We start from the raw sequence: 71933 nt of genomic DNA, 5'->3' as shown, positions 1-71933 counted from the left end.
AGGGATGTCTTTACTCACCAGGGAGGATGGCATAAGATAAAGCTCAAGACACTTGCTGCCAATCCTCCCTCGCCGAGGTCGCATGTAGAATTGTAGTTCTCATGTAGTCCCTCCAATAGATGACCGGGTGGACTCCAACATGTAGACAAGGAACTTTATTCAATAAAAGCTCAACGCTTTTCGGGGTTCTATAATCCCCCTTCTTCAGGAGCAGTAAACTGACATAACCAATGTCAATACTGGAGAATGTGACGCACTGTGCAGAATTTTTTGGGCATAACTCCAACCCCCTTTGTAGGTCACAACCTTTAACAAAGCCCAAGCAAAGGTGCTAGAGGAGCAACGCGAGCAAAGGGCACAAACGGAGGGTCATAACTGAAGAAGAGACATTAGGGTCACCTGAGGCAGGGTAATAGTGGGGATCCTGCAGCAGGGGTAACTGGAGAAGAGGCAATATTAGGGGTGCATTTAGAGTGGGGGCATCTGGAGTTGGGGCACTTATGGGGGTGCGCCTAAAGAAGAGGCATTAGGGTCGCCTGAGGCAGGGTAAAAGTGGGGATCCTGGAGCAGCTGCAGGGTTATAGGGGCAACTGGAGAAGATTCAATATTAGGGGTGCTTTTAGAGTGGGGGCATCTGGAGCTGGGGCACTTATGGGGGTGCACCTAAAGCAGAGGCATTGGGGGGACCTAGGGCAGAGTGCCCCCAATGCCACTCTGAACTCTGCAGAGAGCAGCACACATTCATAGATCTGTGTCTGCTATAAACAAATCCCCTATTTCCCCCTTACAGTCTCCTACAGCTCAATACTGAGAAATCAGCCCCGCGCCGCAGAGGAGTCCTTCTCTCCAGCAGCAGGAGGAGGGCAGGAGGATGACCAGACATGTTCTCTCCTTCTTCACAGAAAAATCACTGAAATAAAGTGGCCTAAATGGGAGGAAATGCTCAAAAACCCCAAACACTGTAGCGTGTTTAAAACTATTGCTAACGGCAATCCCCAGCAAAAATGCATACAATGGAGGATGTCGGCAGCGGACCACATGCACCACAAAAGCATCCTACACAAGATGGAATAATGTGTGGATGAAAATATACAAATACATAAATCACTGCAAAAGGTGCACCGCAATGATATGCAACTGACAATACTGGCTAATCCCTCAGGCTGATGTTAAAAACTGAGACGCTTCCTTCACAGCTAGCAGCCCCAGAAGTCTAGAAGATACTGCGGGGCCTCCTGTACAATGTACACCAGTAGGAGGCTGCATCACTGTGCGATACTGCCACCTAGTGGTTACAATAATTATTTCTCCTGAGAAAGGAGAAATAATTGCAATGGCCAGGATACGGGTGGATAATATTCTGTATTTGTCCAAGGTGTTATAACGCATATCCCAGATTAGGAATGCCAGAGTGGGGTAATGGCCTATAATTTCTCTATAGCTTTGTGGTAGTTGTGTCACGGTGTCTCCTAACTGGGTACAACCGGACTCCTGGCTCCTGGCTCACTTGCAATTAGGGATGAGCGAACTCGAACTGTATAGTTCGGGTTCGTACCGAATTTTGGGGTGTCCGTGACACGAACCCGAACCCGGACATTTTCGTAAAAGTCCTGGTTCGGGTTCGGTGTTCGTCGCTTTCTTGGCGCTTTTGTGACGCTTTCTTGGCGCTTTTTGAAAGGCTGCAAAGCAGCCAATCAACAAGCGTCATACTACTTGCCCCAAGAGGCCATCACAGCCATGCCTACTATTGGCATGGCTGTGATTGGCCAGAGCACCATGTGACCCAGCCTCTATTTAAGCTGGAGTCACATAGCGCCGCCCGTCACTCTGCTCTGATTAGCGTAGGGAGAGGTTGCGGCTGCGACAGTAGGGCGAGATTAGGCAGATTAACTCCTCCAAAGGACTTGATTATTGATCGGTCTGCAGCTGTGGGTCATTGAGCTGCTGATACTCAATTGCTCACTGTTTTTAGGCTGCCCAGACCGTTTGTCAGTCACATTTTTCTGGGGTGATCGGCGGCCATTTTGTGTCTTGTGGTGCGCCAGCACAAGCTGCGACCAAGTGCATTTAACCCTCAATGGTGTGGTTGTTTTTTGGCTAAAGCCTACATCAGGGTGAAGCTGTCACACCAAGTGCATTTAACCAGCAATAGTCTGTTTATTTTTTGGCCATATACTACATCAGGGGCAAGCTGCGCCTGTCACCAAGTGCATTTAACCCTCAGTAGTGTGGTTGGTCAAGCTATCACACCAAGTGCATTTAACCAGCAATAGTCTGTTCATTTTTTGGCCATATACTAAATCAGGGGCAAGCTGCGCCCGTCACCAAGTGCATTTAACCAGCAATAGTCTGTTCATTTTTTGGCCATATACTACATCAGGGGCAAGCTGCGCCCGTCACCAAGTGCATTTAACCCTCAGTAGTGTGGTTCGTCAAGCTGTGACACCAAGTGCATTTAACCAGCAATAGTCTGTTAATTTTTTGGCCATATACTACATCAGGGGCAAGCTGCGCCTGTCACCAAGTGCATTTAACCAGCAATAGTGTGGTTATTTTTGGCCATATCCCAGTCTAATTCTGTCACTAAATCCATACCGGTCACCCAGCGCCTAAATACTAGGCCTCAAATTTATATCCCGCTAAATCTCTCGTTACTGCTGTCCTGTTGTGGCTGGGAAAGTTATTTAGTGTCCGTCAAAGCACATTTTTTGTTCTGGGTTGAAATACAATTCCCAATTTAGCAATTTCCTAATTTAGTGGTTTCTGCTGTATCAGAGCTATTTGAAATCTATCCCTAAAAGGGTATATAATATTCAAGGTGCACATAGGGTCATTCAGAATAACTTCACACACACGCTACTGTGCATTTCCAAGTCCAATTCTGTTAGTAAATCCATACCGGTCACCCAGCGCCTAAATACTAGGCCTCAAATTTATATCCCGCTAAATCTGTCGTTACCGCTGTACTGTTGTGGCTGGGAAAGTTATTTAGTGTCCGTCAAAGCACATTTTTTGTTCTGGGTTGAAATACAATTCCCAATTTAGCAATTTCATAATTTAGTGGTTTCTGCTGTATCAGAGCTATTTGAAATCTATCCCTAAAAGGGTATATAATATTCAAGGTGCACATAGGGTCATTCAGAATAACTTCACACACACGCTACTGTGCATTTCCAAGTCTAATTCTGTTAGTAAATCCATACCTGTCACCCAGCGCCTAAATACTAGGCCTCAAATTTATATTCAGCTGAATTTGAATACAATACATTGGGCCAAATAATATTTTTGTTGTTGTGGTGAACCATAACAATGAGGAAAACATCTAGTAAGGGACGCGGACGTGGACATGGTCGTGGTGGTGTTAGTGGACCCTCTGGTGCTGGGAGAGGACGTGGCCGTTCTGCCACATCCACACGTCCTAGTGTACCAACTACCTCAGGTCCCAGTAGCCGCCAGAATTTACAGCGATATATGGTGGGGCCCAATGCCGTTCTAAGGATGGTAAGGCCTGAGCAGGTACAGGCATTAGTCAATTGGGTGGCCGACAGTGGATCCAGCACGTTCACATTATCTCCCACCCAGTCTTCTGCAGAAAGCGCACAGATGGCGCCTGAAAACCAACCCCATCAGTCTGTCACATCACCCCCATGCATATCAGGGAAACTGTCTCAGCCTCAAGTTATGCAGCAGTCTCTTATGCTGTTTGAAGACTCCGCTGGCAGGGTTTCCCAAGGGCATCCACCTAGCCCTTCCCCAGCGGTGAAAGACATAGAATGCACTGACGCACAACCACTTATGTTTCCTGATGATGAGGACATGGGAATTCCACCTCAGCAAGTCTCTGATGATGACGAAACACAGGTGCCAACTGCTGCGTCTTTCTGCAGTGTGCAGACTGAACAGGAGGTCAGGGATCAAGACTGGGTGGAAGACGATGCAGGGGACGATGAGGTCCTAGACCCCACATGGAATGAAGGTCGTGCCACTGACTTTCACAGTTCGGAGGAAGAGGCAGTGGTGAGACCGAGCCAACAGCGTAGCAAAAGAGGGAGCAGTGGGCAAAAGCAGAACACCCCCCGCCAAGAGACTCCGCCTGCTACTGACCGCCGCCATCTGGGACCGAGCACCCCAAAGGCAGCTTCAAGGAGTTCCCTGGCATGGCACTTCTTCAAACAATGTGCTGACGACAAGACCCGAGTGGTTTGCACGCTGTGCCATCAGAGCCTGAAGCGAGGCATTAACGTTCTGAACCTGAGCACAACCTGCATGACCAGGCACCTGCATGCAAAGCATGAACTGCAGTGGAGTAAACACCTTAAAACCAAGGAAGTCACTCAGGCTCCCCCTGCTACCTCTTCTGCTGCTGCCGCCTCGGCCTCTTCTGCTGCTGCCGCCTCGGCCTCTTCCTCCGCCTCTGGAGGAACGTTGGCACCTACCGCCCAGCAAACAGGGGATGTACCACCAACACCACCACCACCTCCGTCACCAAGCATCTCAACCATGTCACACGGCAGCGTTCAGCTCTCCATCTCACAAACATTTGAGAGAAAGTGTAAATTCCCACCTAGCCACCCTCGATCCCTGGCCCTGAATGCCAGCATTTCTAAACTACTGGCCTATGAAATGCTGTCATTTAGGCTGGTGGACACAGACAGCTTCAAACAGCTCATGTCGCTTGCTGTCCCACAGTATGTTGTTCCCAGCCGCCACTACTTCTCCAAGAGAGCCGTGCCTTCCCTGCACAACCAAGTATCCGATAAAATCAAGTGTGCACTGCGCAACGCCATCTGTAGCAAGGTCCATCTAACCACAGATACGTGGACCAGTAAGCACGGCCAGGGACGCTATATCTCCCTAACTGCACACTGGGTAAATGTAGTGGCAGCTGGGCCCCAGGCGGAGAGCTGTTTGGCGCACGTCCTTCCGCCGCCAAGGATCGCAGGGCAACATTCTTTGCCTCCTGTTGCCACCTCCTCCTTCTCGGCTTCCTCCTCCTCTTCTTCCACCTGCTCATCCAGTCAGCCACACACCTTCACCACCAACTTCAGCACAGCCCGGGGTAAACGTCAGCAGGCCATTCTGAAACTCATATGTTTGGGGGACAGGCCCCACACCGCACAGGAGTTGTGGCGGGGTATAGAACAACAGACCGACGAGTGGTTGCTGCCGGTGAGCCTCAAGCCCGGCCTGGTGGTGTGTGATAATGGGCGAAATCTCGTTGCAGCTCTGGGACTAGCCAATTTGACGCACATCCCTTGCTTGGCGCATGTGCTGAATTTGGTGGTGCAGAAGTTCATACACAACTACCCCGACATGTCAGAGCTGCTGCATAAAGTGCGGGCCGTCTGTTCGCGCTTCCGGCGTTCACATCCTGCTGCTGCTCGCCTGTCTGCGCTACAGCGTAACTTCGGCCTTCCCGCTCACCGCCTCATATGCGACGTGCCCACCAGGTGGAACTCCACCTTGCACATGCTGGACAGACTGTGCGAGCAGCAGCAGGCCATAGTGGAGTTTCAGCTGCAGCACGCACGGGTCAGTCGCACTACAGAACAGCACCACTTCACCACCAATGACTGGGCCTCCATGCGAGACCTGTGTGCCCTGTTGCGCTGTTTCGAGTACTCCACCAACATGGCCAGTGGCGATGACGCCGTTATCAGCGTTACAATACCACTTTCTCCTTGAGAAAACACTTAGGGCGATGATGGAAGAGGAGGTGGCCCAGGAGGAGGAGGAGGAGGAAGAGGGGTCATTTTTAGCACTTTCAGGCCAGTCTCTTCGAAGTGACTCAGAGGGAGGTTTTTGGCAACAGCAGAGGCCAGGTACAAATGTGGCCAGCCAGGGCCCACTACTGGAGGACGAGGAGGACGAGGATGAGGAGGAGGTGGAGGAGGATGAGGATGAAGCATGGTCACAGCGGGGTGGCACTCAACGCAGCTCGGGTCCATCACTGGTGCGTGGCTGGGGGGAAAGGCAGGACGATGACGATACGCCTCCCACAGAGGACAGCTTGTCCTTACCCCTGGGCAGCCTGGCACACATGAGCGACTACATGCTGCAGTGCCTGCGCAACGACAGCAGAGTTGCCCACATTTTAACCTGTGCGGACTACTGGGTTGCCACCCTGCTGGATCCACGCTACAAAGACAATGTGCCCACCTTACTTCCTGCACTGGAGCGTGATAGGAAGATGCGCGAGTACAAGCGCACGTTGGTAGACGCGCTACTGAGAGCATTCCCAAATGTCACAGGGGAACAAGTGGAAGCCCAAGGGCAAGGCAGAGGAGGAGCAAGAGGTCGCCAAGGCAGCTGTGTCAATGCCAGCTCCTCTGAGGGCAGGGTTAGCATGGCAGAGATGTGGAAAACTTTTGTCAACACGCCACAGCTAACTGCACCACCACCTGATACGCAACGTGTTAGCAGGAGGCAACATTTCACTAACATGGTGGAACAGTACATGTGCACACCCCTCCACGTACTGACTGATGGTTCGGCCCCATTCAACTTCTGGGTCTCTAAATTGTCCACGTGGCCAGAGCTAGCCTTTTATGCCTTGGAGGTGCTGGCCTGCCCGGCGGCCAGCGTTTTGTCTGAACGTGTATTCAGCACGGCAGGGGGCGTCATTACAGACAAACGCAGCCGCCTGTCTACAGCCAATGTGGACAAGCTGACGTTCATAAAAATGAACCAGGCATGGATCCCACAGGACCTGTCCGTCCCTTGTCCAGATTAGACATTAACTACCTCCCCTTAACCATATATTATTGGACTCCAGGGCACTTCCTCATTCAATCCTATTTTTATTTTCATTTTACCATTATATTGCGAGGCTACCCAAAGTTGAATGAACCTCTCCTCTGTCTGGGTGCCGGGGCCTAAATATATGCCAATGGACTGTTCCAATGTTGGGTGACGTGAAGCCTGATTCTCTGCTATGACATGCAGACTGATTCTCTGCTGACATGAAGCCAGATCCTCTGTTACGGGACCTCTCTCCTCTGCCTGGGTGCTGGGCCTAAATTTATGAAAATGGACTCTTACAGTGGTGGGTGACGTGAAGCCTGATTCTCTGCTATGATATGAAGACTGATTCTCTGCTGACATGAAGCCAGATTGTCTGTTACGGGACCTCTCTCCTCTGCCTGTGTGCTGGGCCTAAATATATGACAATGGACTGTTGCAGTGGTGGCTGACGTGAAGCCTGATTCTCTGCTATGATATGCAGACTGATTCTCTGCTGACATGAAGCCAGATCCTCTGTTACGGGACCTCTCTCCTCTGCCTGGGTGCTGGGCCTAAATATATGCCAATGGACTGTTGCAGTGGTGGCTGACGTGAAGCCTCATTCTCTGCTATGACATGCAGACTAATTCTCTGCTGACATGAAGTCAGATCCTCTGTTACGGGACCTCTCTCCTCTGCCTGTGTGCTGGGCCTAAATATCTGACAATGGACTGTTGCATTGGTGGCTGACGTGAAGCCTCATTCTCTGCTATGACATGCAGACTAATTCTCTGCTGACATGAAGCCAGATTCTCTGTTACGGGACCTCTCTCCTCTGCCTGGGTTCCGGGGCCTAAATATCTGAGAATGGACTGTTCCAGTGGTGGGTGACGGGAAGCCAGATTCTCTGCTATGGGACCTCTCTCCAATTGATTTTGGTTAATTTTTATTTATTTAATTTTTATTTTAATTCATTTCCCTATCCACATTTGTTTGCAGGGGATTTACCTACATGTTGCTGCCTTTTGCAGCCCTCTAGCCCTTTCCTGGGCTGTTTTACTGCCTTTTTAGTGCCGAAAAGTTCGGGTCCCCATTGACTTCAATGGGGTTCGGGTTCGGGACGAAGTTCGGATCGGGTTCGGATCCCGAACCCGAACATTTTCGGGAAGTTCGGCCGAACTTCTCGAACCCGAACATCCAGGTGTTCGCTCAACTCTACTTGCAATAAATTTGAGTGTAGTGATAGTAGGAGTAATAGAGGAATTTTGCTGAAGAAATGATGTCCAGACCTTTAGATGAAGTTCAAACGTTGCTTTACTTGAAATAACTTGCATCCAAGCAGTATACAGCTTTAGTCTCTTGGTCCCAGCAGGTTTTGGCAATGATTGACAGGAATGAGTACTTCTGCTTTAAACGTGGAGCTTGCAGAATAAAACGTCTGCTCGGTAGCTCTGTAACTATGGCAGGGTTAGCTTCTGCACTTATCTGGTAACTTCTGCTTTGTGAGGACAGACTAGCTGAGGAGGAAATAGCTTCTCCTAGGTCTCTGGACTTATCTCACAGATGGATTCTCAGGGGATGCTTTCTTCCTGGAACTCTAGAGTTTGTCTGTAGTTTCTGCTTTCCTCGTCCAGCAAAGCTAAAGGTGCTCAGACTGGGTATATGGCCAAGTCTCAGCCAAGACTAGGTCCTTGCTGTCTTCCCTATGCAGGGGGTCTCCTGGACACTATCACACAGCCTTCCCTTAGCAGGGGTGGCTGGTACACTGCCTCTAACTTCCTTCTCGACCCATGCTGCAGGATGTGGGAACTGCCCACTTCTCTCACAGAGGGGGAGCTAAGCTGGAATAATCCATTCCAGCTCAGATATACTAAACTGTACTTGCCAATGAGTTGCTGCCACCTACTGGTAACCAGGCAAATTACATGAACAATTGCTTTTAACATAGATTTGTATGCACATTTGTAGAGGACATAATATAAATTACATCTGATGACAGTATAAAGCTCTTAGGAGATAGTAGCGGGGTAGAGGCGTGTAGTAACACAACTCTGGGGTGTTACATAATTACTCCTCCGTCTTATCTCCTAGCCTAGGAGACTGGTGGCCCACCAAGGAATCCCCTGCCTCCCTGGTGGGCCAGTCCGAGCCTGACAATGATAGAATATTGGGCCTACGATCTACTATAGTGAATCCAGAATTGTCAGGTTTTAAAGGGTTTGTTCTATTTCAGAAACTTATCTGAATTGGTGAAGCAGGCTTCCGCTGTTCAGGATCTTCATCTCTAGAGTGAAGCGATTACAAAGAGTGTCTCTCACTCTGGAGGACTTGTCCTGTCCTGCAAGACCCAGACGAACCATTGATTTGAATTGGCACTGTGCAATGCTTCACTTTTCCTGTGGGGGTGCTGAAGGGAAATTGAGCAAATGCTGCCAAGTTGTGTATTGTCAGAGGACCTTTCTAAAACAAAGAACCACTTTAAGTGGAATTAAACATTATGTCTAAAGGGGAGGCTGTGGGGAAAAGAGGTTCAGTCCTGGATGGACCCATCCCCTTTTTTTACGGGGTGGTAGAACAAACAAGGGGTGGGGAAGTCGCTAAAGGGTCATGGAAAGGGTATGGTGGAGTAAGCAAAAGAAAAGCCTTTAGGTACAACCAAACGAATGCGGCCACATCCCAAGGGCAGCACGGCCGCCCCGTGTGGTCATACCCTTTCTGTACTTTATGTTTGAGCTTTAACACCGAGCCCTACCTCTTCTATGCAGATTATTAATTGTATAGAATGCAGATTTCCATAAAATATAGATGGTAAAGATGAAGATCGGATATCTGATATTTGATATGTCTCTTTAATTTTGCAGGAGATTCTATGGGAGGCCTGAACAACTATAAATTTAGTACTAAAGATAAAGACAACAACATTTCTGACGGCAGTTGCTCCCTACCAGTGATGGCACATGCGGGCTGCCGTCTTTGTTCACAAGTCCGGGGCGCAGTGGCGTCTCTAGCTTTTAAATTTTGGGGGGGCACACTGGGGGCCAGGACAAAAGTAGGGGGGGCAGCTATAACAATGATACATTTACACAAGTATGGTTAGAAATGCTGCGATACTTTAACCAATACCTAAAACCGCTACAGGGAAGAAAAGTCCTGTCTGTGGTTTAAGAAAAAAAAAACAATCACTCAGATTTCAACATGTCCTAGCTGCCTGGGCATGCTGGAATTACTCCTGAGTCAGAGGTAAGTCCCCCTCTTTGTCACATGGCATGACCCTATAGTATCGCTATCGGCGAGCACCTGAAGTACTTGTACAAAGACAATATCTGTAACAAAAATAGAGGCACAAAGGAAATGGTGGAAAATTGTGTGCAAATATTACTCCTAAATAACTACATGTGTAAGGAATATCTTCAGTTTTATACATACCTTTGCAGTCTTCCATTCTTTTCTGCAGGGGGGCATCAAGCTCTTATGGGCTCACCACACTGAAGCTGAGCCTCACCCACTGCCCTTTCACGATACAAGAGTTCGTGTCCCAGGTTTTTATCTTGTGTGCTTTGGACCTTCAGCAATGATTAAAAAATAAAAAAGTAAATAAAATAATATATATACAGTATACATTTGAATAGCATATCCCTGTTTACAGTATAAGAGTAGGGGTTCCTGTCAAAATGATAGGAGTTTCTGTACTTTAATGTTATTCTAAGTGCAAAAGGTGTGCCAACTCTAGCTGGGCCTGTGGCCATCTGTACTGCAGTATAGTATAACTGTCAGTATATTATAACAGTTCGCCTGTGAGATCCACTGGCTTCCTGTTGCCATGGCAACCAGACAGGTTCTGCCACCGATCTTGAGGTGCAGTGAGAATGCAGGACGTATGCATACGTCCAGTTGTGTGAACATTGCAGCTGCAAGGACATAGGCATACATCCTGAAGTAAGAAGGGGTTAAAGGGTTTTTCCCCATCTCATTAAGTTATATATATCCACAGTATCGGGGATAACAAGCAGATAGGTGGGAGTCTGACTGCTGGAACCCCTGCCGATCCTGAGAATGTAGACATGCATAGGGAATTAGATGGAGTGGTGGACACGCAGGTGCAGTCCGCACCATTCACTCCAGGCACAATTATATCCCATTCTCAGGATTGGTGGGGGCCCCAGTGGTCAGACCCCCATCTACTGCTTTAGCTTATAGAGCAGTGGTCTCCAAACTGTGGAGCTCCAGATATTGCAAAACTACAATTCCCAGCATGCCTGGACAGCCAACGGGAATTGTAGTTCACTGAGGGCAGAGATACAGCTGAATACAGGAAAGCGCCCGCAGCTGCTGGCCAAGTGCATAAGTACCTAAAGCTCCTAGCATTAAGTAATGCTGAGAGCATCAGATCATTATGATCCTCTGATGGCTCTGTTATGGAGGGGAGAGATCTGTAGGTGACACTTATGGGGGGGGGGAATGGGGATCTGTGGATGGCACTGTTATAGGGGGGATCTCTGGATGACACTTATGGGGGGGATCTGTAGATGACACTGTTATGGGGGATCTATGGATGGCACGGTTATTGGGGATCTGTGGATGACACTGGTTTGGAGGGGGATCTGTGGATGACACTGTTATGGAGGGGATCTGTGGATGGCACTGTTATAGGGGGATCTGTGGATGACACTGTAATGGAGGGGGATCTGTGGATGACACTTTAATGGAGGGGGATCTGTGGATGACAATGCTATGGGGGGGTCTGTGGATGACAATTATGGGAGGGTCTGTGGATAACACTGTTATGGGGGAGAGATCTGTTGATGACACTGTTATGAAGGGGGCGATCTATGGATGACACTGTTATGGGGGAGAGATCTGTTGATGACACTGTTATGGGGGGGCGATCTGTGGATGACACTGTTATGGGGGAGCAATCTGTGGATGACTGTTATGGGGGAGCAATCTGTGGATGACACTGTTATGGGGGAGCAAACTGTGGATGAAACTTATGGGGGGATCTGTGGATGACACTTATGGGGGGGATCTTTGGATGACACTGTTATGGGGGGGATCTGTGGATGACACTGTTATGGTGGGGGGAAGGATCTGTGCCACTCTGTAGATGACACTGTTATAGGGGGGGTCCCAGGATGACACTGCTATGGGGGATCTGTGGATGACCCATACCGTATATAGCATCTTATGCTATATGTGTCACCCACAGATCCACCCCATGACAGTGTCATCCTGGGATCCCCCTATAACAGTGTCATCTACAGAGTGGCACAGATCCGTCCCCCCACCATACCAGTGGCATCCACAGAACCCCCCCCCACCACCACCACCATAACAGTGTCATCCACAGATCCCCCCCCACCATAGCAGTGTCATCCACAGATCCCCCCCCACCATAGCAGTGTCATCCACAGATCCCCCCCCCACCATAACAGTGTCATCCACAGATCCCCCCACCACCACCATAACACTGTCATCCACAGATTCCCCCACCACCATAACAGTGTCATCCACAGATCCCCCCCCCCCCCACCATAACAGTGTCATCCACAGACCACAGATCCTCCTCTCCATCGCTCACATTTGACATTTGAACATTTCTAAACAGTAAACACTGTAATCCATATCCTGCAGACGGTAACTTTAACTTTTAAATCAGGAAGGAAGATTCCCGGCCGGCCGCTCTCAGATCTCTCTAGTTAGTATCTTACTCTCTCAGCTAGCTTCGGTAGGGCCAGGCATAGGCTACATACAGCCTACAGGCAGTGCGCGGGCTGCGCTTACAGTGACGTCACATGCCTGCGCCGCCTAGTAGGAGGAGCAGGCGTGCCGCCCGCACTGCCTGTAGTTGATTTATTACCATACCGGGAGAGAGAGGATACGGAATAGAAGAAATGTACAGTACACACCTGTGACGAGCGGTTCAGTCCGGCCCTGCCTGCAGCACACCAAAATGAATGGGGGCACATTTTAGTTGGGGGGGCACATGGGGGGGCACAGTGTGATGTAGGGGGGGCCGTGGCCCCCTCTGGCCCCCCCCTGGCGACGCCACTGCCGGGGCGTGGCACAGGTAAGCCCTTACCTGTGCCTGTGCGCGAGCTGGTCTGAAAACAAGTGCGGTCAGCGAGAGCAGGAAGTTCCGAGCTACCGGGGGCCTTCATCGGGCTGTTCTCGGAACTGCCTGCTCCTGGTGACCGCATTTGTTTTCAGACCGGCTCGCGGCACAGGTAAGGGCTTACCTGTGCATCACCGGACGGGTGAGTCTTCCTTACTAAAGATGGCAGCCCGCATATGTTCGCGGGTGAACAATGCGAACTGGCTATCACTGCTCCCTACTTTATAAAGGCGGCTGGTGGTATAGCAAGTGTCACAGGGCAAACCTTAATGGACTCTACCACCTAGGAGAGCACACATCTAATGCGGATGGCATCAACTGGTTTACTGCCAGAGGGAGTAAATACTCGTACAAGCATGCAGAAATGAAGATTAGGCCTGTTTAGATGGAGGAACAGTCCCAGCAATTTGTGGATTTCCAGATATTTGTTCAAAATTTCTTGTATTGATTTCAAAAGCTCACAGAGGGTTAGATTTATCAAAACTAGTGCCAAGGAAAACTGGCTTAGTTGCCCATAGCAACCAATCAGATTCCACCTTTCATTTTTCACAGCCCCTTTGGAAAATGAAAGGTGAAATCTGATAGGTTGCTATGGGCAACCATTTCTCATGCTGATGTCTTATATAAAATGTATGTAAATCAATACATCTATGATATTCCTGTATTTTCTTTGACTGTTTCATGATATGAGTTTTGAGAACTTTCGGATGTATCATCTTTACATTTTTCTGCCAGTTAAAACCTCTTTCTCTATTTTTTTTTTTCTGATTGTACATTTTATAACTCTTTTGTTTTTGAACATGATTATGGGTGCGGCCATCTTTCCTGCGCTGTAGTTACCAGCATTTAGAGATACACTTTACAGCAGCAGCCACCATGGGCCACAGACACAATGGTCTGGAGGGGACTCTGACTTCTAAAGGAAAGTCTTCCAGTCATGCTCTGTGACCTGTGCAGACGTCACTGTACAGGGAGGGGGAGTAGATTAGCTGTGACCATGTCCTATTGTGAATGGTGGATCTTGCATTTTCTATATATATACAGGGAGTGCAGAATTATTAGGCAAGTTGTATTTTTGAGGATTAATTTTATTATTGAACAACAACCATGTTCTCAATGAACCCAAAAAACTCATTAATATCAAAGCTGAATATTTTTGGAAGTAGTTTTTAGTTTGTTTTTAGTTTTAGCTATTTTAGGGGGATATCTGTGTGTGCAGGTGACTATTACTGTGCATAATTATTAGGCAACTTAACAAAAAACAAATATATACCCATTTCAATTATTTATTTTTACCAGTGAAACCAATATAACATCTCAACATTCACAAATATACATTTCTGACATTCAAAAACAAAACAAAAACAAATCAGTGACCAATATAGCCACCTTTCTTTGCAAGGACACTCAAAAGCCTGCCATCCATGGATTCTGTCAGTGTTTTGATCTGTTCACCATCAACATTGCGTGCAGCAGCAACCACAGCCTCCCAGACACTGTTCAGAGAGGTGTACTGTTTTCCCTCCTTGTAAATCTCACATTTGATGATGGACCACAGGTTCTCAATGGGGTTCAGATCAGGTGAACAAGGAGGCCATGTCATTAGATTTTCTTCTTTTATACCCTTTCTTGCCAGCCACGTTGTGGAGTACTTGGACGCGTGTGATGGAGCATTGTCCTGCATGAAAATCATGTTTTTCTTACCTTGCAGACTTCTTCCTTTACCACTGCTTGAAGAAGGTGTCTTCCAGAAACTGGCAGTAGGACTGGGAGTTGAGCTTGACTCCATCCTCAACCCAAAAAGGCCCCACAAGCTCATCTTTGATGATACCAGCCCAAACCAGTACTCCACCTCCACCTTGCTGGCGTCTGAGTCGGACTGGAGCTCTCTGCCCTTTACCAATCCAGCCATCTAGCCCATCAAGACTCACTCTCATTTCATCAGTCCATAAAACCTTTGAAAAATCAGTCTTGAGATATTTCTTGGCCCAGTCTTGACGTTCAGCTTGTGTGTCTTGTTCAGTGGTGGTCGTCTTTCAGCCTTTCTTACTTTGGCCATGTCTCTGAGTATTGCACACCTTGTGCTTTTGGGCACTCCAGTGATGTTGCAGCTCTGAAATATGGCCAAACTGGTGGCAAGTGGCATCTTGGCAGCTGCACGCTTGACTTTTCTCAGTTCATGGGCAGTTATTTTGCGCCTTGGTTTTTCCACACGCTTCTTGCGACCCTGTTGACTATTTTGAATGAAACGCTTGATTGTTCGATGATCACGCTTCAGAAGCTTTGCAATTTTAAGAGTGCTGCATCCCTCTGCAAGATATCTCACTATTTTTGACTTTTCTGAGCCTGTCAAGTCCTTCTTTTGACCCATTTTGCCAAAGGAAAGGAAGTTGCCTAATAATTATGCACACCTGATATAGGGTGTTGATGTCATTAGACCACACCCCTTCTCATTACAGAGATGCACATCACCTAATATGCTTAATTGGTAGTAGGCTTTCGAGCCTATACAGCTTGGAGTAAGACAACATGCATAAAGAGGATGATGTGTTCAAAATACTCATTTGCCTAATAATTCTGCACGTAGTGTATAGTGGATATAAAAAGTCTACACACCCCTGTTAAAATGTCAGGTTTCTGTGATGTAAAACAATGAGACAAAGATAAATCATTTCAGAACTTTTTCCACCTTTAATGTGACCTATAAACTGTACAACTCAACTGAAAAACAAACTGAAATCTTTTAGGTAGAGGGAAGAAAAAATATAAAAATAAAATAATATGGTTTCATAAGTGTGCACACCCTTAAACTAATAAGTTTTGTGCCAATATTGGCTGGTATTTGGAACTGTTCATAATTCCCTCTAGCTTAACTAAGGCCCCAGTTCCAGCTGAAGAAAAACAGCCTCTTGGCATGATGCTGCCACCACCATGCTTCACTGTGGGGATGGTGTTCGTTTGGTGATGTGCATATCTTTTGGAATTATGGCCAAAACCTTGGTCTCATCAGACCATAACACTTTTTCCCACATGCTTTTGGGAGACTTCAGATGTGTTTTTGCAAAATGCAGCCTGGCTTGGATGTTTTTCTTCTTAAGAAAAGGCTTTCGTCTTGCCACTCTACCCCACAGCCCAGACATATGAAGAATACGGGAGATTGTTGTCACATGTACCACACAGCCAGGACTTGCCAGATATTCTTTAATGTTGCTGTAGGCCTCTTGGTCGCCTCCCAGACCAGTTTTCTTGTCGTCTTTTCATCAATTTTGTAGGGACGTCCAGTTCTTGGTGATGTCACTGTTGTGCCCTATTTTCTCCACTTGATGATGACTGTCTTCACTGTGTTCCATGGTATATCTAATGCCTTGGAAATTCTTTTGTCCCCTTCTCCTGACTGATACCTTTTAACAATGAGATCCCTCTGATGCTTTGGAAGCTCTCTGTGGACCATGGCTTCTGCTGTGGGATGCGACTAAGAACATTTCAGGAAAGACCAACTAGAGCAGCTGAACTTTATTTGGGGTTAATCAGAGGCACTTTACATGATGGCCGGTGTATGCTGACTCCTATTTAACAGGATTGTAAATGTGATTGCATAATTCTGAACACAGCTACATCCCCAGTTATAAGAGGGTGTGCACACTTATGCAACCAGATAATTTTAGTGGTTTTTTTTTTCTTCCCCTCTACCTACCGTATTTTTCGCAGTATAAGACGCACCGGCGTATAAGACGCACCTAGGTTTTTGGGGAGGAAAATAAGGAAATAAATATTTTTAACCAAAAGGTGTGCTGTGGGTTTGGAACTAGGTGGTCTGTGGATGGCACTATTACTGGGGATCTGTGGATGACGGACACTGTTATGGGGGGATCTGTGGATGACGGACACTGTTATGGGGGGATCTGTGGATGACGGACACTGTTATGGGGGGATCTGTGGATGACGGACACTGTTATGGGGGCAACTGTGGATGACGGACACTGTTATGGGGGAACTGAGGATGACAGACACTGTTATGGGGGGATCTGTGGCTGGCACTGTTACAGGGGGGGGATCTGTGGATGGCACTGTTATACATGTGTCATCCACAGACCCTCCCAGCCCATAACTGTGCCATCCACAGATCCCCCGCCGCTCCAGTATACTAATATAATATGTCTGATTTAATTAATGGTTATTAAATATGCATCTTTATTCCTAATAGTACCTTAAATCCTAAGCGCTTCAGTACAATGCCGGCAGGCCGGGCAGCCGGCGCGGCGCGTCACTCACTGACGTCACTTGCCTGCGCCGCCTGCTTCATTCATAAAGTAGGCGGCGCAGGCACGTGACATCAGGGAGTTACGCTGCCGCCCGCCCGGCCTGCATTGTACGGATGCGCTTAGGATTTAAGGTACTATTAGACATAAAGGGGCATATTTAATAACCATTAATTGAATATGACATATTTTATTAGTGCGGCGGGGCGGGCCTTTTGTACAGTGACTGCACCGCCCCGCCGCTATTGCCGGCCCCAGCTCCTCCTCCCAGTCCCTCCCAGATTCCCCGCTCGCTTTACATCGCTGCCAGCGATGTAAAACTGACTGCATTCGCCGTATAAGACGCAGGGGCATTTTCCCCCCATTTTGGGGGAAGAAAAAGTGCGTCTTATACGGCGAAAAATACGGTAAAAGATTTCAGTTTGATTTTCAATTGAGTTGTACAGTTTATAGGACACATTAAAGGTGGAAAAAGTTCTAAAATGATTTATCTTTGTCTCATTTTTTTACAGCACAGAAACCTGACATTTTAAAAGGGGTGTGTAGACTTTTTATATCCACTGTAGGTGTTACCTTTCATTGTAATCCTGCCTGTGATGAGAGTGAGATGACTGCTGTACAGAACAGGCTATATCGACATACTATTAGGCTTAGTGGATGATGTAAAAACTGCAGGTGTTTAGGATCTTTTTAAAAATATAGATGGCATGGAAAATGTAAAAAAAATGTACCAGAAATTCAAAAAAATATGTTTTTAACATAAAAACTTGATTTAGGCCTGTTTTACATTTGCAGTAAACAGATCCGACAGGCTGTTTGTGGCCGGATCATCCTGCCGGATCTGTGAATGCCGGCCCCATTCACTATAATGGGAACCAGCAGAGATCCTATGTGGTTGGGCTACTAAACCTTGCAAAATATGCTGATGACCATTGGCACCACAAGTGGAAAAAGACCACCCCTTCTTCATATCTACTACATAGCGGACTACTCTGAACAGAATCCCCAGGTTGTTATCCCCTATTTTTCCAATTGTCACACCTCAAATCTGGACCGTTCTGCCCTTTCATTAAGGGTCTCACCATGCAGTGATGAACCTTATACAGTGCAGCCATTATACTAGCAGAGACTTCCTCCCTACAGGTACCTAATACCCCTTCCCTTTTTTCCTAACCCCCGATGATGCTTTTTTTGTTTGTCATGACTGGTTGAAATACCAAACATTTGCGCAATAAATAATTGAGGCCTGTGTCTCATTAAACCTGTTGTGAAATATTTTATTAGGACATGGTTGGGAAAGTACAGCTCCCTGGGGACAAGCCATGGGGGGGACATGACATATATATATATAACAATTAAGGTCTTGGTCACATATGTCTTTAGAAATCAGTTGTGAAGTCTAGAAGACAGTTCTAAACTTCTTGAGGTTGTCATGTGCGACTTGTGCGTGTCAGTACTACTCTTACTTGGAGTGGTGTCTGGGCTTTGTAGTACTGATCAGTCATGTCCAGGTGAGTCCTCATCATCAGCTTCATAGTGGGCTGGTTCCTGACTTTTTACTCACTTTGTATTGTATCGAGTGGTCTTCAATTTTTATTTAGTTGTCTAAAATGCTTTTGTATATTATACTTTTATGTAATTTTTTTTTTCACTGACAGAAGTGAAAGTTTTAGGAATTGGAGACTCTGAGAAACTGTCAATTCTTCGAGGCTGTCCTGGTCATCCTGGTCTTCCCGGTCAAAAAGGAGATGTTGGGCAACCAGGAGAAAAAGGTTGGTACAAGGTGAACAACTATTAAAATTAATCAGTTGTGTAAATGTGGACCAACATGTCAGGCACTGCACTATGTAGGGGCAAATTTATATGACTGCATTGTACTCATTTTCGGCTAAAAGTAATTTTTTTCAATTGGTCTTTAACCCCAGATTTCAAAGTTTCAGTTTCTCTACTTCTGTAATACATAGCAATACCCCCAAAAATGTTGATGACTTTACATTCCCCATATGTCTACTTCATGTTTGCAGCATTTTGGGAATGATATTTTATTTTTTGGGGATGTTACAAGGCTTAGAAGTTTAGAAGCAAATCTTGAAATTTTTCAGAAATTTACAAAAACCCAATTTTTAGGGACCACTACAGGTCTGAAGTCACTTTGCGAGGCTTACATAATAGAAACTGCCCAAAAATGACCCCATTCTATAAACTACACCCCTCAAGGTATTCAAAACTAATTTTACAAACTTCGTTAACCCTTTAGGTGTTGCACAAGAGTTATTGGCAAATGGGGATGAAATTTGAGAATTTCATTTTTTTGCCTAATTTTCCATTTTAACCCATTTTTTCTACTAACAAAGCAAGGGTTAACAGCCAAACAAGACTGTATCTTTATTGCCCTGACTCTGCCGTTTACAGAAACACCCCATATGTGGCCGTAAACTACTGTACGGGCACACAGTAGGGAGTAGAAGGAAAGGTGCGCCGTATGGTTTTTGGAAGCCAGATTTTGCTGGACTGGTTTTTTGACACCATGTCCCATTTGAAGCCCCCCTGATGCACCCCTAGAGTAGAAACTCCATAAAAGTGACCCCATCTAAGAAACTACACCCCTCAAGGTATTCAAAACTGATTTTACAAACTTTGTTAACCCTTTAGGTGTTGCACAAGATTTAATGGAAAATAGAGATACAATTTCAAAATTTCACTTTTTTGGCAGATTTTCCATTTTAATATTTTTTTTCCAGTTACAAAGCAAGGGTTCACAGCCAAAAAAAACTCATTATTTATGGCCCTGATTCTGTAGTTTACAGAAACACCCCATATGTGGTCGTAAACCGCTGTACGGGCACACGGCAGGGCGCAGAAGGAAAGGAATGCCATACGGTTTTTGGAAGGCAGATTTTGCTGGACTGGTTTTTTGACACCATGTCCCATTTGAAGCCCCCCTGATGCACCCCTAGAGTAGAAACTCCATAAAAGTGACCCCATCTAAGAAACTACACCCCTCAAGGTATTCAAAACTGATTTTACAAACTTTGTTAACCCTTTAGGTGTTGCACAAGATTTAATGGAAAATAGAGATACAATTTCAAAATTTCACTTTTTTGGCAGATTTTCCATTTTAATATTTTTTTTCCAGTTACAAAGCAAGGGTTAACAGCCAAAAAAACCTCATTATTTATGGCCCTGATTCTGTAGTTTACAGAAACACCCCATATGTGGTCGTAAACCGCTGTACGGGCACACGGCAGGGCGCAGAAGGAAAGGAATGCCATACGGTTTTTGGAAGGCAGATTTTGCTGGACTGGTTTTTTGACACCATGTCCCATTTGAAGCCCCCCTGATGCACCCCTAGAGTAGAAACTCCATAAAAGTGACCCCATCTAAGAAACTACACCCCTCAAGGTATTCAAAACTGATTTTACAAACTTTGTTAACCCTTTAGGTGTTGCACAAGATTTAATGGAAAATAGAGATACAATTTCAAAATTTCACTTTTTTGGCAGATTTTCCATTTTAATATTTTTTTTCCAGTTACAAAGCAAGGGTTAACAGCCAAAAAAAACTCATTATTTATGGCCCTGATTCTGTAGTTTACAGAAACACCCCATATGTGGTCGTAAACCGCTGTACGGGCACACGGCAGGGCGCAGAAGGAAAGGAATGCCATACGGTTTTTGGAAGGCAGATTTTGCTGGACTGGTTTTTTGACACCATGTCCCATTTGAAGCCCCCCTGATGCACCCCTAGAGTAGAAACTCCATAAAAGTGACCCCATTTTAGAAACTACGGGATAGGGTGGCAGTTTTGTTGGTACTAGTTTAGGGTACATATGATTTTTGGTTGCTCTATATTACACTTTTTTGTGCGGCAAGGTAACAAGAAATAGATTTTTTGGCACGTTTTTATTTTTTGTTATTTACAAAATTCATCTGACAGGTTAGATCATGTGGTAATTTTATAGAGCAGGTTGTCACGGACGTGGCGATACCTAATATGTATACAATTTTTTTTATTTATGTAAGTTTTACACAATGATTTCATTTTTAAAACAAAAAAAATGTTTTAGTGTCTCCATAGTCTAAGAGCCATAGTTTTTTCAGTTTTTGGGCAATTATCTTAAGTAGGGTCTCATTTTTTGCGGGATGAGATGACGGTTTGATTGGCACTATTTTGGGGTGCATATGACTTTTTGATCGCTTGCTATTACACTTTTTGTGATGTAAGATGGCAAAAAATGGCTTTTTTTACACCGTTTTTATTTTTATTTTTTTACGGTGGTCATCTGAGGGGTTAGGTCATGTGATATTTTTATAGAGCTGGTCGATACGGACGCGGCAAATACCTAATATGTATACTTTTTTTTATTTATTTAAGTTTTACACAATGATTTCATTTTTGAAACAAAAAAAATCATGTTTTAGTGTTTCCATAGTCTAAGAGCCATAGTTTTTTCAGTTTTTGGGCGATTATCTTGGGTAGGGTATGATTTTTGCGGGATGAGATGACGGTTTGATTGGTACTATTTTGGCGTACATGCGACTTTTTTGATCACTTTTATTACCTTTTTTGGGAAGTAAGGTGGGCAAAATTTCAATTTTCTCATAGTTTTTATTATTATTTTTTTTATGGCGTTCACCGTGCGGGGAAAGTAAAATGACCGTTTTATAGATCAGGTCGTTATGGACGCGGCGATACCTAATATGTGTAGTATATTATTTTTTTATTTTTATTTTTTATTCAGTGATAAATGTGTTTTTTTTTTTATCTTAACTTTTTTCCTTCTTTTTTACATTTTTTTTGACCCAGACCCACTTGGTTCTTGAAGATCCAGTGGGTCTGATGTCTGTATAATACAGTACTGTACAATATATATTGTACTGCGCTGTATTTTACTTACCACTTTGAACAGATCTCTGCCTTCAGCACAGATCTGTTCAGCACCATGGACAGCAGGACGCCTGAGACTGCGTCCTGTTGCCATGGGAACCTTCCCTGTCTGCTCAGTAGTGTTCAGAACTTCGCAGACGGGGAAGGGTAAGGACGGGGTTCTGGGGGGGCTGTCTGGGAGCTCTCTCCCATCGGGGGGCTGCAAAGGCACAGCAGCCCCCGATGGGAGAGGGAGGGAGCTCCCTGAGCTGTTAACCTTTTCCATACAGCGGTCCGTACGGACCGCTGTATGGAAAGGGTTAAACGGCTGACATCGCATCACCGATGTCAGCCGTTTATACCAGGGTGCCAACAATGTGCTGGCACCCTGGTATACCCACTAGAAGCCAACGATTATTCAAGGGGAGGCGGGCGGGGGATCGTGATCCCGCCTCCCGCACCGCCCGCCTCCCGCACCTCCCGCACCGCCTGCGACACCCACCTGCACCACCCGCCCACATAATATCATTCAGGGGTGCAGGGGGGGTTAATAAAACTTAATTTCTGGCATTTTAACGTTTGATCCCCGTGGTCAGAGACCGCGGGGATCAGAATCGGCTAAAAGCGCAGCAAACCGCAGGTCTGAATTGACCTGCGGTTTGCTGCGATCGCCGATACGGGGGGGGGGACAGGATGCCGGCTGAATGATTTCAGCCGAAATCCCGTTCGGATTAACCCCCGGGGCGGCCGCAATCTTATTTTAAACTCATGACGTACCGGTACGTCATGGGTCCTTAAGGACTCGGGAACCATGCCGTACCGATACGTCCTAAGTCCTTAAGGGGTTAAAAGAAAAAGAAAAAATTCAACAGTTTTTGCCCCACAGGATTACCGGTAAGTTTCATCTGTAGAGTATCTAACTTTCATTTTCACACTGAGCTGTCATGTTCCTGCTCTGACAGCTTGATGTGTAGCCCTTATCTCTGAATTCCAGACAGATCATAAACACTCATTAAAGCTATAGTCTCATCATTTTGAAAATAATTTAGCTATAATGAGTGTTTATGAGCTGTTAGGAAAGGCTGAAAATTAAACCTGTAGGACAAAAACTGTTGAAAAGTTTTAATAATGACCAATCGACAAAAAAAAAAAAAAAAGTGTAGTCCAATCAATCAGTAAAAAATTGTTTCTGAGGTGTTCATAGCCCTTAAAAAATTCCTAGCTTTATCAACATGGTCATGTTAAAAATAAATTATTGGACCCACAACTGGTTAATGAGTTTTGAGTCGTAATGGTTCATATTTGCAGTGAATACAAGCCAACGGCAGATGGGTGAGCTGGATCTATCTGCTATCCCCGCTTTACCTTTTAAACTTGGTTGTGTAACGTAGACCCTATAGTGCAACCACTAATGAATTTCTGTAGAATATAGGCACATATTTAATGATAACATTTTTTAAAGTGAAAAGGTTAGAATTTACAATAAATGGGGATCTATACCACGTAGCTTCTATGCAGGGTTGCCAACCAGAATTTTTCTTTTTTCTGGACAACTTATCCCAAAATCACGGACATTCAACATTTTCATGGACAAAGTGGAAAACCATAAAGAATGATAATGATCATAAGTAAAGGTGCATTTAGATGCACCAATAATCGTTCCCGGACATCTGGCCGTCTTAATGTGCCGCCGATCACCCGATGAACGAGCTCAATTCTTATTCATTGGGTGGTCCTGTCGCTCATGCAGGCACCACCAATCATGATTTTGTATGAGGACGAGTGATCGCTATTGCCATCTCCCGTCCTCCTTCACTGAATGAGCAGCCAACTGTCAGGAAGGAATGCTTCCCTCCCGACAATCGGCCACTCAATCGGCCCGTCTAAATCCACCTTAAGGGTACATTTACCCCAACAATAGATCTGACCAATTTCTGTACAATCAGACCAAAAGTTGGTGTGAACAACCAGATAATGCACCCTAATACATGTCTATAGTTCAATATAATGATAAGAACCAGTGGTGGACTGGGAACTTAAAGTGGGCCTGGAAAAAAGTAGCCCAGTTTTGTAGATGGGTCCAAATTCATGGAAGGCGGTGTCAGCAATACCATATTGTGGCGCATTATACCACCCCAACAGAACCAAATACCACAGTCCGTCACAAAATACATCCCCAAAAAGTTCCACTGGCCGGCAGTGAGGAGGACTCAGGTGACCCCCTGGGCATCGGCCCACCCGGAAATTTCCCTGTAAGGTCTATGGCCAATCCGCCCCGATAAAAACTCATTACCAGCATTTACTGTGAGCTGTAAAATGATGATAATTACCACCAGCCTCAAAAAAATCATGGAAACATCTATTTTTTTTCATGGAGGCAAGAAAAAAGTCCCCTATTTTTACGGACTGTCCAGAAATTTCTGGAAGGTTGGCAACCCTGCTGCTATGGGTTCCCAGGTTGGCTGGTCCCCATTTCAAAGGATGATGAGAACTTGGCCCTGAAAGGGACCTAATTCTTATGTCTATGTGTACGTATAACACTATTGATTCCAGGGGACATTAAAAATGAAAGCGGTATGCATAATATAAAATAAAAATAAGTACAGTAAGGGTGGACTAACCTCATGACAGAGTAATACAGAGGAAGAGAGGACCCTGCCCCCGAGGGCTCACAATCTACAAGGGAAGGGTGAGGAGACAGTAGGTAAGGGTAGAAGCTGCTCATTTATCTGAGTATTGGCAGTAGGGTTATTGTAGGCTTTTCTCAGAAGGTGTGTTTTTTAAAATTTGGATTGTGGCAGAAAGTGTGATTTGCTGGGTGATAGCTGGATAAAGAGGAGGGGACAAGGGAAGACATCTTGAGAATGGATGTGATGGTGACATCTTTAAAGGGAGGCAGGACACCAGGGCTTATTGATAGGTTGAAGAAGTGGGTTCAGGCTGGGATAAGCATAGTGATAAGGTTAGGGATGAGGTGAGATGGGATTGCGTCAAGGGCACCAGTTGTGAGGTGTGATTTGGAGAGTTGGGTGGAAAGCTTTCCCTCAGTGATCATGGAGATATATATCTACTGCCATTTGTATTGCAGGACAACTGGGGTCTGTGGGGGGCACAGGAAAGACTGGACCTCCAGGTGAAAAAGGTCAGTAAAGAACTTATAATGCAAATATTAATATTAGTAGAAATATATGTGATAACAATGTGAAATTTAGGTAATTTATCCTGTCTGGGCAAGGATGGATTTTTCTACCGCTCCCCCCTTTTAAGGCAATATCTTAGCACGGCCCCTGAAACTTTGCAGTGGGGATTTATAGTACCTTAGCGTCAGTCATTGTGTTCCACATTACATGTCGCACTTTTAAACCCCTTCCCGCCAACTCAATGTAAAATTAAGTTGGCGGTGGCGGTTTACAGATGGCACCCGCTCGCCATCTTAGAAAGTAATCTTATAACTGCTTGTTCAAGTTCGCTAGAGAAACTATTAAAACAAAGGTAAAAATAAAAATTCAAATAACCCCCCTTTCCCCAAAATAAAAATACATAAACAATGAAACAAATAAACATCACGGGCATTGCTGAGGGCAAAAAATGCCTGTGCTGTTAACATTAAAAATATTTATCCCATACGACAAATGGCAAAATGGAAAAAAAGAAATTCAACATGGCCAATTTGCTATTTTTTGGTCGCTTCACCTTCCAGAATTTTTTTAATAAAATGTGATCAAAAAGTCATTCACAACACTATGGTACCATATTTGCATATAGCAATGCAAAAAAATATATATTATTTTTTTCCAAAGTTTATTTTTTTTTTGTATTAAAACACACACAAAGGAAATTTACAGTATGGTATTGTTGTAAGGCTACTTTCACACTTGCGGCAGGACGGTTCCGACAGGCTGTTCACCCTGTCGGATCTGTCCTTCCGCTATTTCGCCATGCTGCCGGACCGCCGCTCCGTCCCCATTAACTATAATGGGGACGAGGCGGAGCGCCAGGCACAGCACGGCAGTGCACGGCAAAAGGCCGCCGGACTAAAAGTCCTGCATGTCCGTCTTTTTAGTCCGGTGGCCTCTCATCGCGAACTGCCGTACTGCGCCGGAGCTCCGCCCCGTCCCCATTATAGTCAATGGGGACGGAGCGGCGGTCCGGCGACATTTACCCTATAGATATGCGGACATGCACAGTTAGGCCCCTTTCACACGGGCGAGTTTTCCGTGCGGGTGCGATGCGTGCGGTGAACGCACTGCACCCGCACTGAATCCTGACCCATTCATTTCTATGGGGCTGTGCACACGAGCGGTGATTTTCACGCATCACTTGTGCGTTGCGTGAAAATCGCAGCATGCTCCTCTTTGTGCGTTTTTCACGTAACGCAGGCCCTATAGAAATGAATGGGGTTGCGTGAAAATCGCATGCATCCGCAAGCAAGTGCGGATGCGGTGCGATTTTCACGCATGGGTTCTAGGTGACAGTCTATTCACTGTATTATTTTCCCTTATAACATGGTTATAAGGGAAAATAATAGCATTCTGAATACAGAATGCATAGTATAATAGTGCTGGAAGGGTTAAAAATAATAAAAAAGTTAACTCACCTTCTCCTCTTGATCGCGTAGATCCTGGTCTGTTCTTTAGCTGTGGGCTAAAGGACCTTTGATGACGTCAGATCACATGCTCCATCACCACGGTGATGGACCATGTGATTGGAGCATGTGATCTGACGTCACCACAGGTCATTCAGTCCACAGCTAAAGAACAGACCGGGATCTACGCGATCAAGAGGAGAAGGTGAGTTAACTTTTTTTATTATTTTTAACCCTTCCAGCACTATTATACTAAGCATTCTGTAGTCAGAATGCTATTATTTTCCCTTATAACCGTGTTATAAGGGAAAATAATACAATCTTCAGAACATCAATCCCAAGCCTGAACTTCTGTGAAGAAGTTCGGGTCTGGGTACCAAACATGCGCGATTTTTCTCACGCGAGTGCAAAACGCATGACAATGTTTTGCACTCGCGCGGAAAAATCATGCATTTTCCCGCAACGCACCCGGCTCTTATCCGGGCAAAAAACATGACGCCCGTGTGAAAGAGGCCTTAGATCGCCGCAAGCGTGTCCGCAATATACCTGTCCCATTTCTCTGAGTGGTTTTATTGAGTGTAAAAAATGATTTTATATATAAATCGCTGTAATCTCGCGGTGCGCGACCTCGCGCATGCGCAGTTCCTTCCCTGAGGCTGATGCCAGCACAGGGAAGGAACACTATGCCGGCACTGCGCATGTGCGAGATTACGGCGATCTGACTTTGTGAGCAAGGAGGAGATTCGTGGATACAGGTGGTGCTGGGCTCCTTCACAGGGGGGTTTGGCTGGGCTCCAGAACGGTTAGTGCAGCCCCGTGGGCTCCTTACCAAGCTGATTTGCATATATATAAAATAATTTTTTACACTGAATAAAACACCTCAGAGATATGGGACAGGTATATTGCGGACATGCTAGCGGCGATCTAGCCGTGCGTGTCCGCAGCTCTAAACAGTAAAAAGAGGTGACAGAATCCCTTTAACTCCACATTGTATGCAACTGTAAATAGTGCCATAAGAAAATACAATATAACTCCCACAAAAAACAAGCTCTCATGCAGCTGTGAATAGAAAAATAAAAAAGTTATGGCTTTGGGAAGGATGGGAGTAAAAAAAACTAAAATGAAAAAACGGTAAATCCCCTGGTCTTCAAAGGGCTTAAAAAGGTCTCAGGAGCCTGACATATGGATAGCTGTTTGGTTGAAGGACAAGGATCCTTTTACACAGGCAGTTGACTTGCCCACAAAGAGCACCAATCGACGATACAGGAAGTCGATTGATGTTCGTTAACTTTAATTTTTACAGGACAACGATCAGGCGGGGGTTGAAGGTCTCCTCTCCTCACTGTTTGCCACCAGCACACCCCTGTCTACATGGGGAGATTTGCTACAGATAAATGATCATTTTTATACCCACATGAAAATGAAATCAACATCATGACAACTGCTCCTAAAATACTCGCTAAGATTGATCAATACCGTATCTTTTTCTTATAGGAGAAAAAGGAGAAGGAGGCACGACTGAGCCAGTCTATGGTAAGTTAGGGGGAGAGGTTGGAGCAGAATCTGTCTAAAGTCCATATAGCTCAAAGACGTCAATCATAGAGGAAGCAAAATGTAGATACACAATATATACAATAAAAGGGAAAACAATGCAAAAAATAAATACAGTGAAAAATAAAAGCATCCGTGATTTCTTGTTCTGTACTCCAGGACTCTCCATTATAATCTGTGGGGAATTACGATAACAGACCTAACCTATGGATATGCCATAAATTAAAGGTCTTACCTGCTTTACACAACTCATTATTAGACGGATGCCCTAATAATAAGGTGATCAGAAGGTGTCCTGTTGCTGGAACCATTACTGTGAGGAGTCCAGCAGCAAATGTTCAGCTCCCCTACAGCACCACCGCAGGGGAAATAAAGTATTACACAGGTCCCATTGAACTCCAAGGTATGTCTCTCTGCTCAAACTTGCAGGGTCCTCCGGAGTGAAAGATGCGTTTTTTTTTTTTTTTTACAGTCGCTTTCCAATCTGGCTGATGGATGGCAATCCTGAATCAGAAACCCGGGCCTTCTATTAACTATAACAATTTATTTTTTTATGTTCTAGCTGCCAGGAACTGCAAAGAAATGCGACATCAGGGGGCAGTCCTTAGTGACTGGTACACCATATACCCAGATGGCAGCCGGCCCCTGAAGGTCCTGTGTGATATGGATACGGATGAAGGAGGATGGATCGTAAGTATATACAACACGTGAACAGGAAGTCACAAGAACATTTATTAGGGAAATCTGGATCCATTGCTACTTTATCCCGTCCTATGGTATTTAAAGGGGATGTCTCACTTCAGTAAATGGCATTTATCATGTAGTGAAAGTTAATACAAGGCACTTACTAATGTATTGTGATTGTCCATATTGCCTTCTTTGCTGGATGGATTCATTTTCCCATCACATTATACACTGCTGGTATCCAAGGGTCATGACCACCCTGCAATCCAGCAGCGGTGGTCGTGTTTGCACACTATAGGAAAAAAGAGTCATCCTATGTACACTCCCACGGTCCCGGCCGGTGCTTTTTCCTATAGTGTAAAAGCAAGACCACTGCTGCTGGATTGCAGGGTGGTCTTAACCCTTGGATATGAAAAGGGTATAATGTGGTGGAGAAATGAATCAAACTATAAAAGGGGGCAATATGGACAATCACAATACATTAGTAAGGGCCTTGTATTAACCTTTACTACATGATAAAAATGCCATTTCCTGAAGTGAGAGAAGTCCTTTAAAGGGGTGATCCAACATGTAAAACATGCCCCCCAATGCTAGGACCCCTCATATAGATAATACCCCACTCTCCGTCACCCGCTTAGCTCCTGCTCCCCGCACGGGCATCATTGCATCTCCAAGTCGCGCAGATTAAAACATCCATCGACGGGTGGGAGGGATTGGGTGCAGCCAATAGAAGGCTGTGACGGGGACTAGCCTCCATAGCATCGTAGGTGACGATAGGGAGGCTCGTCCCAGTTGCAGCTTGCTATTGGCTGGCCACCGTTGGCGGAGGTTGTGATCTGCATGACTCGGAGATGCAGCGGCAGCCGTGCAGGGAGCAGTGTTGATTGCTATAGATTGATTGCTACAGTGTTGATTGCTATAGAACATGGTGAGATAAACACAGGTTTTGCACCCCTATTTATTACCTGTGGGAGGGATCCAGGCTTCACAGCAGATCTCCAGTTTCGGACTTACTCGGGCAACCACACTGGTTGTTCAGGGAGGACTAGCAGTTCTTCAAGTGGAGCCAGGGAAAAAGCCCAGGCAATGCTGGCTCCCAGTCACTGAGAGAACCAGGGGTCAGGCCTACCCCGGCCCATTGTGTAAGGTGTCGCATTCAGTTGGGCTACACTACTGTGCTTTATGGCATAAAAGACTGGATAGGTAGTGTCACAGATTATTTGCCACAATATTGTTTTGGCAAGATTATTTGTGTTTGATGAGTGGGAGTTCCTTATAATAGTCACTTCCCGATAACCTGGTCTTCTTTTGACTTTAGGTAATACAGAGACGTTGGGATGGGTCAGTAGACTTCTTCCGCACTTGGGATGCTTATAAGAAAGGCTTTGGCAGTCGGCTAAATGAATTTTGGCTGGGGAATGACAATATTCATCAAATAACTTCAACAGGTAATAAGGAATGGCTGTGTATCCAAGGTTGAAGGTTCCATAAGTGTTTCTTGCTGGCTTGTCATGGGCTAGTTGACCTAGAGCTCCATTATTTGAGAGTACTGCTCATCATCTTTCCTATTTTATGAAACTATGGGAACTAGAGTTTTGGTGGTCTATATGCACCTAAAATTTAACTTACATAAAAAGACACACCACTAGTCTGGAGAACCCCAACTATCTCTTCTAAGCCATACCTAATGACTATGAAGGTCTGAAGTGGACCACACACATAGGATAACTGTTGGCCCAACAAGCATTAGGCTTAATGCATGTTGGCCTAATACTTGTTGGGCAAACAGTTATCTTATGTGTATGGCCCATTGTTCTCCTTCTTCCAGGCATGATATGTACTTTTTAGATAATCTCTGGTCATAAGAGGCATTTAGTAGAGACCCTGGCCTAAACATAAGGACCTATCCCAGATCTCTGCTGTAGTTACAGTTGCATAGAATGGTTTACTCTGAGACCAAGCTGTTGAATGGTCTCCTCTATGTTCAGCATAAGCTGAGTTTTATTAAAGATCTTTCGTTTTTGCGTTTTAATTTTTCTTCCCTATTTTCCTTGAGCCTTAACTTTTTTATAGCTGTATGAGGGCTTATTGTTTTTACTTTCTATTGCCACCATTAATTATGGCATAAAATGTAGTGGGACGTGGTAAAAAAAATTCCAAATGGGATGGAATTGGAAAAAAATGCAATTCCTCCACTGTTTTACGGGTTTTGTTCCCACAGCGTTTCATTTGCGGCAAAACTGACCCATGCCCTTCATTCTTTGTTTCAGTATGATTACAACAATACTCCATATGTATATGTTTTTATGTCTAAATAGTGTAAAAATAAATGTAAACTTTGATTAAATATATTTTTTTTATATCACCATACTCTGACCCCCCGTAACTTTTTTATACTTATGTTTACTGAGCTGTTTAGGGGCTCATTTTTTGCGAGACAATCTATAGTTTTTATTGATGCCATTTTGGAGTGTGCTTGACTTTTTGATCACATTTGATTACATTTTTTGGGGTAAGAAAAGCAATGAAAGAATGACAAATCGGTTATTTTGACCCTTTTTTCCATTACGACATTCGCCGTATTGGAATTTTTAAAACATATTTTAATAGTATGGGTGTTTTCGGTCGCGATGATACTCATGATGTTTATATTTATTGTTATTTAGGTATTTATTTTTTAATTATACTGAAAGGGGGGTGATTTAAACTTTTATATTTTTTATTTTTTATATTTTGTTTAAATTTTTTTTATTTTTTGTGATTATTTTGAAGCTCATATATGAGCCTATAAATATTTGTTTTTAAATTTTTGATTTTGTTCTATCAGGGATTTTTAAAATGAGGTTTACACTAGAAATAGCTCATTTCTTATCCTGGCCAAAATAAGAATTGCAGCATGAACACTATAAGCCTCTTCAGCAAGGCTCACAGTGTTCAGCACAACTACCAATGCCCACATTGACCGCATAGGGCATTGTTTTTGGCGCATTTAGATGCCGTGATCTCACTTGATCACAGCATCTAAAGTCTTTAATTACCGTGATCGGCATTATTGCCAGTCACGGTAATTAGCCGCAGGTCTCTGCTGTTCTGGCCATGGTGCTCGTCGCACGTGCTAGCAGGCGCCATGCTTACACATCGCTTCAGCGCCATACATGTACGGAGCTGGTAGCAAACAGATTAAGCTTGGTGCCATGTTTTTGTAGCCATTTTAGTTTTCAGTTTCTAAAGCTCTTGTACATATCTTTTTCCAGAAACATGGGAACTACGTGTTGATCTACAAGATTTTGAAGGTAAAATGGTGTTTGCCAAGTATGCACGCTTCAAAGTATTGGATGAATCTGAGAAATACAAAGTATTAATTGGAGCCTATCAGGATGGAACTGCAGGTGAGAGACAAAAAAATAAAATACACTAAACAGTGTGTAGTCATATATTAATGTGTGATATGTATATTGATTTACTTATTGTGGGAATCCATTAAAATGGCTGCAGAAGGAGCTATGCCCAAACACATACTTCTGCCTCCTCTATTAAAACATAGAGCACCTGATTCCCGAAGTCCCATTTAAGCCTAAAACAGCTGCATAGGAGGGCTGCTATGGTGAGAGTAGGAACAGTCCGTGTTGCTCCCATCTCCTTTGTTTGTGGTTTGGAGAACAAATAAGGTGGTGGAGCATTGGATCAAGGGTCATGGAAAGGGTGTGGTGGGGTAAGGAAAGGAAAAACCATAATTGGAGGGAGGACATTTAGAGGTTTGCTATGTACATCGCTAATTGTATACAATGACGTTTTCAGTAGAATAAAATCAATAGACGTGAAGGTAAGGACTGTTGGACTGTTGAATCTACATTGTATGGCAGATGTTCTGATATTTGATATGTCTCTGTCATTTTCCAGGAGATTCTATGGGAGGTTTAAACAACATGAAGTTTAGTACTAAAGATGAAGACAACGACGTTTCTGAGAGCCATTGTTCCCTACTGTATAAAGGCGGCTGGTGGTATGGCAATTGTCACCGGGCAAACCTTAATGGACTCTACCACCTAGGAGAGCACACATCAATTGCAGATGGCATCAACTGGTATACTGCCAGAGGGCATAAATACTCGTACAAGCATGTAGAAATGAAGATTAGGCCTGTTTAGAGAAAGATTGAGCAATAATTGTCTTAAATTAATGCCAAAACACACGGTGTGGGTGCCCCGAACAGCCTGGTGACTGAAGAGTTCGGTTTGGCTGGAGTAGGTTCAGTGTATTGTCTACCTGATCATAGTTGTAGCTAGGCTTTTCCAGCACACAGCGCAAATCTCCCACCAGCTTCCCTTCCTCATAGCTAGTCCTTGTAAATAGCTCCCTGTAGCTTTGGTTCTAGGTAGGACTGGGAAAGTGTAAGCATGCTCGGGCCATGACGAAAAGCATTGCCTTTGCAGACACCACATGCCACCATTTCTACTTACATCAATAAATGTATATAATTTCATTGAAGGTTTCATTTAACAATGTACATGTATTTCATTGAATTTTTCATTTCATTCCGCTGTTTGAAAAAAAGTTTCTCTGCCTTATTTATGAAAAATAACTCTCTGTTGCCAAAACAACCATAACGGTGCGACTTTTAATTTTCAAGAGCACTATGAGAAATTAAAGCAGCTCTGTGATTGGTTGCTTTCGGCAAGAAATTATATATATATATGGCTTTCGTGTGAAATTTATGGAAAACGTAAAAAGTTCAGGCTACAGTGATATTATATCAGGAAAGTAGGGGATTTAAGTAGAAGCAAGCAATGGTGATTACCTCATCTCAAACAATTTATTGAAACAAAAGCCACCACCAGTGCTGGGTATACCCCCACAAAAAATGTCACTGCCTCAATAATGTGTCATGTGGCTTTCAGCATCAATTACAGCTTGACAACAATGTCTCCTGCTGTTCACAAGTCTACTTATTGTCTGCTGAGGCATGGCATCCTATTCTTCTTGAAGGGCGGCCCTCAGGTCATTGAGGTTCTGGGGTACAGAGTTACGAGCCTCTACACGTCGACTCAGCTGATCCCATAGTTTTCAATGGGATTCAGGTCTGGAGAAAGTGCAGGCCACTCCATTTGAGGTCCCCCAGTCTCCAGCAGCCATTCCCTAATGATGCCACCTCGATGAGCTGGTGCATTGTCGTCCATGAAGATGAAATTAGGCCTGTGTTGATCATGCAGAGGCACACTGACTGGATTAATGATGTTATTCTAGTAGTATGGGCTTGTCACTGTACCATTCACAAAGTGTAGGGCAGTTCTGTATTGACTAGACACACCTGCCCACACTGTAACACCACCACCACCAAAGGCTTGTCTGGTGACAACAATGTCTGATGCATAGTGCTCTCCTTGACGTCTTCAACATTGTTGGCGGACATAATTTCTGCTCAGCGTGAATCGACTTTCATCAGGGAACAGCATTGAGGCCCACTGGTCCTTCATCCAGCGTAGATGCTCCCTGGCCCATGCAAGACGATGATGCCTGTGGTCAGGTACCCTTGCAGGGCGTCTAAGAACACAGACCCTCATCCGGTTCCGCAGAGCATTGTTCAGAATGAAGCGGTCATCAGTGTGGGATGTAGCCAAAGGACGTCCACTTCTATGCCTTCCTGTGACTCTTCCAGTCTCTCTGTATCTCTGTTGCAACCGGTTGATGACACTCTGTGACACTCTAAGCTCAGTGGCCACTTCCGTTGACAACATCCTGCTTGAAGCCTCACAATGGCCAGGTACTGTCGATCGATTGTTCGGTGTTGTCTTGGTCTCATGATGTCAGAATGTGAACAGCATGATCAGGAGGACCAGTAAAATACAAATTCTAATTGAACGAGGAAATTTATTGGGCGATTCATGGATTAAACACCTGTTGTGAATTTTGCCGTTAAGCTCCTTGTTAGAGAACAGCAAGTTGTGTAAAAAGTACTGAAACATTGAACAGTTGGATATGTGCATTCAAAAGTTTAGAGAAGGTCACATTAAGTTCACCTGTAACGGTTAGAGTCCATCTAAGGTTCATCCTGAAATCTTGTAGTGCATACAGACATATATATATATATATATATATATATACACACATATGAGAGAGAAAGAGCATAAAATTGACCACCTACGTCCTATGGAAGTCAATGGAGTGGTGGACCAACGTACCCACTACTGCTCCATTCCAGTGAGTGACTTTGTAACCCCTGTTGTTAGGATTGGTGGAGGTAGCAAAAGTCGATGGCAGTTTAAAGGAATTTTACTGTACTGTAAACCGGGCTGTTTTAGGAGTTGAACGTCTGAGTGAATTGATGAGGCTTAGCTACAAGCTCCTGGGCCCCTGTGCAAAATGTGGAACAGGGGCCTAAGCCTACAATGTGCCATTTATAGAGCTAGTGTCTTTTTACGTGGCAGAGGTTCCTTGGATTCCTCAGGCACAGTTGAGCGCCATCTTCCCCGGTTCATGAGGAATCTCTAATGTAAGTAGTACAAAGGCATTTATGTGAGCAATGTGGTTGGAAATTGTGGGTAGCTGGTCACTCACTGTTATCATAGTGATATTCAACCCAAGACAAATAATGATTCCCTATCCTCCTATTGTACCTGCCAAAGTTCTCCTACAACAGCACCTATAAAGTATCCAACACCCATTTACTAATGCCTCCCTTAGTGCCCCTATACTCCACATGCCATCATTTCTAATGCTGATATCCTATATATAAAATGTATGTAAATCAATAAATCTATTATATTCCTACATTTTCATTGACTGCTTTACTGATATGAGTTCAAGAACTTCAATTGATTAAAATGGGATCATGGGCCTCATAAATCACAACTGTCTACAGAACCTCCCTCACCTACCATGTGCCATTTACAAGTCAATTTACAATAATGATCATTTTTGCACATAAAGAGAGCGCCATCTCCCCCTATTTAAGGGGAAACGGATTGACATGTGGCATTAGGCTACACGGCGACATGTGTTATACAACATAAAGATAGTTATTTCACATTGCGATGTCCTATGTAAAATTTGCCTAATGAGAGGTGACATTATACTGTATGGGGGCCACAAAGAGACATTATAATGTATGGGGGGCACAGGGAGACATTATACTTTATGGGGGCCACAACGAGACATTATACTGTATGGGGGCACAAGTAGACATTATACTGTGTGGGGGCCACAAGGAGACATTATACTGTACGGGGGCCACAAGGAGACATTATACTGTATGGGGGCCACAAGGAGACATTATAATGTATGGGGGCACAAGGAGGCGTTATACTGTATGGGGGCTACAGGGAGACATTATACTGTATGGGGGCCACAGGGAGACATTATACTGTATGGGGGCCACAAGGAGACATTATACTGTTTGGGGGCCACAAGAAGATGTTATACTGTATAGGGGGCCACAAGAAGACGTTATACTGTATGGGGGCCACAAGGAGACATTATAATGTATGGGGGCACAAGGAGACTCTTTACTGTATGAGGGCCACAGGGAGACATTATACTGTATGGGGGCCACAAAGAGACATTATACTGTATAGGGGCACAAGTAGACATTATACTGTATGGGGGTCACAAAGAGACATTACACTGTATGAGGGCCATAAGTATACATTATACTATATGGGGGCATAAGGAGACATTATACTGTACAGGGGCCAAAAAGAGACATTATACTGTATGAGGGCCACTAGGAGACATTACACTATATAGGGGCCCCAAGGAGACATACTGTATGGGGGCACAAGTAGACATTATACTGTATGGGGGCACAAGTAGACATTATACTGTATGGGGGCCACAAGGAGAAATAATACTGTGTGGGGTCATAAGGAGACATTATACTGTATCGGGGCACGAGGAGAAATTATACTGTATGGGAGCACAATTATACAGTATCTGATCGGTGGGTGTTCGACACCCGAGACCCTCGCCAATTAGCTGTTTGAGAGGGCACCAGCACTAGTGTGAGCACCGTCGCCTTCTCCTTGCTTACCAAGCACAGCGCCGTACATTGTATAGCGGCTGTGCTTGGTAAGCTGCGAGAAGCCACAGTGTTCACTACAGTGACGGTGACTTCTCAATCAGATGCTCGGCAGGGATCCCTGGTGTCCGACCCCCAATGATCCAGAGGAAAACCCCCAATACGTTTTTTTCCTATACACATGAACAGGTTGGCAGAGATTTACTGGAATTTCTACATGAAGAGTTTTTATATTCACAAAGACAAGTCTACAGATTTGGCTGGGCCCAGACGTCCTGACCCTCCAACTATTTGTGGAGCAGCTGGCCTTTCTTTTGTCAATTGACTTGGTAAACACTTCATTGCAAAAAGAATCTAGGGTCTAAACTTATTTTTGAGATGTGGTGACTTGGTACTTGGAGCAGTCCTTGGATGGTAGAGGCCCACAACGATTGCTTGGCAATCACACCCTTTTTTGAGTGAGTGTTTCCTTTTGTATCTGCTCCTTCTCTTGATACTTTTTGAGACCTAAGATGATTTTGGTCTACAACTGCCCCTGCTTCCCCATGTGGTTGAGCTACCTTCCAAATTCTGAAAAAGAGAACCACTTATCTACAACTTAACAGGCTATTCTGAACAGAATCCCCAGGCTGTTAACCCATATATTTCCAATTGTCACACCTCAACTCAGGACCATTATGGACTTTCTGCCCTTTCATTGATGAACCTGCAGCCATTATGCTAGTAGAGACTTCTTCCCTGCAGTTTCCCAATACTCCCTCCCTTTTTCCCATATCCCCCACAATGCTTCTTCTGTTTGTCATGAGATAACTGGTTTAAAACATATGAAAATTATTTTCAATAAAAATAAGTTGAAATAACAAACATTTGCACAATAAATAATTGAGGCCTGTGTCTCATTAAGCTTGTTGTGAAATATTTTATTAGAACATTGCTGGGAAAATACAGCTCCCTGGGGACAAGCCCTGGTTGGACATGACATATATATATATATATATATATATATATATATATATATAACAATGAAGGTCTTTGCTATATATGTCAGTTGAAAAATCTGGAAGACAGTTCTTACCTTCTTCAGGTTGTCATGTGCGACTTGTGCGTGTCGGTACTACTCTTACTTGGAGTAGTGTCTGGGCTTTGTAGCACTGATCAGTCATGTCCAGGTGAGTCCTCATCATCAGCTTCATACAGAGGGTTGGTTCCTGACGTTATACTCACCTTGTATTGTATCGAGTGGTCTTCATTATATATTTATTTCTCTACGGTGTTTGCTTTTTTATATTATACGGTACTTTTATGTATTTTTTTTCCCACTGACAGAAGTGAAAGTTTTAGGGATTGGGGACTCTGACAAATTGTCAATTCTTCGAGGCTGCCCTGGTCATCCTGGTCTTCCCGGTCAAAAAGGAGATGTTGGGGCACCGGGAGAAAAAGGTTGGTACAAGGAGAACAACTATTAAAGGGATTCTGTCACCTCCCCTAAGGCAAAAAACGATTTAAAACCAGCCATGCAGCACAGCTTACCTGGATTAGGCTGTGCTGTTCAATCTTGAAATCCGTCCAGCAGTTAGTTCAAAAAACGAGTTTGATCAATGAGGAAATGCGTCCTGAAGGTGCCCAGAGGGGCGTTTTTTTCTTCTGAGAGAGCCCAGTCCCGCCCCTTTTTCAGTGCCCAGCCCGCCTTCCTTTTACTTCCTAACCGCCGCCCCCAGCCTGCCACAGCCTCCCCTTCCTCTCCTCCCCCTCCCTCTTGCCGAACGAAGTCTCGCACAGGCGCAGTACCCACTGAGGGCTGCGCCTGTGCGATCATCAGGAGACTGAGGGCGGCAGCTTCATCTTCGTCACTGGGCATGCGCCGAGCCCAGTGACGTCCGATGCTCGCTCTTCCCTCAGTCAGCAGGGAAGAGCGAGCATCGGACGTCACTGGGCTCGGCGCATGCCCAGTGACGAAGATGAAGCTGCCGCCCTCAGTCTCCTGATGATCGCACAGGCGCAGCCCTCAGTGGGTACTGCGCCTGTGCGAGACTTCGTTCGGCGTGAGGGAGGGGGAGGAGAGGCAGGAGAGGCTGTGGCAGGCTGGGGGCGGCAGTTAGAAAATACAAGGAAGGCGGGCTGGGCACTGAAAGAGGGGCGGTACTGGGCTCTCTCAGAAGAAAAAAACGCCCCTCTGGGCACCTTCAGGACGCATTTCCTCATTGATCAAACTCGTTTTTTGAACTAACTGCTGGACGGATTTCAAGATTAAACAGCACAGCTTAATCCAGGTAAGCTGTGCTGCATGGCTGCTTTTAAATCGTTTTTTGCCTTAGGGGAGGTGACAGAATCCCTTTAAAATGTATAAATTGTGTAAATGTTTACAAACATGTCAGGCACTGCACTGTTAAGAGGCTAGGAACACCTTCGGGGGCAACTTTCTTTTTTTTAACACATTTGCATTTAACTTGTTCTGGGCCAAAAGTCACTTTTTCTATTGGTCTTTTTACAAAAAATGTCAACAGTTTTTGTCTTACAGAATTAAAAGAGTTTTCTGAGAGTATTTTCAAGGGGGTCCTAGTATTAAAATCTTGGAAAACCCTTTTAAGTTTCAGCCTTTCTGCAATGTGTCTTACTGTCAGTTTCACACTGAGATGTCATGTTCCTACTCTGACGACTTGATGTGTAGCCCTCCTGACAGCTCATAAACACTCATTTATGCTATATTCTTATTTGATAGGAATTTTGCTATAATGAGCGTTTATGAGCTGTTACGAATTCAGAGATACTAATATACTCTTCAGATAGGCTGAAACGTAACCATGTAGGACAAAAACTGAATTTTTTTTGTAAAGACCACTTGAAAAATAAAAATTTGCCCAAAAATTTGTAAAATGCAATCATTAAAATATTGTTGTATTTGTGGCCTTTAAAATTTCCTAGCTTCATCACTAAGTTTAAAAAAATTCAACAGTCCCATAGCCGGTTTATATGTTTTGAATCGTAATGTTTCTTATTCGCAGTGAATGCAAACCGACAGCAGATGGGTGAGCTGGATCTATCTGCTATCACTGCTTTACCTTCTAAATTTGGTGGTGTAACGTAGTTCCTATAGTGAAACCTTTAATAAATATCTGTAGAATATATACACATATTTGATAACTAAATCTTGTAAAGTGAAAACCTTTGAATTTGCAATAAATGGGGATCCATACTATGTAGCTGCTATGGGTTCCCAGGTTGGTTTGTTCCCATTTCAATGGATGATGAGAACTTGGCCCAGAAAGGGGTCTAATTCTTATATTTGGGTATATGTATGATACTATTGATTTCAGGGCACTGTAAATGTGAAAGCGGTATGCATAATATGAATTAAAAATAAGTACAGTAAGGGTGGACTAAGTTTGTAACAGAGTGATACAGAGAAAGAGAGGACCCTGCCCCCGAGGGCTCACAATCTACAAGGAAAGGGTGAGGAGACAGTAGGTAAGGGTAGAAGCTGCTCATATATCTGTGTATTGGCAGCAGGGTTATGGTAGGCTTTCCTCAGGAGGTGAGTTTTCAGGTTGCTTTTGAAAGTTTGGATCGTGGGTAAAAGTGGGATTTGCTGGATGATAGCTGGATAAAGAGGAAGGGACAAGGGAAGACATCTTGAGGATGGATGTGATGGTGGCATCTTTAAAAGAAGGGAAGACACTAGGGCTTAGTCATAGGTTGAAGAAATGTTTTCAGGCTGGGATAAGCATACTGGTAAGGTTAGGGATGAGGTGAGATGGGATTGCGTCAAGGGCACCAGTGGTGAGGTGGGATTTGGAGAGTTGGGTGGAAAGCTTTCCCTCGGTGATCATGAAGATATATATCTACTGCCATTTTTATTCCAGGACAATTGGGATCTGTGGGGGGCACAGGAAAGACTGGACCTCCAGGTGAAAAAGGTCAGTAAAGAACTTGTAATGCAAATAATAATATTAGTAGGAATATATGTGATAACAATTGAGGTAATTTATCCTGTCTGGGCAAGGATGGATTTTTTTTACTGCTGCCCCCCTTTTAAGGCTTTATCTTAGCACGGCCCCTGAAACTTTTCAGTTGGGAATTTATGGTACCTTAGCGTCAGTCATTGTGTTCCACATTACATGTCACACTTTTTAACCCCTTCCCGCCAACCCAGTGTAAAATTAAGTTGGCGCGCACTTACAAGCGACATAGGCAATGAGTGCCTGTATGCGATCGACAATAGCGTTGATCGCACACATTCAACCCCTCAGATGCCGTGGTCACATCTGGGATGGTCAAAAACCAGGAGCACGGTCCTGGCCGTGCATCAGGTAAGGATCAGGGGAGTCGGATAGTGTGTGCAGCAGCCTTGGTCTTCCTGAATGATCCAAGGCTGCTGCACATAGGTACCTATAGTGACCCTGCCTGTAACAGTGCTCCATAGGAAAGCAGTAAAATTCTCATAGACTCCAATACTAATGTATTGGGGCACTATGAGAGAAGCAATCTTTTGATTGCTTGTTCGCGTTCCCTAGAGAAACTATTAAAAAGTGTTTTTTTCGAGAGAAAAAAAAGGAAAAAATCGTTTTAAAAAAATGTTTTAAAACAAATAAAAATTCAAATCACCTCCCTTCCTCCAAAGTTAAAAAATAAAAATACATAGACAATAATACAAATAAACATCATGGGCATCACTGAGTGCAAAAACTCTTGGAAAAAAAATCAAAATACCTCCCACAAAAAAAAATGAATAAAAAGTGATTTAAAAAAGTCATACACAACTCAAAATGGTACTAATGAAAAGTAGAGATCACCTAGCAAAAAATGAGCCCTAACACAGCTGCAAACACATAAAAATAAAAAAAAAGTCATGGGGTTCAGAATATGGCGATGAAAAAAACTATACATATGTGGTATTGTTCTAATTATACTGACCCAGAGAATAAAACTCACCAGTCAGTTCCCACTACATTGCAACTGTAAATAGTGCAACCAACTTCTTACAAACTAGTTACAAAAAGGCAAGCTCTCCTACAGCTGTGAATTTAAAAATAAAAAAGTTATGGCTTTGGAAAGGCTGGGAGTAACTAACTAAAATGAAAACCAAAAACGCCCGTTCCTGAAGGAGTTAAAAAGGTCTCAGGAGCCTGACATATGGATACCTGTTTGGTTGAAGGACAAGGATCCTTTTACACAGGCAGTTGACTTGCCCACAAAGAGCACCAATCGACGATACAGGAAGTCGATTGATGTTCGTTAACTTTCATTTTTACAGGACAATGATCAGGCGGGTGTTGAAGGTCTCCTCTCCTCACTGTTTGCCACCAGCACACCCCTGTCTACATGGGGAGATTTGCTACTGATAAATGATCATTTTTATACCCACATAAATAATAAAATCAACAACAAAAAGTGTGTGCTCATTTCTCAGCTAATCACAGGGGCAGCAACTACCAAGTACCTGAGCGCTGTGGGGGTATATGGAATGACAACTGCTCCTATAATACTCGCTAAGATTGATGTATATCTTTTTCTTATAGGAGAAAAAGGAGAAAGAGGTGCGACTGAGCCAGTCTATGGTAAGTTAGGGGTGAGAAGTTGGAGCAGAGGTAGGATCTGTTAAAAGTGCATATATCCTAAAGACGCTAATCACAGAGGAAGCAAAATTTTGATACACAATATAAACAATAAAAGGGGAAATAAATACAAAAAATTCTATACTCCAGAACTCACATCTATAGTCTGTGGGGAGCTACAATAACATACATAACCTATGGATATGCCTAAATTGAGGGGCTTACGTACCTGCTTTGGACACCCACTTATTATTATACTGGTCCCCTGACAATAAGGTGATCAGAAGGTGTCCTGCTGCTGGGACCGTTCCTGTGAGCGATATGGCAGCAAGTGTTCAGCTCCCCTACAGCACCACCGCAGGGGAAATAAAGTATTACACAGGTCTCATTGAACTCAAAGGTATGTCTTTGTGCTCAAACATGCAGGGTCCTCCAGAGTGAAAGATGTTTTTTTTTTACAGTCGCTTTCCAATGTGGCTGATGGATGGCAATCCTGAATGCGAAACCCGGTCCTTCTATTAATTATAACAATTTATTTTTTATGTCTCCTAGCTGCCAGGAACTGCAAAGAAATACGATATCAGGGGGCAGTCCTCAGTGACTGGTACACCATATACCCAGATGGCAGCCGGCCCCTGAAGGTCCTGTGTGATATGGACACTGATGAAGGAGGATGGATCGTAAATATATATAACACATGAAAAAGAAGTCAAAATGAGATGATTTATTAGGGAAATCTGGATCCATTGCTACCATATCCTGTACTATGGTATTTAAGCCTTAGTTTAGAGGAGTTCCATGTCCACATTTTCTCTTGGGGTAGGAAATAAAAAAGGCTTTGCTACAGGACTTTGCATAGTTTCTGGAGTAGTGGTAGCCTTCTTGTAGACTATATATTTCTAGACCAGGTCTAATCCAACAAAAGAGTGAAGAATGGGCAAAATGCCTATAAAGAACCATAATAAGGGCCACAGGGAAGAAAAGGTAGTAAAGGGGAAAACTAAAATAGCTAAGTTAGGATAGAGGTACAAAATCTACAGGGAAATAAGTGGTTCTTTAGATGGAAGATAGATATAACTGGGTCAGAGGATCAGGGTGGAGTAGTGTTGTGTTGTGTTAGATAACTGTTCACATGGTGCAGTACTGCGTGGTGGCCTTTGTTTTTGTGGCGCTGTGCTGGTGGGTTGGTGGGACCCAGTGCCAGGGGTGGCATTGTCAGACAGCAGCGGTGCTGTTTGACTCCTGGGTCCCGCCGCCTACTAGGGCAATGCCGCGTTGTCACCGCATTGTCGCTGTGCCTCTTTGTCAGAGTAGGTAAGAGGCGACCTTGGCGTGGTGAGTGGGCTTATGCCTTTTGATCAAAATGTACACTAATGCCTCTTGTACAGCATGAAGTATGGGGGGCTGTACACGTTAATATAGCGCTGAGAAGCGAGTTTAATTAGATCAAAGCATAGCATTGTGGATGTGCGATCCAGTTCTGTTTTCTCCCCTTGATAATTGGGGGGGGATTTTAGATGAAGAATAACACGAGTTGAAGCAAGACCCACCCAGCCCTTATTATCAGATTTGTTGTGATCTTCTATGTTGTAAGGTACGATTGTAGCACTTCACACACAGGGTGTTGATTGCTATAGAACATGGTGAGATAAACACAAGCTTCATTTCTCATATTTGGGGGGACCCAGGCTTTGCAGAAGATCTCCAGTTTCAGACTGACTCGGGCAACCACAAAGGTTGGTCAGGGAGGACCTACAGTTGTTCAAGTGGAGCCAGTGAAGATGCCCAGGCATCGCTGGCTCCCAGTCACTGAGAGAACCAGGGGTCAGGCCTACCCCAGACAATTGTGTGAGGTGTTGTTATTAGTCAGGCTACACTACTGTGCTTTATGGTGTTATAAAGACTGGCTAGTGCCACAAATTATTTGCCACAATATTCTTTTATTCGGTTATTTGTGTTTGAGTGGGAGTTTACCGTGTGTGCTCCTTATAATAGTCATTGCCTGGTAACCTGGTCTTCTCTTGCCTTTAGGTAATACAGAGACGTTGGGATGGGTCAGTAGACTTCTTCCGCACTTGGGATGCCTATAAGAAAGGCTTTGGCAGTCGGCTAAATGAATTTTGGCTGGGGAATGACAATATTCATCAAATAACTTCAACAGGTAATAAGGAATCGTTGTGTATCCAAGGTTGAAGGGTCCATAGGTGGTTGTTGATGGCTTGTCATGGACTATTTGACCTAGAGCTTCATTATTTGAAGGTACTGCTCATTATCCTCCCTGTTTTATGAAACTATGGGAACTAGTCTACATGCACTAAAACTGTACTTACATGAAAGCCACACCAGTAGTCTGGAGAACCTCCACCATCTCTTCTACGCCATACCTAATGACTATGAAGGTCTGAAGTGGGCCATACACGAGCATTAGGCCATTAGCTATCTCTACCATCATTCTCCTTCCCTTAGACATAATATGTACTTTTTAGTTCTGGTCATAAGATCAGGTATTTAGCAGAGGCCATGGCCTGAACATAGGAACCTATCCCAGATCTTTAATAAATAGGGCAGGCACACCTCCTTCTGGTATGGAAAATATAGAGTACGTGTAAAATGCATAAACATTTATTAGCTCAAATACATAAATAAAACTAAAAGAACTGAAATAGAAAATATTTGAAAAGCATGGTTTCAAAATATTTTCTATTTCACTTATTTTAGTATTCTATATGTATTTGAGCTAATAAATGTTTATACATTTTACATGTACTCTATCTTTCCCATACCAGAAGGAGGTGGGCCTGCCCTATTTATTATTGTTGCACTCTATATTTGCTAAATTGAGGGTGGTCCAGAGAGCAGAGAACCCTCCGTTATCTTTATTACATTTTGCAACGTTCAAAAAGCAACAATATTCTTTACAATGCAAGAAAAAGGTAAATCAATGTCATATACAGAGAATAAAATCGTTATACATAGCAGTGAATGTCATGTCATGTATCACAATGAGGTTATACACAAATTAAAGTATTAATGAAAATAGTCGAACTCTCAAAAGTTGTTGAACTTATGTCATAACAATTGTCGCTTGGGAAGACAAACAATCAGGTAGAAAATAAGGACCGAAGTCTTTATTGATAGAACAATAAAATGATTACTAGTTCACTATGTACCTATTCCACTACAGTTTTCTAATAATTCAGAGTAAAAGTTAACTTCTTCTAAATTGCTGAGTGCAATATTCTAGACGAGTCGTCCCAGCTATACTTTCAAAAAAGAACAATAACTGGGAAAAGAACAAGGTTAACAGGAATAAGTAGGGAGATGGGGGGGGGGGGGAATCAGGTATTAATCTGACTGTATGATTTCAGGGTCAATAATAATAATAAAGCGGAGTAATTAGAGAAGTTCCGTGATGGCATCACTATCTAAGAGCTTGATCTAAGGATCCCATGTTTGATGGTATCAAAATTTTCTATCGTCTCTAATAAGTCTTAGCTTCTCATAATTATGTAACGTATGCATCTCTTTTAACCATTCTAGGATAGAAGGGGGTTCTTTTTCTTTCCACAATTTTGGGATCAATAACTTAGCTATGTTTAACATGTGTAAGGTTAAGGGATGTCTAATAGCAGAAGTGTGTGTGTCAAATATACTAAATAGAATCAGGTTTGGGGGGATTTTAACTGTCGTATTGAAGGTTTTGTTGATTATCATGGTGATGGTCTTCCAGAAGGTTTCTAGTGGTTTGCAGTGGATCCAGATATAAGAAATATTATGACTAAGAACTTAACAGTTCGAAACGCGTAAATCTGGGGGAGTGAAGAGGGGTGCCACTGTATTTGTTTTACATTTTTGGTGCAATAAAGATCGGGATCTACAAAACTTTACCAACGAGTGCTGGAGCTTCTATTTTTCTACACTTCATGATGTCTGGACTGGCTTGGGTCTGCTCCGTGCACAGAGTCACAGGATGAAATTGGGTGAGCTGGATATTTTACTAATTTCTACATAAGAAATAGTACCCCGCTCAATTTCACATCTCCAGCATAATGGGGATATGTCTGGGAACATGCGATTGAGTAAAACAGGAGTTCCGTACCAACGAGAGACTATTTTAAAATGGGATTCTTGTACTTTGGGGCTAATAGATCTAGATCTTGCTAATGGATCAAATTCCGCGCCTGCACCTCATTCGGCGCAGGCGCTCTGAGAGAAGGACGCTCGCTTCCTCACCACTTCCTCAGTGCGCCTGCGCCGATGACGTCTTCTCTTTCGGGTTTAGAGGTGACGTCATCTGGGCAGGCGCACTGAGGGAGTGCTGGGGAAGCGAGCGTCCTTCTCTCAGAGCGCCTGCTCCGAATGAGGTGCAGGCGCGGGATTTGAATTGCAGACAGGGCCAGCCGGAGGAGAGAGCTCGCTGGCCCTGTCAATCAGCAGGAGGAGGGGGCGTTTTTTTTAAAGGAGGGTGCGGCGGCAGTAAAATGAAAAATCTTTGCAACTAGGGTTCAGCATCCTCCAAACATCAATTCAACCATGGTGTTGGAGCTTTTTCTTCAGGGCCTTAAGGTCAAGGTACGCTATTCTTGCTTTACCCACTGATGTGTCTATGGTTGGTTCCAGAGGAGCATTCAAGTCTCCTCCCAAGACCAAAACACCCTCAACAAAAGAGTCCAATTTGTTCAGAACATGTTGTAGTGTGTTTGGTGAATAAAAATTAGCAAAGGTGTACACCTTCCCATACAGTTGGCCTTTGACAAATATATACCTGCCTTCTCTATCACATAGTGTATCCATGTGTTGGAGACCTAATTTTCTATGGAACACAATAGAAACTCCCTTTCTTTTAGATAAAGGCGTGGTTGAATTGTACCAATGACAATATTGAAATGTTTTTGAGAATGGGGTCAATGTTTTTTTAAATGGGTTTCTTGGAAAAATATAACATCTACCTTTTCTTTTCTCATATATGTTAGAATCTTAGACCTTTTCCTAGGATCATTGAGACCATTAACATTATATGAGGCGCAATAATTGTGTTGTAGTTTAGAATATGCCATGACCTGGTATAATTCTGATTCCTTGGACTTTAACTTGGGGGGGGGGGGGAGTTGTAAGGAGAAGAAAATTACAAACATTGGTAGTACATATTCTGGTTGAATATCGGTACTAAGTTGGTGTAAGTAATACTGCCTGTTGTGGTGCACAACTTTTGAGCACCTAGGGTTGAAACAGTATATACTTCCTAGATGTCAAACAGGGTGGAAGAGTTGGAGAAAAACTGTTTCTCCAATTCAATTGGAAAAAGTTTCGGATAGTTGGGGGGGGGGGTACAATTAAGTTTAAAGGATATGATCATTAAGGACTGCTCCCCAGTCCTAACATAGGTATGTGTGTACAGAAACGTATACATACTAAGCAATGTGAACCTAACTGGACATTAAAGGTCTACATATACCTAAATGTGGGTACGGGTCTCTTCTGTAAGCTTCATGCCTTCAGGTCCTACGAACTCGCAGGAGACCAAAAGGCATGTGGACAAAAACATCAAAACCTTTTCCCGTAGAAAGTGTACATATAATACAAGTGTATCACAAAATAAGTGACAACAACAATCAGAACGAAATTACTCTATAGTGTAGCCTTTAATAGATCGTACGGCATAGGCTACATCAGTGATGGCTAACCTTGGCACTCCAACTGTGGTGAAACTACAACTCCCAGCATGCTCCATTTATTTCTATAGAGTTCTGAGAGCAGCCAAGCAAGGGGGGCATCTTGGGAGTTGTAGTTTTACCACAGCTGGAGTGCCAAGGTTAGCCATCACTGGGCTACATCATAAAAGTCTCAACTGTGGAGATTTTAGTAAAATTAATTACCATCCTCCATGTGTGAAGGAACCTCACAGGTAGGTATAAGAGCTTCAAGGGAGAGGGTCCTCATTTTCCCGCTAGCGTGCGTTGAGACTTCTGTGGAGCTCTCATAATGGATTCTGTGTCTACAGTTCTGGATTTTGGGGTTTTGGGTGTTGTCACCATTTCCCATGGTTGGAGTTGAGGAAGTTATGGTTCTTCATCTTCTTCTTCTCCGGCAATCCAGTCATTGATCACAATGTTGTCCAGTTTCAACTTTTGCGCAGCCTTGTCTACATCTGCAGGCTCTCTAACAATTATTGGTTTCTCTGCGCAGTTGATAAAGAGTCCAAATGGAAATAGCCATCTATATTTCAGGCCTTTGTTTCTTAGGGCGCTAGTAAGAGGCTGCAGGTTACGTCTTAGTTCCAGAGTGTATCTTGAAATGTCCTGGAATATCAAGACCTCTTTTCCTTCGTACTCAATGTTTTTTGCGAATCTCGCCTTTTTAAAGATTTCTTCTTTAATACTAAAGTCCAGAAGGCAGCATAATATGTCTCTGGGTGTTTCTATTTTTGCATTTTTTGGCCTATACACCCTGTGTACTCTCTGAAATCCTAGTTCAAAGGTTTCATCTTTTTCCAGAAGTTCACAGAAGATCCTAGTAAGAACTGGTATTATCTCATCGTCTGTGACAGTTTTCGGGGAGTCCTTTAATTCGCAAGTTGTTTCTCCTTGATCTATTTTCAAGGTCGTCCAGATGGAGTTTAAGAGCGTATAACTCTTTCTTTTGTTCTTTCAATTTTTTGGAGAGATGGATAGCATGTGCCGACAGTAGAGTGGAATCCTCCACTTGTGTCTTCCTGGAGGTAGATTGCTTGATGTCGGATTTTAATTCAGATAAATCTTCCTTAATGGAATCTAAAAATTCTCTAAACATACTTTTTATACAAGATACTGTGGGTAGCGATTTGATGAGAGATTGTATGCTTTCAGGTTCTGAGGCGGGATCTTCCTCTTCATCGGTCTCTGACCACTCATTAGTAGTTTGAGAAGTGTATTTAGCACTAGCTTTCTGTTTAGTGATTTTTTCTACATCGTTTTTTTGTAGTTTCGCTAGTTTCTGTGTTTCTGCATTTTTCAGATCTTTCGCGTCTTTCTCTGATTGATGGCCTTTGCTCATTTTGTTAATTGACTGTCTCACAAAGGGAAGAAGATGCAAACAGCAGGTCTGCCGTACACGCTTCGGATTGGTTAATTAATGGTTTGAATACTGAGGAGCAGTTAGATCACGTTCACTTTTTGAGTTTCAACTTTTGCGATGTTGCCCTTTAAATAGTTAGGGACATTGCTACTGTGGTTTATGTGGCCGAGTAGAAGATACTGCGGTGATGATTTGTCAGCTGTACTATATGGTAATAGGGTAGAACTGTTGGGTACAGTTAAATGAGTTCACTTTTAGGTATTTTTTATAGATGGTTGGTGAGGTGGGTTGTAGTATTTGTAATGATATGGCGGTAGTATAAAGCAGATCCTCGTTATGAAGGTTGGTGATGAGCTGCTGCTGGGATCTTTTATTCACTCTCTGGTCATGAGCAGGGTTTAGACAGAGTCCTGCTGGAGTGAGGAGGGGGCTCTCAGCAGGGGGTCTCTCACTCTGTTCAGCACCAGCTCCCTCTGCGCTCCTGTGTCTCTGATAGCGCTCTCCCTCAAGGGCAGCGTTATGTTGTGAGAAGCTGCATTTTGGAGGTCTGAGGATTGTGGACCCTCACTATCGTTTAGGATCCGGCTAGCCTGGTGACTGCGGCAAGCTTGGCTCCGATCTCCGGAGCAGTTCAGTTACAATAACTGTGTGTCCCTGTTAGAAGGCTATCCGCTCTCTGCAGCTTCAGTGAGGGAGAAAATTCAAACCCCCGATGCTATATTTGGTTCCGCTGCGCAGCGGAGCGCTATATTTTACCAGCCAACTATCTGCTCGGACCGCGCTACAGTTCTGGCTCAGATGTGATGCGAGTATTTGCGCTTACCGGCAATTCTGATGCTGTCTGTAACGAGTCGCAGGGTAGAGGATGATGGCATCAGCAGAGAAATTAATTCCGGCACCCGCTATAATCTTCTGCCACCTCCGGTTCTTTCAATTAGTGGTGGCGGTGATGTCCCAGAGGTCCGATGGCGCTCGATCGCTGTTCACCGCTGGCAAATCGTTCTCCTGCAGCAAGCTCCTCCGAGCGGACCTGGCGGACACTTCTGCCGGCTTCGACCCGATCCTCTCTTGTGAGAGGGATAAAACGATTCCTTTGCTGGAGGTCTGCAATTCTAGTTCTAGTTCTAGGTCGGCTTGAGTGCCGTGACTATGCAGTCAAATTTAGTCCAGTGCCTCTGTTTATGCCGCAGGCCGCAGCGTCCAGCCACCACACAACCCAATAAAAATGGTGTCCTCAGTTTCCGGGCAGTGTCCTGGATCAGTGTCTGTAGTTTTTTGGGGAGAATCAGTCCAGATTTGGCAGAGTTATATCGAATTAATATCAAACTGCATACAGAGCTCCTCCAAGCAGCTTCCTCACAGCTCTGCAGCTAGCTCTGCCCCTCCCCCGGATGGTTTTAGTCAACGCCACAGCATATAGCGAGGGTGTTTTTGACTGCAGATACTGTGGCAGCTCATGGGTTAAATCCCTCATGTCTCCTGCCGCATTTTCTCCTAAAGGGGGGGGGGGTTATTCCTTTAGCACTGTGTATGCCTGTTTCAGTATTTGTTTTCTCCCCTCTTCCCCTGGTTCAGATTTATGGTCTCTCCTGTCCCTCCCCCTAGAGTTAATAAATAGGAGGGCTTATCACAGCGCAGTCTCTTTTCACCGGCACCTTCAACCGCCCTTTGATTGTTTTCTCTATGATGTTTTGTCTTACGTATCTTTCTGTTCCAGTTGTCATGGTGTAAGGCCTGGTTCACACCTGAGCGTTTTAACGCGCTGTAAAACGCTCAACAGGCGAAAACCCATGTTTCCCTATGGGCATGGTTCTCACCTCCGCTTTTTACAGCGCGTCCGAACGCGCTGTAAAACGCCCTACGCCCAAAGAAGTACAGGAGCTTCTTTGGGGCGTATATTGTCGCGCGTTCGCGCCCATAGACTATAACGGAAGTCTCTTTCATTGGACACCTCATTGTAGACATGGCTCTTTTTCATTGGACGCCTCCACGGTCAATTTCGAGAACGCGCGTACGACGCGCGTTTCCTATTTCCAAAAACGTGCTGTAATACGTCCTGAAAACGTGCTCAAGTGTGAACCAGGCCTTAGTCACAGCTGGAGGTCGGTGGAAATAAATTACTAAGACCGGAGGAGAAGGCGGACTTGTCCACTGTGGTTTCCGTGGGGCATATCGCTTCTCATGCTCCTGGAAGTGGTTTTTGGTGATAAGAGTTTTGCTGTTTTGGGTAAAAAAAAAGAGATTAAAAAAGATAAAGCTGTGACCGATCCTCACTCCACAAAACATGTGCCTCTGTCGTTTTTTGGTTAAGGCTGGGTTCACACCTGAGCGTTTTACAGCGCGTTCCTACGCGCTGTAAAACGCTCAACAAGGAGAAACCAATGATTCCCTATGGGAATGGTTCTCACCTGGGCGTTTTACAGCGCGTACGATCGCGCTGTAAAACGCCCGACGCCAAAAGAAGTACATGAACTTCTTTGGGGCGTCTCGTCGCGCGTTCAGGTACATAGACTTTCGGGAACGCGCGACAATGGGCGTTTGCTTGTCTCTGTATGCGCAATTGCAAACGCCGGTACAATCGCGCATACAGAGCGCTCCTTTCAGAACGCTCAGGTCTGAACCCAGCATTAGGCGGGGAAGACATGCATTAGCGGTTGGGGTTTTTAGTTCTCTGCAGTCACTCTGAGACACAAATGTTGTATGGTCTCCTCTATGTTATGGGCATGAGTTGAGTTTTGATAAAGATCTTTAGGCTTAGTGCTGTTTTTGTAGGCATTTTAGTTTTCAGTTTCTAAATCTCTTGTACATATCTTTTTTTTAGGAACATGGGAACTACGTGTTGATCTACACGATTTTGAAGGTAAAATGGTGTTCGCCAAGTATGCAAGCTTCAAAGTGTTGGATGAATCAGAGAAATACAAATTATTAATAGGAGCCTATAAGGAAGGAACTGCAGGTGAGACACAATTTGGCACAAATCTTTTTAAGAGAAGTTGGTTTAACTCCATATAAAAATAACCTCTAGTATGCTGGATGGGAGCAGTAGGCCTACAGGTGGCCCTGGTTGACCTTCCCAAAATTATATATGAATACACTGCATAGTGTAGTTTAACTTCATTTCCAGGCCTACAGATGGCCCTGAACCCCCCCCCCCCCCCAAAAAAAAAAAAATGAATACACTAACAGGGGCATATTGGCCATAGAACTTACAGGGGAATTTCCTGGTGGGCTGATGCTAAGGGAGCCGCCTGAGCCCTCCTCACGGCCGGCCAGTGGAAGTTTTTGGGGATTTATTTTGTGATGGACTGTGGTATTTGGCTCTGTTAGGTGGTATAATATGCCTCAATATGGTATTGCTGGCCCCGTCGACTTGTTTTGGCCCTGCCTTCCAACAATTTGGACTCAACTACAAAATGGGGCCATTTTTAGTATTTTTTCCAGGGCCACTTTTAGTTCCCATGAAGCGTATGAAATATTCACGGCAGCCTTGCCTTTCTTCCAAGTATATTCTTTCATTTCATTGTCATACAATATTAAATATGACGCGTTTCGGCACAAAGCCTTTCTCAGTCAAAATACATAATCAAACAGATTAGATGAGATGACTGATCGGTTTATTGAGAGGGGTTACCCCGGATCTATCTTGGATAAGGTAAAATCAGATCTGCGATTTCCCACTGATGTGAAAGACAAACAACAAAGAATAACATTCATACACAAATTCCATATGATGTAGGCTTTGATAGAATGGCTAGGAAGCACTGGCATATATTAGCCAAGGCATATCCTGATGTGGAGGAATTTAAACATCCTCCCTTGATTTGCAGTAAAAAGAACCCCAGTTTTAGAGATAAATTGATACATGCTGATCTCGGTAGCCCAAAGGTAACAATGAGACAGAGCACATTCAGAACAGTGAAAAAAGGCACATTCTCGTGCCTCCATTGTTTCCAATGCTCTCATATCATCAAAGGTCCTGAATTTTTTTCATACGCTTCATGTGGAATATCTATCGGACAATGGGAGCATATCCCAGTGATATGCACCCATTGTCTTAGATGAGACAACCCTTTTAATGTGTGTTGTGTCAATTTGGAAAATACAGTGATTTCCTGTCACAACCAGACAGCTGAGAAGCTCTGACAGAGGCCTTTCAGAACCTCCTCCTTGAATTTCTGTGTTGTGGTATTCAGCTCCTCCTCTCGTCAGCCTCTCTCAGCTGTCATGTGTTAATTGCTTCCCTTTAAATGCCTCCCCAGAATGCTTTTCTGGGCGGCTTAGACTACTTCCTGGAGTGTGTGTGCACGCTGATCTGTCCTCCTGTTTGCTTTAAAGCTAAGTGTACCTTTAACTGTTAATATCTGTTTGCTGGATCCCAGGTGACCCTGACTCCCTCCGTGTCTTGTGTAGGGAGCCGGTGGTCGTGTCCCCTCACTATTGTAGGGTGCTCAGGGCTTTATAGTCAAGGTTCGTGGATATGCAAACCTCCACCATTCGGATCTTTGCATAGGCTGAGCAGCCAGGGAAAGTGCCAGGTCTTCTGCAGGGGTCTCCCTTGGTTCCTTAGTTTTTGGATCCAGCGAGTCGTTTATACATGTCGCTTTGCCTTGTTACCTGTACACATTCCGTGACATTTCCACGGCTGCCCCCTGATTTACTGATTGTGGGGATCCATTAAAATGGCTGTTGTTGGAGGGGCCAAACACATTCTGCCTCCTCCATCGAAACATGGTGCGGTTGGTTCCCGATACATGCACAGTTGGCAGCCAGGTGTTTTATCTGTCAATGGAGAAAGCTAGTGTTGAGCGAATTGAGTTTCGGATCATAGAGCCTCTCTCTGTACAGCATTAAAATATATTAACTTCGTGGAGGCAAACTTAGTTTCACTCAAAGTCACGCGAGATGTCAGTGAATGAATTCGGTATTCATTTCTACATCTTTAAAACCAATTCAAATCGGGAATCTGAAGCCGGGTTTGGTACCGAGGAACCAGCGCGTACCAAACCCGTCTTCGGATTCCAAATTTGAAATGTCTCGCTGAAACAAAGGAGACAATACAATTTAATGTTGTACTGCAGTAGTAAAACAAAGTGTTTGAACAAATCAACTTCAGATCTAGGATCCGAAGCTCGATCTTCTCAAGCCTGGAGAAAGCAAACAAATTTGCTCCTTTCAGAAGTCCCCTTTAAGCCTAGAAAGGCTGCAGAGGAAGAGTAGGAACGGCTCTACTTGTTCCCATCTCCTTGTTACTGGTTGGGAGAACAAATAAGGTGGTGGAGCATTGAATCAAGGGTTAAGGAAATGGTGTGGTGGGGTAAGGAAAGAAAAACCCTTCTGTCCTTGGTGTCAAAACCATAATTGGGGGGTGGACATTTTGCGTTTTGCTATGCACATCACTACTTGTATAAAGTAATGTTTTCGGTAGAATAAAGTCAATAGATGTAAGGATAAAAACCAGTGGCTCTTAAGCTGTTCTGATATTTGATATGTCTCTGTCACTTTGCAGGAGATTCTATGGGAGGTCTAAACAACATGAAGTTTAGCACTAAAGATGAAGACAACAACATTCTTGAGGGCCATTGTTCCCTACTGTATAAAGGCGGCTGGTGGTATAACAATTGTCACAATGCAAACCTTAATGGACTCTACCACCTAGGAGAGCACACATCTTTTGCGGATGGCATCAACTGGTTTTCTGCCAGAGAGTTTAAATACTCGTATAAGCATGCAGAAATTAAGATTAGACCTGTTTAGAGAAAGATGGAGCAATAATTGTCTTAAATGTGTAACGCCGCAGAGTGCCGTTACCACCTTTGCGCCTCACTACTATCTCCTCTGGTTAACCTCATGTCATCACATGTATTAATTTCCAGGTCTTGCATAATGTGCATATCTATTTCCATGTAACTGTAATGTTCAAGTGTAATGTGCCTGGTTCACCAGCAGATGGCGGAAACAATGGCAGAGCTATTTTACCTAGAATGGAACCTTCTTTCCTTTCTAGCTCTCTCTAGGGAGGAGTTTAGTCTAGTTAGGAGTCAGTCTAGCTTACCCCCTGCCCAGGGGGGGAGGGGGGCAGCAGGAGCCCGTCCCTCCTGGGCAAGCCTTGCCTAGGACAGCTAGAGCACCTTCAGCTCAGCTGCATCTGAAGTTCACAGTATAAAGCCTCAGAAACCAGGAGTAACATTTTTTCCTAAACAAAGCTAGAGACAGACCAGATTACCAAGCAAAGTACATCCTACAGCTACAGTTAAATTCTACAGTTATCCTGTTAGCACAGCAGACCTAGAGAGCAACAGATGTACCAATCAGGAGTTTGCCTGCCACAGTTAATGCCAATGCCTGCTGGGAACCAAGACAAAGCCTGTAAATCGTTTGGAGAAAAGTGTATTCAAGTAAAGCTGTTATCAACTTCATCACAAGGTCTGAATTCAATTTATTTCATCATCCCCTTCACCAACTATCCCTTTTCTGCAGTTCCAGAGGGCCACACCTGGGGTTCCAGCGTATCCAGGTAGGAGCATCGTGACAGGTGTATACGACATTGAGGTAGTGCGCCCGACGTTACTGCAAATGGATGCCAAAACACACAGTGTGGGTGCCCCTTACTGCACAGGCCTGGTGGGTAAAGAGTTCAGTTTAGTTGGAGTAGGCTCAGTGTATTTGCTGCCTGATCATAGTTGTTACAAGGCTTTCCTTCATGATTCATTTCTTTGCTGTAAGTCTGTATCTGAATACCCTGACCAATGTGCGGTGGCCCAGAACCCAGTGCAAATGTCTCACCAGCTTTCCCTCCTCATAGTTAGTCCTTGTAAATAGCTCCCTATAGATATGGTTCTAGGTAGGACTGGGAAAGTGTAAGCATACTAGGCCCAAATAGAAAAGCAATGCCGGGGCCATCCAACAACAACACATGCCATTATTTCTATTTGCCATGGCCAGGTTTGGGGTGGCCCCAATGCTATGCTGGGTCCCCTGGTCAATGTCGAGGTGTAACCACGTATTGATGCTCTCCGAAAAGGGATGGTAAGGTGTTGGGCACCCCAAATGGGAAATAAGTCCAGAGAGTCAGGGTCTGCAGTTAACCAGCATGCTTCTTTACTGGAGGAACTCAAGTGCAAAACAATACAGACAGTGCACTGAGCTGACTTCTCAAGTCTCCTCCCTGGCAAAGTGGTTTCATGCTGAGGAAAAACCTGAGTTAGCTATCTCTCTCTCAGAAGGCCAAAGGCTGGTGGCTGGTACCCTGGCCAAAGGCTGGTGGCACAGGGTCTGCGGCTCAGTCGTCCGACTGGCTCTCTGGTCAACAGCCTGGTGACCCATGGTCTGTAGCTCAGCATCTTTTCTGGTTACTCATGCAGTCTCTCCAACTAAGCATCCCTATCTGCAGACAACTAGGGGTTCTGACTGCTTTCCTTATATGCAGTGTCCAACTGAACCAGAACCTTCTAGTGAGGAGGGAGGAGTGGAGAATCACAGCCTAAACAAAAACATTGTTACAATTTCTGTGTATCATAGACCTGTATAGAATTTCAATGCAACTCTATGGGAATGAGTGAGCAGTTTTTACAGACACAAACAACAAAGTTAAACCAGACATCAGTGTGTTCGCCGCCCCCCCCCCAAATCTTTGCATAGGTAGAAAGTCACAAAGTCTCTCAGTATTAGCTGGCTGTGCATTGAAGGGGTTGTCCCGTCTAAGACAATGGGGGCATATCACTAGGATATGCCCCCATTGTCTGATAGGTGCGGGTCCCAGAACAGAGCAGGCCAAAGTGGTGGCTGGAGGACTCCCGTCCGGCCACCACCAAGTGCTCTCCCCATAGTAGTGAACGGGAGCGCACCGTGCATGACCGGCCACTGCTCCCATTCAAATCTATGTCAACAGGCTTGGCTATTTTCAGTGACCCCATAGAAATGAATGGAGGGTGGCTGCGCAGTGCGCCCTTCACCACTATCGAGGATCCCATTTCATTTAAATTATAGATTATGTTTGATAGCACATTGGGGCTACACAGTAATCTTGGGTGTCACAAGTATAGCATGACCAAGGCTCACAGTGTAGTAGTGAAGCCACAGAAGTGAATGGGGTTGCAGCGCGGGTTGGATTTTTTGCTATTCTGGGATTGTGGACACCACTCCATTAATTCCTATGGCTGTCCTGTTACACTGTGATCCTTGGTCATTTGACACCTGCCGCGCCCAAGATCGCCATGTGGCCCCGGCCTAAGAGAAGGGGAATCGCTTTAACACACCCAATGGTTTTTTTTTCCTACTACATACGATGAGGTCAGCAGAGATTTACTGAAACTGCCACAGGGAGACTTTTTATCTTGGCAAAGACAAGATATTGGGATGGGACCAAACCCTCCATCTACTTTTGGAGAAGCTGGCCTTTCTTTTGTGAATGGACTGGATAAACACTTCATTTCAAAAAGAATCATTCAACCTTTGCACGCTCATGTTAAATCTAAAATATGGGAATGTTTCTGTGCAGCAATCTGGCATTTGGAGCAGTTTATGGATGGTGGGGACCCACTTTGAGTGCTTGCCAATCACACCCTTTTTTTTGAGTGTTTTCTTTTTGTATCTGCTCTTTCTCTTGATACTTTGGAGTCTAGGTGATTTTGGTCTGCACATCCTGACCCCTCTCCCCTTTCTCCTCCCCTGTTCTTTTAGCCCACAGGCAGACTGGTCCTATATGTGTGTGCTAACTTTTAATATATGGTGATGACCATTGGTGCCACAACCTGAAGAAGACCACCCCTCTGCAACATAGTGGGCTACTCTGATCAGAATCCCTCAGTTGTTATCCCCGATATTCTCCATTGTCTCACCTCAACTCTGGACCATTAACCTTCTCTACTGCAGCCATTATGCCAGCAGAGACGTCCTCCATGCAGTCTTCCAATACCCTCCTCCCTTTTTTACCGGCCCCCCATGATGCATTTTCTGTTTGTCATGACGTGACTAAATAAGTAAATTATGTTCAATAAAAATATGTTGTGGAAAAAAAACATTTGCACAATAGATAATTGAGTCCTGTGTCTCATTAAGCCTGTGAAATATTTCATAAAGACGGGGTTGGGAAAGTACAGCTCCCTGTGGACAAGCAGTAGGGGGTAACATGACATATATATATATATAACACTGAAGGTCTTGGCTACATAGAGATCACTTGTGAAACATCTGGAAGACAGTTCTAAACTTCTTGAGGCTGTCATGTGCGACTTGTGCGTGTCGGTACTACTCTTACTTGGAGTGGTGTCTGGGCTTTGTAGCAGTGATCAGTCATGTACAGGTGAGTCCTCATCATCAGCTTCATAGAGTGAGTTGGTTCCTGACATTATTCTCACCTTGTATTGTAATGAGTGGTCTTCATTTTGTGTTTGTCTACGATGTTTGCTTTTTTATGTTGTACTTTTATCTGGTCTTTTTTTACTGACAGAAGTGAAAGTTTTAGGGATTGGGGACTCTGACAAATTGTCAATTCTTCGAGGCTGCCCTGGTCATCCTGGCCTTCCTGGTCAAAAAGGAGATGTTGGGGCACCGGGAGAAAAAGGTTGGTACAAGATGAACAATTATAAAAATGTATCAGTTGTGTAAATGTGGGCAAGTGTGTCCGGCACTGCACTGTTAACAGGCTATGAACACCTTCAGGGGGCAATTTTTCATGCAAAAAATTTCAACAGTTTTTGTCCTATAGGAGTAGGTCTCCGCCAATCTGCAGAATATCTTACTTTCAGTTTCACAATGAGCCATCATGTTCCTACTCTGACAGCTTGACGTATAGTCCTTATCTCTGTGGCAGAGTATCCCTGTCTCAGTGTCTTCTTCTGGTCACTTGTGCAGTCTGGCAGAATCTTTTCTGCTAAACACTGGTCCCTATCTGCAGACAACTATAGAGCTTCTATCTGAACTAAACCTTCTAGTGGGAGGGGTGGAGTGGAGAATAACAACCTAAACAGAAACAATGTTGCAATTTCAGTTTGTCATAGACTTGTATCGAGTTTCAATACAAGTCTATGGGAAGGACTAAGAAGTTTTCTCAGACATAAACAATTCTTTAGACATAAATATCAGCGCTAAACCAGAAAGTCAGAAGGCCAGTGTGTCTGGTTTTAACCTCCAAAACTATAAGTGCCCACAACAGCATCATTTGCAGTGCAAGTTAACCCTTCAAAGTGCAATAAAGCAGAGAGTTGATGGCTTCTCACAGTAGCAATAGGGGCAAATTTCCATAAATGTTCATAGTCCAAAGTACTCTTGCTCCAGGGCACTACAGAAGAAGTGGGTTGGGAGGGGAATGGGATTGGATCAAGGGCACAAGTGGTAAGGCGTGGTTTAGAGAGTAGGGTGGAAAGCTTTCCCTCAGAGATAGTGGAGATGTAAATCTATTAATATTTTTTTTTCCAGGACAAAGGGGGTCTGTGGGGAGCACAGGAAAGGTTGGACCTTCGGGAAATAAAGGTTGGTAAAGAACTTATAAAGCAGATAATTAGAGATGAGCAAATTTCCGCGTATGAAATTCGTTCACACTTCGTTTGGTGGTAAAAGGTGAATTGCATTATGGATTCCGTTACCACGGACCATAGCGCAAGTCTATGACGCAATGCATAATGGAATGCCTTTAGAGGACTCCCCTGCATAACGGAAACGGGACAGATCCGTTTTGCAGCCCATAGACTTCTATTATGATGGAATGAATAATGGAATGCCTCTAAAGGTATTCCGTTATGTATTCTGTCATAGAATTGCATCATGGTCCGTGGTAACGGAATCCATAACGCAATTCACCTTTTACCACCAAATGAAGTGTGAACAAATTTGAAAATATGAAATTCGCTCATCTCTACAGATAATAATAGTACTAATAATTAGTAATATATGTGATAACAATGTAAAATTTAGATAATTTAATCTTTATGGGCATTTACCATGCATTTACCTGAGACTATGCAGTGGGGATTTACAGTACCTAAACATCAGTCACTGCGTTCCACATTACATGTCACACTTTTTAAAAAGGTCCTATGAACCTGAGATATGGGTAGATGTTCGGTCTAGGGACAACTAAGGATCCTTTTACATAGGCAGTTGACTTGGCGATCGACGCTCGTTTACTTTCATTTCCACAGGACAATGATCATTAGGGGTTTGAACAAACTTCTCCGATCCTGGAGAACAGCGATCTACAGGTGTGACGTTGGGGGTCGGTGTAGTCGTACTCAGTTTAAATGCTCTCTGACCGATGAAGTAATTTGAATGGCACATTTCTTCCCTTCAGGGCACACCCTGGTTTTGGGGCTCCTGCCTAGTGTTAGGTGGGGTGACCTTGGTGGTATTAGACTTTGAGATGCAAGACAGGGTTCCCTGAAGTGATATGACAGCAACGCACGTGTTGGTGCATACAATGATGAGACTAGATTTAGTGCAACAAGGTCACTGTAATGCAGTCTTTACATTTGGCATATGTAATTCCCACGGCTGTATATGGGAGGCTAGTTTCTCTCCGTTGATCGGGCTGCACATCACCTCCCTCCCGACTTAAGGGGTGCAATTTGTTACTGTCACTGTACTAGTATCTCCTCAATATTGTACAGTCTCTAAACAGGTAATCAGGCTGTTCTTTTACATCAGGGGTGGGGACCCTCCGGCCCGCGGGATCAATTCATGTGGCCCCCAGCCTCATGCCAGAGCATATAGTGAAAATGCTAATGGGCCCTAAGGCTGAGAAAGGGACAAAGGCAGGGACAGTTGCGAAGGAAGAGGCAAGGAGAGTGAAAGTTGTGTGAACCCCTCACTCGACCCCCATAACATTCTGATAAAAATGTATTATATTGCTAATGCTCTGCTTATAAATTAGAGATGCTTGGCAAATACATTTTGCACCAAATTATTTGAGCCCGTCTGCCACACGTCAAGGCGATCTCTGTAAGACGGGAACCTAACACTAAGTTCAACCTGTTAAGTACCATGACAGCAACCACGGAGTTCAGGGGGTGTAGGTTCCGCATGCATGCTGGGCCCCTTTTGGTTTTTATCATTTTCGGTGCCTAAATGGCCTCCATTGAATCCAGAGACTACAAGTACCAACATGCATGCAGAGCAAAATAATCTTTATACGCATGCTAATTTAAAATCAGCCTATGAGGCAAACAGGCTGATCAGGAGTGCACGACCAAATAGGAGAGTCAGCCACACCTCCAATACAAACTGCCCAGCATGCACGTGGAACCTACACCCCATGAACTCCGTGGTCGCTGTCATGGCACTTAATAGGTTTAACTTAGTGTTAGGTTCCCGTCTTACAGAGATCGCCTTGACGTGTGGCAGACGGGCTCAAATAATTTTGTACAAAATGATTTGCCAAGCATCTCTGATTTATAAGCATAGCATTAGCAATATAATAAATTTTTCGTTTGTAGAGTGCTGTTGCCTTGTATGTTTTGTTCTATGTTTGGTCAAAATGGCGCCTGTACTATATGTAATATATATATATAGTGCAGGCGCCATTTTTGGCTGCAAAAATACAGCACTCTAGATTTTTTTTTTTATTGAAGCGCAATTTCTGTAACTTACCCCTAAGTCGGTTATATGTTTGACCAAATATAGCAGTCAAATTTTAAAGTTAAGAATTTTGTATAGCCAGCGAATGATGTTACAAATACCCAAATGGCCCACAGCAGCCAAAAGTTTCCCCACCCCTGTTTTACATGATGGGAAGCCTGCAGCATATTTTCTCCCACCACATGCTGAGAAGACCATAGCCTTGATGTAGGTGCTTGACCTTTCCCTGACAAATACTTTGCAATCCTTCTTGTAAGGCCACTGAATTTTCCACTGCGTTGAGTAATTTTGTGGCACATAAAACATCACTTTGGCCGCATGTAATTCTCAGTGAAACTGATCTTTCTTTCTAAAACTGCTCTGAGCTGTTTCCTTGTCCACAGCTTAGCTTAGACTGCACTCGCTTCCTCCAAGAGCAATTTGTTCAAATGGAAAAGTCAGATCAATAGTTTAAAAAGTCCAGCTCACCTGTAATTCCGTCGTGCAAAAGTTCAAGTCAAACTTGTATAGTCACGTAAAAACAAAGGTGATCCGGCACTGAAGGGTCCTATTTTTGATACTTCTTTATTGCCAAAACTTGAACATATATGGAACAGGACATGACATAGAGCAGCCTTCTCCCTCTTACTCCCGTTTAGCCGACATGTTTCATGTCTCCTAGGCTCTTAGTCGTGGCCTCCAGATGGAAAAGTGCCTTTATGCAGCTCTCCACTACGAGAATGTCACCAAACAGCTCCATATATCTGTTTTTCTTCAGTCTGAACTCATGTTTTATAGATCCATAAAATGTTGCTTACATTGGCAAGGTCAAGCTGGCCCCACCAGAGAACCAGAAGATCCTCTGGTGAGCCAAGGCTCTCATACAATAATGAGCCCAATGCCGCACATGGAGTTCTGAAATAGTCGGACTCAGCAGAGATTCCTGGTGGCTCCGTACAGCATTTACAGACGTGCATTTATGCATGAAGACTAACAGAAGAGCCACCAGGAAAAAATGGGAGATAAGAGTAGGGGGATTAGCATTTCTATGAAGCCTGGGTGGATGGGTGTATGAAAGAATTATGACCCCATATCTGCTACCATGGCTGCTGTAAATTTAGCTATTTACTGGACATGGCATCAAGAATAAAGGGTGATAGAAAACAATGTGCCTCATGGACACTGTCAGGGACGTTGCAATTAGGCCCCTAAGCCAGGGGAGCCCACAGAGGGGCCTGTGGCGCACCGCGGATTATGTATCGCTGTCCTCCAGATGGTGATACAATTAAATGCTGCGGAAAGCCATGGGAGCGATGTCTCCCTGTCTTAACTTCTGATAGGCTAAAGGCCTAGTACCTGTAGCATATCAGAGGCCGGCACATGCGGCACAAAGATGTAATCATCATCGCGCCGCCTAAGCCAGGCAGTGTACAGGCCAGAAGAGGCCCGCACCGCATCACTGACATAGAGGTAAGTATTTGAGCTTATTGTTTTTTTTTATTTGTTTTTATTTGGCACCATGCTGTTGGGTCACCATGGGGGTGGGATAAGGAGCACTATGGGGGCATCTACTGGGGGGTTCTAAATAGGGGAATTTTGTACTGGCACACATAAGGAGGCATGTTCTTGTACTGGCATACATTATGGGGATATTGGCTCTACTGGGGGCATTTTTGTATCGGCACACATTATAGGGAGAATTTTTTTCACTGGGACATATAAGGGGGCATTTAGGTACTGGCATCCATTATAAGGGGGTATTTTTTGCACTGGCGCACATTATAAGGGGGTATTTTTTGCACTGGCGCACATTATAAGGGGGTATTTTTTGCACTGGCGCACATTATAAGGGGGTAATTTTTTGAACTGGCACACATCATAAGGGGGTATTTTTTGCACTGGCGCACATTATAAGGGGGTATTTTTTGCAGTGGCGCACATTATTGGTGGGACTTTGGGGAGGACTATTAATGTGGGGGACATGGGCACACAATTATTTTATTTTACACTATTAGTGTCAGGGACACTATGTACTGGGCACAGTTATTTTTTAGGGCACTGTGTGCCAATATTTATTAAAGGGGGCACTATCTGTGTGGTACTAGTATTTTCAGAGGGACCGTTTCTGCAGTATAGTACTGGGAAGCACAGCAGGCACATTATTGGGAATGGCAGGATGGGGTGTTCAGAAGGTGGGAGGATGATGGAAAAGTAGGAAACTAAAATGTATGTTTGTCAAACTCTGCAGAGAGAAGAGATGGCTGAAAGAAATCATCATGGCGGTCTGGTCTGCATGGAGAAGAAGAGGAAAGAGAACGTCTACCTCAGAGGAGATGCAAGAGATATATGGCGCTTTATTCTTCTGTATATTTTCTAGCGCAGTATGTAATGTTTTCCAGGTTTGTCTTTTAGGCTAGGGCAACACGGACAGTATCACAGAGTAGTGGTGATCACCAGTCGCAAGAAATCCAGCAGTGCTGCGGCGATCCTATTCATTTTTATGGTACCACCGCTACTCTGGGTTCCTGTCAACGACCATTGACACCGCGTAGCCATAGCCTAACAGTAGGGCTGGAGGGAAGGGGTTAGGTTGAGAATTTAGCATCAGGTAGCAAAAAAGGCTAAGTGCACCCCTGCCCCTGGCCACAAAGCACTGAGGGAAGGGGAGCCCAAGCTGAACTCTTGCACCAGGGCCCATGAGCCTATAGCTACGCCCCTGTTATAGCAGGGCTTAAAAAATCAGGATGTATTTGTCATTGTATGTTCTACCATCTACCTGAGCGCTGAGGGAGGGATATGGAAGGACAACTGCTTTTATAACGCTTATCTTTTTCTTATAGGAGAGAAAGGAGAAAGAGGTGCGACTGAGCCAGTCTATGGTAAGTTAGGGATGAGAGGTTGGAGCAGAATCTGTCTAAAGATCATATTGTCCAAAGATGCTAATCACAGAGGAAGCTAAATTTAGATATACAATCTACACAACAAAAAGACAAAAAACGTATTTCTTGAATTCTTTTTCTATACTTCAGAACTCTCTATTATAGTCTGTGGGGAGTCACGATAACAGACAAAACCTATGGATATGCCATAGATTAAAGGGTTCACCTGCTTTAGATAAGGTGATCACAAAGTGCCCTGCTGCTGGGACCATTACTATGAGGGATCCCACAGCAAGTGTTTAGTTCTACTACAGCACCACCGCAGGGGAAATTAAGTATTGCACATGCCCAATTGAACTCCAAGGTATGTCTTTGTGCTCAAACATGCAGGGTCCTCTGGAGAGAAAGATACGTGTTTTTTTATAGTTGCTTTCCGCTGTGGCTGATGGATAGCAATCCCGAATGGGAAACCCTGGTCTTCTATTAACTATAACAATTATTTTTTTATGTCTCCTAGCTGCCAGGAACTGCAAAGAAGTACTGAATCAGGGGGCAGTCCTCAGCGACTGGTACACCATATACCCAGATGGCAGCCGGCCCCTGAAGGTCCTGTGTGATATGGACACGGATGAAGGAGGATGGATTGTAAGTATGAGATGTAGAGATGTAGTGTTGAACTGGCCCACCAGAGCACCAAAGAATCCTCCGGTGGGCCCAGGCTCTGATACCATAGTAGGCCCTAAAGGTCCAGAGGAAAAAAAACATTTGGAGCTGCCTTTGGAGATAATAAATTGCCACTAGGGTCTATTTCTTTGAATTCAGACCTATTACACTGTCTTGATGATATGGAGGTTGGGCCCCGAAAATCATTTTTTTCTGGTGGGCCCAAGGAATCCCAGCCTGACCCTAATGAGATGATTTATTAGGCAAATCACTAAATAAAAAAAATAGCTAATGCTACAACTTATTTGCCACAATATAATGTTTTGGCATGGTTATTTGTGTTTGATGAGTGGGAGTTTAACCAGCATAGTCATGCTTTTGAATAGTAATGGCCCCTAATCTGGTCTTCTCTTGCCTTTAGGTCATACAGAGACGTTGGGATGGGTCAGTAGACTTCTTCCGCACTTGGGATGCTTATAAGAAAGGCTTTGGCAGCCGGCTAAGTGAATTTTGGATGGGGAATGAAAATATTCATCAAATAACTTCAACAGGTAATGCGAAACCTGTAGATCATCTTCTTATAGATAGTTTTTGCCCATTGCTGTGTAGTTAAGGTTAAAGAGTCCACAAATGGCTGTTGTCGGCTTGTTATAGACTAGTTACCTGGAGCGTCATTGTTTGAGGGTACTGCTCATCATCTTAAAGTTCTGGTGGTCTTCACCAATATCTCTTCTAGGCCAAACATAATGACTATGTAGGGCTAAAGTGGACCATACACATAACATAGCTTTTGGCCTAATGCTCGCTGGCTCAATAGTTATCTCTTTCAACACCCCCCTTACCCTGGGGATGATATGTATTTCTCAGGTTATTTATGGTGATAAGACCTAGTATTTAACAGAGGTCCGGGCCTGAATGTAGGGGTCCATCTCTATGAAGGTACCAGACCTCTGCAGTAAGTAAGGCTGAATAGACTGTTTTACTCTGAGACAAAATTATTGCAAGGTCTCCTCTATGTTGTTGGAATGAGTTGATGAGTTTTATAAGGGCTCTTCAAGCTCAGTGCCATGTTTTTGTAGCCATTTTAGTTTCTAGTTTCTAAATCTTTTTCTAGGGACATGGAAATTACGTGTTGATCTACAAGATTTTGAAGGTAAAACAGTGTTTGCCAAGTATGCAAGCTTCAAAGTATTGGATGAATCTGAGAAATACAAATTATTAATCGGAGCCTATCAGGAAGGAACTGCAGGTGAGAGACAATTTGGTCAAAATGTCCTTCATAGAGGTTGGTTTAACTCCATTTAAAAAGAATCTGTACTATCCTGGAATGGTGATGGAAGGTGGCCCTGGGAGATGAATGCCAGATGTATTTGTGATAATATGTTAATTGGGGAATTACAGTGATGCCCAATGCTGCCTGTCTAATTTAAAGATTGCTGGGGACCATTAAAATGGCAGCAGATAGAGGGGCATCATGCCCAAACAAGCCGTCACAGTCCGATCAAGGAGGCATGATGGTTTGGTCACATGCCCCTCCATCTGCTGCCATTTTAAGGAAGAGGCACTGTCCAAACAGTGAATTAGGCTGCCTGAGCAGTAGGGTGAAGGGGGGGGGGAGATGGACGTGGCTTCAATAATTGTAAAAAAAAAGTCCCAGAAGTTGTAATACACATGTATCAGAAAGTGCCATATAATCCATGGTAAGATTCCCAGGTAAAGTTCAAACAAAGTGGTCTGCCCCTTTAACCCATTCTAGCCATTCAGCAACCCCCCCCCCCCCCCCCCCTCCCCTCCTCTCCTAGAAGACTCCTTTAAGGCTAAAACAACTGCATAGGAAGGCTACAATGGGAAGAGTAGGAACAGCCTTGGTTGGAGAACAAATAAGGTGGTGGAACATTGCCTCAAGTGTCATGGAAAGGGTGTGGTGGAATAAGGAAAGGAAAAGCCCTTCTGTCCTTGGTGCTAAAACCATCATGGGGGAAGTCGGTGGACATTTTGAGCTTTGCTATGTACGTCATTAATTGTATATAGTTTTCAGTAGAATAAATTCAATAGACGTGAAGTTGAGGACTGTTCAATCTCCAGTGTATGGCAGTTGTTCTGATATTTGATTCTTTGCAGGAGATTCTATGCGAGGTCTAAACAACATGAAGTTTAGCACTAAAGATGAAGACAACGACATTCTTGAGGGCAGTTGTTCCTTACAGTATAAAGGCGGCTGGTGGTATAACAATTGTCACCATGCAAACCTTAATGGACTCTACCACCTAGGAGAGCACACATCTTTTGCAGATGGCATCAACTGGTATACTGCCAGAGGGCATAAATACTCGTACAAGCATGTAGAAATGAAGATTAGACCTGTTTAGAGAAAGATGGAGCAATAATTGTCTTTAATGGATGCCAAAACTGACTGCACGGGCCTGGTGGGTGAAGGGTTCAGGTCGGCTGAAGTAGGCTCAGTGTGTTGGCGGCCTGGTCATAGTTGTAGCTAGGCTTTCCTTCATGATTCAGTTCTCTGCTCTAGACCAGTATCTAAATACTCTGACCAATGTGCGGTGGCCCAGAACCCAGAGCAAATGTCTCCCCAAAGTTAGTCCTTGTAAATAGCTCCCTATAGATTTAGCTCTAGATAGGACTTTGAAAGTGTAAGCATGCTAGGCCAAAGAGGAAAAGCAATGCCTGGGCCCTCCAACAATACCACATGCCACCATGTCTATTTAAATTAATAAATGTACTGTATATAGTTTCATTGAATCAAATAGCAAAACATTTCCAGCTCACCTGCTCCACCTCCATAGGCGTGCAAGGAACAACCGCAAAGCTTTCTGATCCGCTCAGGGAATTTCAAAGGACTATAATAAAGAGATTGGATTTTATCTGTAGTGCATGTGCTGGATTTTTCCTTTTTTTTTTTCAAGAAAATTTCTAAATTTGAATGTTTCATTTAATTCCTCTGAAAACAAAATTAAGGGCCTCATTTATGAAAAAAAAAAACTATCTGTTGCCCAAAACAACCAATCACACTGCAGCTTTTAATTGTCAAGAGCACTATGAGAAATGAAAGTTGGGCTGTGATTGGGTTATCATTTATGGGAGCGATACGGTTGAAAATTGTGGGTAGCCGGTCACCTTATGGGGGGAACTGGGACTTGCGGTGTACTGATTGGCACCGATAGGAAAGGGAATGTGAAGAATTTGGTGCACGCAATGTGAGCCGGTCCCAATATGGCGGTGGTGATGGTGATACCCACTGTATGTATTTGTTTTCAGAATATTTTTAGGATACAGTGGAAAATGGAATCGATGTATTTCAAATTCAATAGTGCCATAAGGTGACAGGTTAGTGCTATACCCTACCCAGATAATCAGAATACTACTGCAACCAGAGAAACAGTAGGTTAGGGTCATTTTTATTTCATGGGGTTTGTGATGATAATTGTGATTTTGTGATATTCAACCCAAGACAACACAATCTGGGTGACCGCCAAACAGTGCCCATAAAGTATCTGCCACAACACCCGTTTGCTTATGACTGCCGCAGTGCCCCCCTTACCAGGTGTCAGCAACCTTCACCCCTCCCGCTGTTGTGAAACTACAACTCCTAGCATGCGCGCTTGCTCAGCCGTTCTCAGAGAATGGAACACGCTGGGAGTTGTAGTTTTTACAACATCCAGAGTGCCAAAGGTTGTTGATCCCTGCCCTATACTATAGGATTTCAGCGGTATAGACCTCACTGTAAGATAATTGGGACCCTCGTTGCCAATCCAACTTCTCCTCTTAAAGGGAGAGGAATCAGTGGATTATACAACAAATACAATAAAAAACCTTGATCTCCTCAGGCAATAAACTACAGGACTGCTTTTACGTCTGGGAGCCGTTCAGATTAGACAGATAAGAGATCTGATCACTGGGTGGTAATGGGAGCTCCAGTATCTCACGTCAGGACTCCAGATCTCCCCTGCTGATGATACCAACTGGTAACTTAAAGAAAATCCCCTGCCGGGAGATTACAATCTCCCCTGATGCTTGCCACTTACCAGCTGCATAAATAGAAGGAAAACAAAGCAAATGCTGTGAAATTCTGATAATCCGACACGTCGTGCTGGTGCCAGTGCAGCGCCCTAACAGGTATGTCACCCGGATGCTGAAAGAGACTACACAGACACCCATCTTTTTACACGGGCAGATAAACTGTCCAAGACGAGTGTTGATCGGCGATATAGTCGATCAGCGCTGGTTGAGGGGTCTTTTACGCTCAGAAGTAAGCGTTTATACAAATGCTGTACCAATAAGGCACTTAAAGGGGTTGTCCAGGATTTTGATATTGATGGCCTAGCCCCATCAGATCAATGGGGGTGTCGACACCCCGCACCCCCACCGATCAGCACTTAAGTGAAAGGTAGAAGCAGCACTGTAGCCATCAGCTCTGTCCATACACAGTGGATGGAGCTATGTAGTGTAGGGGCGTGAGGTATTGGACCCCTGCCAATCTGATATCAATGGGCTATCCTGAGAATAGGCGATCAATATCAAAATTCTAAACTGCCCCTTTAAGTCAGTACCAGACTATTATGATTAGCAGCGAATTAATCCTGGACAACCCCTTTAAGACAGTGCCAGACTATTACAACTAGCAGAGCATTAATACTGGACAAGTCCTTTAAGACAGTGCCAAACTATTAGTATTAGCAGAGCATTAATCCTGGACAACCCCTTTAAGACAGTGCCAGACTATTATGACTAGCAGAGCATTAATCCTGGACACCCCTTTTAAAACAGTGGCAGACTATAAGAATTGGCAGAGCATTAATCCTGGACAACCCCTTTAAGACAGTGCCAGACTATTCTAGCAGAGCATTATCCCCGGGCAACCCCTTTAAGATAGTGTCAGACTATTACGATTAGCAGAGCATTAATCCTGGACAACCCCTTTAAGATAGTGCCAGACTATTACGATTAGCAGAGCATTAATCCTGGACAACCCCTTTTAAAACAGTGGCAGACTAGTATGATTAGCAGAGCATTAATCCTGGACAACCCCTTTAAGACAGTGCCAGACTATTACGACTAGCAGAGCATTAATCCTGGACAACCCCTTTAAGGCAGTGCCAGACTATTATGACTAGCAGAGCATTAATCCTGGAAAACCCTTTAAAACAGTGGCAGACTATAAGAATTAGCAGAGCATTAATCCTGGACAACCCCTTTAAGACAGTGCCAGACTATAAGAATTGGCAGAGCATTAATCCTGGAAAACCCTTTAAAACAGTGGCAGACTATAAGAATTAGCAGAACATTAATCCTGGACAACCCCTTTAAGACAGTGCCAGACTATAAATCGGGATTGTCCAAATGAATTGTCAGCAAATTTGTCTTGGCCCAAAAATGGGAAGGACTTATGTAAACCCCACCCAAAAGTGGAAATTCCTGGTGTCGGTCTGGCGTGTCCGTGGGAGCGGGATTTAAATGCCCAGAATTTACCAACCAAAATGTTGGTAAGTATGGCTCCCACCTACCCTTTCTTATTTGGCAGAGGAACCTTTGTACCCAGGTGCGACTGCTACTGTACCTTCACAAACCCTATAGCTACGGCCTGGAATAAATGGGGTGATGAAGAATGCTGTGCCTTTTAAAAAAAAAAAAGGACACCTGGAAAGCTCTTCAGACTTCTATATTTTTTATGTATTCTCAATCATGACCACTAGATGTCAGTATTTACTGAGCAGGTTACTAGGCAGTATTAGTAGGACTGGAGACATGTCCTCCATTCTCTTGTAATGTCCGCTTTGCTGGTTTTATGAACCTTTTTAACCACTTAAGGACCACAGGTTTATACCCCCCTAGTGACCAGGCCCTTTTTTTACAAATTGGCACTTCACAACTTTAACGGTTTATTGCTCGGTCATGCAACTTGGCACCCAAATAATTTTTACCTCCTTTTCGTCTCACAAATACAGCGTTCTTTTGGTGGTATTTGATTGCTGCTAAGATTTTTCGTTTTTCTCATATTAATCAAAAAAGACCGCAATTTTCTTTAAAAAAAAGTGTATTTTTAACTTTTTCTGGTTAAATTGTTCAAATATAATTACATTTCTATACAAGTTTGTGTCAGAATTTATTGTGCTACATGTCTTTGATTAAAAAAAATCCAATAAGTGTATATTTATTGGTTTGCGCAAAAGTTACAGCATTTACAAACTATGGTACAAAAATGTGAATTTCCGCATTTTGAAGCAGCTCTGACTTTCTGAGCACCTGTCATGTTTCCTGAGGTTCTACAATGCCCAGACAGTAGAAACACCCCACAAATGACCCCATTTTAGAAAGAAGACGCCCCAAAGTATTCGCGGAGGGGCATGGTGAGTTCATGTATGATCTAATTTTTTTTCACAAGTTAGCGGAAAATGACACTTTCTGAGGAAAAAATTAAATAATAAAGT

At 44.1% G+C, this 71933-nt stretch overlaps 2 protein-coding genes across 5 annotated transcripts; both read left to right on the top strand.

The window, feature by feature from the left end:
• Nucleotides 1-18471: 18471 nt before the first annotated feature.
• Nucleotides 18472-55789, top strand: LOC122919639 (ficolin-1-like). 4 transcript variants are annotated; one of them, XM_044268780.1, is made up of 8 exons: nucleotides 18472-18605; nucleotides 38121-38234; nucleotides 40655-40708; nucleotides 42311-42349; nucleotides 42899-43026; nucleotides 44378-44507; nucleotides 52221-52355; nucleotides 54906-55789. In XM_044268780.1, exons 1-8 carry the CDS (start codon nucleotides 18527-18529, stop codon nucleotides 55151-55153), a joined length of 927 nt encoding a protein of 308 aa, XP_044124715.1. In that variant the 5' UTR covers nucleotides 18472-18526; the 3' UTR covers nucleotides 55154-55789. The 4 variants fall into 4 exon arrangements, with proteins under 4 accessions (XP_044124715.1, XP_044124713.1, XP_044124717.1 ...); XM_044268778.1 differs by lacking the exons at nucleotides 38121-38234; nucleotides 40655-40708; nucleotides 42311-42349; ... (2 more) ...; nucleotides 52221-52355; nucleotides 54906-55789 and adding exons at nucleotides 18753-18866; nucleotides 25049-25102; nucleotides 28040-28078; ... (2 more) ...; nucleotides 32035-32169; nucleotides 32681-33802 and having other exon boundaries at nucleotides 18477-18605; XM_044268779.1 differs by lacking the exon at nucleotides 18472-18605 and adding an exon at nucleotides 37831-37963.
• Nucleotides 55790-58540: 2751 nt separating this feature from the next.
• Nucleotides 58541-70114, top strand: LOC122919640 (ficolin-1-like). The gene is made up of 8 exons (XM_044268783.1): nucleotides 58541-58700; nucleotides 58848-58961; nucleotides 59816-59869; nucleotides 64789-64827; nucleotides 65345-65472; nucleotides 65912-66041; nucleotides 66605-66739; nucleotides 67612-70114. Exons 1-8 carry the CDS (start codon nucleotides 58622-58624, stop codon nucleotides 67857-67859), a joined length of 927 nt encoding a protein of 308 aa, XP_044124718.1. The 5' UTR covers nucleotides 58541-58621; the 3' UTR covers nucleotides 67860-70114.
• The last annotated feature ends 1819 nt before the right edge of the window (nucleotides 70115-71933 follow it).

This window comes from Bufo gargarizans, chromosome 9 (assembly GCF_014858855.1).
Source record: "Bufo gargarizans isolate SCDJY-AF-19 chromosome 9, ASM1485885v1, whole genome shotgun sequence".
NCBI classification, from domain to species: Eukaryota; Metazoa; Chordata; class Amphibia; order Anura; family Bufonidae; genus Bufo; species Bufo gargarizans.
This window is presented reverse-complemented; position numbering and strand designations above follow the sequence as displayed.

What these genes read in the sequence shown, in the direction of transcription:
- LOC122919639 (XM_044268780.1), top strand. Translation starts at nt 18,527, where the DNA reads ATGTGCGACTTGTGCGTGTCAGTACTACTCTTACTTGGAGTGGTGTCT. An exon ending in TACTGATCAGTCATGTCCAG is followed by an intron (nt 18,606 to 38,120) that starts GTGAGTCCTCAT and finishes TCCCACTGACAG; the next exon opens with AAGTGAAAGTTTTAGGGATT. An exon ending in TGCGACTGAGCCAGTCTATG is followed by an intron (nt 42,350 to 42,898) that starts GTAAGTTAGGGG and finishes TATGTCTCCTAG; the next exon opens with CTGCCAGGAACTGCAAAGAA.
- LOC122919640 (XM_044268783.1), top strand. Translation starts at nt 58,622, where the DNA reads ATGTGCGACTTGTGCGTGTCGGTACTACTCTTACTTGGAGTGGTGTCT. An exon ending in TGGGGCACCGGGAGAAAAAG is followed by an intron (nt 58,962 to 59,815) that starts GTTGGTACAAGA and finishes TTTTTTTTCCAG; the next exon opens with GACAAAGGGGGTCTGTGGGG. An exon ending in TGCGACTGAGCCAGTCTATG is followed by an intron (nt 64,828 to 65,344) that starts GTAAGTTAGGGA and finishes TATGTCTCCTAG; the next exon opens with CTGCCAGGAACTGCAAAGAA.